This window comes from Cornus florida, unplaced genomic scaffold (assembly GCF_030987335.1).
Source record: "Cornus florida cultivar Cherokee Brave unplaced genomic scaffold, ASM3098733v1 CherokeeBrave_3.0.0_Hap2_Chr06, whole genome shotgun sequence".
In the NCBI taxonomy this organism is placed as follows: Eukaryota; Viridiplantae; Streptophyta; class Magnoliopsida; order Cornales; family Cornaceae; genus Cornus; species Cornus florida.
The window spans coordinates 49,685,016-49,757,104 of NW_026775576.1; the positions used below are offsets into that span (position 1 = coordinate 49,685,016).

The window sequence follows — 72,089 nt, forward strand, 5'->3', positions numbered from 1 at the left end:
GTTGGAAGAAAGAATATCGGCTTATATCAAGTTAACAATTCCAATGGCATAACCGCCGAGGTGAAATCCTTAACTCAAAGGGTTTGATCAATTTTTAGTCCACCATAATTCGGTGAACCAAGTGTCTTCCTCCCCTAATCATGTTCATCATCTATCTAATAAAACATGCATGACTTGTTCTAGTGTTTTACATTCTACTTCTAATTGTCCACACGGCCATGTGCAAAATGAGCATCATGAACAAGTTAATGCTGCATTTGTCAACTAAGGGAATAATCCCTATGGCACACATTACAATCCCGGATGGAGGAACCATCCAAACTTTTCTTGGAAAAGCCAAGGGGAAGGCTCAAACCCTCCCCCAAGGTGGTTTTCAAGGAAGGTATGTTCCACCTGCAATGCAAAGCCAAAGTTCCCAAGGTTATAGATCTTCATTTCAATCATCACATGGAAACCAATTTTCAAACTCTCATTTTCCTAATCAATCATCTTATTCCTAAGGAAATTCTAGGAGTCCCGCTTTTAAGGAGAAAGTGTTGATTGCTTTGGGTACTCTAGAGGCAAACACTCAATTGCTTCATTTCCATTCTCAATCCATTGCTAAGCTAGAAACCTAAGTCAGGCAAATAGCTAGTACTTTAAATGCTTGAGAGAATGGAAAGACGCCTCTAAATTCCCCACAAAAGCAACAATTTGTTGTAAAAACCAATGAAGGTCACACAATTGAACATGTTAATGCGGTGACAACCTTGAGAAGTGGGAAAATTGTTGACAATCGAATTGGTGTTTCCAATGAAGAGAGTGAACCGGTGTAACCAAAAGTTGACACCCGTCCCGTTTCACATTCTATTCCTCCTTCATTGCATGTGCATGATCATCTTGTTGAGAAAGTGGTGAAAAATGATTTGAAAAATGATTTGAACAATGATTTGAAAACTTCTTGTGTTGAAAGTGATTCAAAGAAAGATTTTGAAAAAACTTTTGAGCCAAAGGTTCCATTCCCGGATGCCTTGAAAGGATCCATTTCTATTGAAAAACAAAAGACCAAAGTGAATAAAATCATGGAAGTGTTTAGACAAGTTAAAATTAATCTTCCCCTTTTGGATGCAATCAAACAAATTCCGGCTTATGCCAAGTTCTTGAAAGATCTTTGCACCCAAAAGAGGAAGAATAATAGCTAAGCACCAAAGAAAGTGGTCTTGACCGAGCAAGTGAGCTCTATTTTGCAACACAACACTCTCCCAAAATTTAAGGACCCTGGTTCACCTACCACTTTTTGCATCATTGGTGACCATGTCATTAATCGGGCTCTTTTAGATTTAGGAGCAAGTGTTAACTTTCTTCCATACTCGGTATATGTTAAATTGGGCTTAGGAGACTTAAAACTAACGTTGATAGTTTTGCAACTTGCCGACCGATCCATCAAAAAGCCCCGGGGTATTATTAAGGATGTTTTGATCAATATTGATAAGTTCTTCTTCCCGGTTGATTTCGTTGTCATAGACACGGAACCAGTACCAAATCCCAAAAGCCAAATTCCCGTTATCCTTGGCCGTCCTTTCTTGGCAACCGCAAATGCCAACATAAATTGTAGGACGGGGATAATGAAAATCTCATTTAGCCACATGAAAGTGAAGTTGAACATCTTTAACCCAACCCCGAATTCAATAGACAAGCATGAAGAAGCATGTGTTGCGGAAAAGTGTATTGACAGTGAACTTGAAAAACCTTAGTCTTTGCTTAAAAATGGAATTCCCAAAGGTTTACCTTCTAATTTGATTTCCAAGAATGTTGTTTCAAAAACAAAGTTTGAAAGGGCATGAAAGCCCAAGAATTGCATAGACTAAGGACCGTCAATCTCTTTTAAGTCAAATCCAACAAGTTCGTTAGGGAACAATTTGTTGGGTGGGATTCAAAGTGCCTTTCACCCTGTCAAGGAGGGGATGCACAACAAGATTTTTGATTCAAACTAAAAGAGCCCAACGTCTTGCTAAAAACATTAAAGACTAATGCTTCGTAGGGTTTACAACCATATTCCTCCCTCATTTCTATTTTACCTTTCATTTCTTGCGTCGTCTAGATATGTTCTGAGTTCATACACATTGTTAAGGACTTTGATTGAGAATGCTTGCACTTTCAGTTTCAAATTTGACATTTAGTGTCTATTCCATCGATCTAAGAAGAAGTCAGATCGATTGAACAATCATCTCTACATCCAATCATCTCTCTGTCCCATCGAGCGTAAATTTCCTACATATTTCATCTCTCTGTGTATTGTGTGAACTTCATTCTCGATTGATCTGAAATTCCAAGATCAATCCAATTTTCCCTTGGATCGATCTTCATTCCATACTTAGAAAAAATTTTGAAGCCTTGAAAAAATCACCTCTCTGTGTATCGATTCAATCGATCTGAATGCTTCCTGTTGACTTTGACTTCTTTTTGAATTTTGTTTTTAATTTAATTTAATTATTTTTACAAAAGAACCAAAAAAAAAAAAATCAAAAATCCAAAAATATTTTATTTCTTCAAAAAAATTCAAAAATTTTCAAAAATACTTTGTCGTTTTGTGAGTCCGATTGATCTGAGTTCCTTTATGATTGATCTGAGTTCGATCAATCTGATTTCCTAGTGATCGATCGAACATGTCAGAGATCGTTTTTAAAAAATATGACCCAAGGGTCATATAGATCGATTTCAACATCGATCTTGACCCTCTTTCTCCTCCAGTGAGTTTCCATCTTCTTCCCCACCTCCGATGAGCCTCCGGTGACATCCCACAACCTCTCAAGCTTCCAAACTCGATCCCGATCTTCTTTCTCTCTCGGTTTCCACTTCTCTCCTCTAGATTTAGTAAGTTTTGGGTGTTGTTTTCAATTTTGAGCTTTAATTCACATGTTGCCATGTTTAATCTGAGCTTTCCATGTCACATTCTTGCCATTTTTGACTTTTGAAGTATGTGTATATATATATGTATATATTTTGCTCCGATTTCGATTTAGGGGGTCACGTGCCTAGTTAAGTGACTATTTGTGACTTGTTGAGGTGTAGAGGGGCTTGCGAGCTTGCTCAGGTGTCTCTTGTGTTGTCCACGTCACAGATCTGTGACTGTTCATATTTTTTACAGAGTTCGATCGATCTGAGTTGTGCTCAGATCGATCAAAGCAAGATCAATCTCACTATGTCTAGATCGATCCAACTTGGATCGATCTCATCTTTTTCTTGATTAATCGAATTTCAATGCTTTGCATATTCATACCCCTGTACCTTCCATAGTGTTCTTGCTAGTTTATTTATGCCCAATGCCTATGTTTTCCACATTGGATGCATTTCATACTTCTATTGTTTAGCATGCTTCATTTATCTGAACATTCAACGTCTATACCTGGCTGCATTATCACTTGTATAGATTCATGTCGATTATTCTGAGTTATCTATCTTACTTGACAAACATGTTTCTATTTGTGTGCTTTAAATTCTATATCTCCTATACTATTTTCTACACTAACTACTATTACAAGTGTTTCTTTCTTTTACAGGCCATAGCTCGAGTCAAGATTGTTGCCCGCTGGCAGTATGAGCATAGAGTGCAACAGCGTGTAGAGGAGCATGAGGAGCCAGCTCCAGCTTAGTCTAAGCGCTCTGTTTCTTCTATTTCTTCATCTTCATCTTCTTCATTGACCGATAAGGCTGAGCATGTACCACCTCCTTCACCACCACCAGCACAGCCCGACCAGGTCCGAGATAGACATATCTGGAGATATTCACACATTTTAGTGGCACATGAGTCTGTCTTTGACATTGCCTTCTTTTCTCAGTCGATTCTGACCAAGGCCGCCTTCGATGAGATTGACCGGCGTGGTATTTTAGCTATTTTGGCCCTGGTAGCCTACCCTGTTTACCCGCTGCTCGTCCAGTTGTTCTATCAGAGTTGCGGACTACTATTGATGGCCATCTCATCCGTATCACAGTCGAGACATTGGCCACATGTTCTAAGTGCCCACAAGTCTGCCCTCCCGGCCTTCACTATCCTATTCTGAGGAGGCCTTCTGACGCAGACATGGTCGTTGCACTGACTGGCCCTTATAGTGATGGCGAAACATTCGCCACCCAAACTTATTTGCCCGATGATTTATGGTTCTTCGACTCGGTCTTGTACCGAAATGTATTTATTGCAGGCCATAAGATCCAGCAGCATTTAGATTTTCTTGCTACCCTCTACGCCTTTTATACAGGCCATTGGTTTTCTATTCTTGCACTTTACTGGAGTGTTATGATGAGATTGTGTGCGAGCTTCATCAGCAAGACCAAGCCTGGGCGAGCCACTTTCCTTCCCTTCGGACATCTGATTACCCAGATCCTCTGAGACCAGCATTATCCTTTTTATGTAGTAGAGCATCCTGAGTCAAGGACTTACTGCTATGGCAAGAAGGATTACAAAAAGAGCTACAATGCTCTCATAAAGAGTCTTGAGGATGAGGCCATCTTGGCAGCAGGAGGAGGTAGAGTTAGCAGCGATGGATGAGCAGGCAGCAACAGTAACAAATGATCCAGCAGACCCATAGGTTGCTGCGGATGCGTATATGGATATAGACTTGGAATGGGAGCCTCCAATAGAGTCACCACATCACTCTCCGACAAGGTCGCCATTACATTCTCAGGAGCCGAGTCAGTATGTACCTCAGTTTCATAATCCAGTCATCCCTGGCGCTCTAGTTCAGACATTCAGCCTAGGAGAGCTGGAGACATTGGAGAATACAGTTGTCTCTCTCCGAGCAGATGTGACTACTCTCCGCTTAGACATACTGACTGCGCTGCAGGGCATTTCCAGAGATATTCGGGGATCACGCCTCGCCGGACCGACCTCATCTGCTTGATCTCCATATCTCTCTTTTATCATTTTATATATCTGTGTTCCTTGACTATTATTTTGATACTTTTATTTTTGTGGCCAGTCTGTTAGCCCAGATCCTATGTTATACCTTATACTGCTTTTATTTTCTTTATCTTATATATGATATTTTTGGATGTCAGGTTATTATATTGATCTATTTATCTGTAATTGACTCCATTATCAGGTGCATTCCAGTGACTTCAGTGAGAGAGTACTACCCAAAAATTTTCAGGACCATCCTTATTTGTTTCTCCTTAGTTTATTTATTATTCCATTGTGCACTGTTATTATCCCCTTTGTTATCTGATTAGCTTTTCTCCCAGTGCCATCTTTTCAAGACCACAGTCAATCCCAAGTTTGGGGGGGTTATATCACCCACTTTGGATACTTGTGTCACAGCCACCATTTGTCTTAGCTGCACTGGAATACTATTTCCTTTATTCTCTTTGCACATTTAGGACACTGTGCCATTTAAGTTTGGGGGTAATGGGTGTTATTTGTAGTATTTGTTTTCAATTCAAAATTTTGAGCATGACTTGTGCACTTGAGGGATTTTCTATGATTGGTTCATGACTAGCTATGATTATGATCTTTTGAGGACTTGTTAATCACTAATTGACTCTAGAGGGGAGGTGAATAAAGTCAATAGCCAATTTTTAAAATTTATTTCCAACCAATTAATATGCAATACTCAATTAAAATATTTAAGCAATATAAGCACAAATATAAAGAGATAGAGATAGAGATTTACAAATAATGACTCGGTGATTTAGCGAGGTTCGGAAGCTCCTACTCCTCAGCTCAAGATCCTCCCTTGAGACTTTCCAAAATCACTAGAGCTCCTCCTTAATGGTGGAGAGTAAACCTTCAATTGAAGCAAGACCTTACTTCTCTTCCTTGCTAGGAGAACACCCTTCTCCTAGGCTTTGCTTTTGGGTCACACCAACCCTTACAAGATTGTAGAGATATATAAATGAAGATTACAATATTGTTTCTCTCTCTCTCTCTAGAAGATATTACAAGAATCAATCTCACACTAAAGTAAGTGGATGAAATAAATGAAGCTCAAGTCTCTAAACAGATATGAGAAAAGGAATGAGAAGTATATGCTTAGATCAGAATATTGAACTCTTTGAATGCTCTTGAATACACTTAGATGATGTTCTTAAATGCTCTCTCAAAGAAGTACCTTTGTTTGTAGACCAACCTTCTGTATTTGTAGAGATTTTAAGTTCAATAGAGTTGTTGCAGGTGGTTGGGAGCATTGAATGAAATTTTAGCCGTTTGAAATTTGAATCTGTAGAGCTGCAACCAAACCAGTCGATATGTAGTATAAACCGGTTGATGTATGCTGTAAACTAGTTGATGTATGCTGCAAACCGGTCGACGTTTTCTTCATGAACCAGTTGATGTATGTTTTGAATCAATTGACGTAAATAAGCTTCATCTTGACAATTGCTACTGCCTAGATACCAGTCGACATATGCATCAAACCAGTCGACGTATATGAGTTCCTCCTTGAATTTTGCTACTGCCTAGATACTAGTCGATATTTACAATAAACCAGTTGACGTGAGTTGCTTGATCATGCTGTTTTGAACCCTTTTCTGTTGTACTTTGTCAATATCATACTTTGATATTTTGAATATTGTTGAGTACAACTTGTAGAACATTTGCAGCCTCTTGTTGCTTTAAGTGACCATATGATGACATGAGGATCTTTTCTTCCTTTCTATAAAGAGGCATTCATTTTCCTTGCATTCAAACTCAGTTGACATATTAGCATATAAACACTCTTTAACTGATTTGTTATCATCAAAACTAATGGATTAGGGTCATTTGATCAACAATCTCCCCCTTTTTGATGATGACAAATCACTCATGTGATCTTGAAATTATATAGGGTTGTATTTGAAAAAAAAAAATCCTCCCCCTGTCAATTTACACATAGTATTTATAATTATCATGCTTGAAAGAATAGAATTTAAGCATTCATGACTGAATTTCTTTTGCAAGTCAATATCTAATTTTTGGAAATGTTATCTCCCCCTGTTTACATGCTTCAAGTAAACATAGTCATTTTGTATCATAATTTTCATGAAATATATAAATGACTTTTTGTAATTAGCATAACATTTCAAGTGAACTGCAACATTTCAAGTGAACTGCAAAATGTCTAATGATCAATTAAGTTCAAGTGCATAGATCAGTTAAATCAAAAAATAGTAAAATATCCATGATTGAATTAAGCTACATAATAGTAAAAGATCAATGTACTGCCTCATGAACTGCCAAAAAATCCAAGGATAACTAAGGTCAAATGATAACTTAAAAAATCTAAGCTCGGCCTAGATCACATCTTCTCCCTCTTTGTCACATCAAAAAGAAGGGAAGGACAAAGGCTAGTGAGGTGGAAGATCGAAATTGGTGCACAACTCTTGGAGATTATCCTTTATGTTTCTCAGTTCTTCCCTCAGCATAATTACTTCCTCTTGAGTTTGATAAGAGACAGCCAGTTGCTGAAGAATGAGCTCATGAATAGATGATTCTGCAGATGAACCAGCCTGCAAAGTGTTAAGAGAAATCTCAGTTTCCATATTAGCTAGAGGGATTTCATTATCACTTTAGTTGCCCCCGGCTTCTTCCTTATCCAATTCTTCAGTTTCACTTTCATTTTGAGCATCACCTTCAATTTTGGGATCATACCAATTTCCGTTGTCATTTATTTTTAATCTCATATGAAGAAAAGCCAATTTGTTAAAGCGATGTTGAGATAGAAGCTTCATTTGAGGTTGTCTAGCAAGCATTACTCCTTTTGCCCGAAAGATTTTAGTTAGAGGCATTACGTAGTACAGATGGCATTTCTCATGGTTGACACAATCCATCATGTGATGGTATATTAAGTGAGCCACATCAATTTTGCGTCCCTTAAGCACGCACCAAGTCAAAAGAGCTTCCATGAAGGAAACTTCAGAATAGCTGCCGGACTTAGGAATGATGGAATGGACAATTACTCGATAGATTAATCGGGCTTCAACGGTGAGGTCACTAGATTTTATGATATCAATGTCCTCGGTAGTTTTGTCATGATTGATATCACGAACAGCTATGAGAAGATCAAAGTCGTCATCTTCATACCAAGAATGGGTTTCATAGTGCCGGAGACCACCCTCAGGAAGATTTAGTAATACTCTCAAATCACTTTTGTGAAAAGAAATTTCAACACCCAGGACATATGACTAAAGGCTGTTTGTTTCATTAATTCTCTTGAGATGAGTGTAGAATAGGCGAACTAATTTTGGATAAAATGGAACTTTTATTGAGACGAAATCAGCCAAGCCTACAGCTTCAAAAAGATCATAGGTATTAAGATTGTTGGCAATACAATCGATATTTTTGAGAGTTTTCCCATAGGCCACTTTCTTTTGAAGAAATATGGTTTCAAATGTCTCCTTATGTTCAGGAGATTGGAAGAGACTAAGGTTGTGAGGAGGAGGTGGAATTGAAGCACTGGCTTCATGATCATGAAGGGCCTTTGATCTTTTCTCTCGGGTTTGGGAAGAATGGGTGGGTTTTTCCTAGGACCCATGGAAGTTTTGGGTTTGGATATGGCAGATTCAAGAGAAGTTTAGAGAATATATGTATGAAACCAATATGGATTGAAAGAATTAATCAGATTGAATTAACTAAACCCTAATTTAACCCAGCAGAAATTGATGTAGAGAGAGTTAAAAGATTTCAATGTAACTATTTGACATGAATTAAGCATGAATTGAAGATGGATTTTTCGAAACATAAGGAAGAATTAATCATTGAATCCTAAATCCAATTTTACCAAGACGGATATGAGAGATTCAATGTATAGGATAAACATATAAACCATGATACAAATTGAATCATGAGGAGGATGACTTGGAAAATCTTACCTTGAATGATGCGGGAATGAAGGAGGCTTGAGAAACCCTAAATCGCCTTGAAGAGGGAAGAGAACGAGAGACAAAGAAAATGAGAAGTGAAAAATGAAAAGTAAAAAAAAAAATGATGTCACGGTTCAAGTAATATAACAGGTGAAAAATGAACCGTCACAGGAATCAGTCAATGTAAAAGTTGCAAACGTCGACCGGTTCTCTTAATTCGGTTGATGTAAGGTATGAAAACGTCAGCCGGTTGGAGCAAATATGTTGAACCATGTCTGTTATCAAGTTTGGACCACCTCATTTGCACAAGCCATTCCTAAGTTCCTTCTAAGTGAACAAAATTTATCTTCTTGAATAGGTTTAGTGAATATATCCCCTAATTGCTTCTCAGTGCTTATATATGTGAGCATGATATCGCCTTTTGACACATGATCCCTTAAAAAATGATATTTAATTTCAATATGCTTTGTTCTTGAATGTTGAATAGGATTTTTAGAAATGTATATTGCACTTGTGTTATCGCACATAATAGGCATATGATCAAGGAAAAGTCCAAAATCTTCAAGTTGTTACTTAATATAAAGAGTTTGAGCGTAATAATTTCCGACTGTAATATATTCGGCTTCTACCGTAGATAGAGCCACGGAATTCTGTTTCTTGCAAGCCCAAGACACTAGGGATTGTCCAAGGAAGTGACATATCCCACTAGTGCTTTTTCTATCAACTTTACACCCACCAAAATCCGCATCCGAGTATCCAACAAGTTCAAATGAGGTATGTCTAGGATACCAAAGACCTAAACTCATGGTTTTGCTTCAGTAGCAAAAAATTCGTTTAACAGCACATAAGTGAGATTCCTTAGGACAAGATTGGAAACGAGCACACAAACATACACTAAACATGATGTCCAGTCTACTTGCGGTTAGATATAAAAGACTACCAATCATACCTCTATACTTTTTAATATCTACATTAACCCCTTTTTCATCTTTATCAAGTTTCAAATATGAGCTCATAGGAGTATTGGCATGTTTGACTTCCTCCAAGCCAAATTTCTTTAGCAAATCTTTAACATATTTTGATTGACAAATGAAAATACCATCAAGTATTTGTTTAATTTGCAATTCTAAGAAGAAAGTGGGTTCACCCATCATGCTCATTTCAAAGTCATTTTACATGCAAGAAGCAAACTCTTCACAAAGCATTTTATTGGTTGATCCAAAGATAATATCATCAACGCAAATTTGAATAATCAATAAGTTGCTATCAATATATTTAGTAAATAGAGTATTGTCAATTTTTCCTCTAGAAAACCATTTTCAAGTAGAAATCCACTTAGTCTTTTGTACCAAGCTCTTGGAGCTTGTTTCAAACCGTACAATGCTTTTGACAATCTAAAAACATAATTTGGACAGTCATAACTATCAAAGCCCGGTGGTTGTTCTACAAACACTTCTTCATCAATGAAGCCATTCAAAAAGGCATTTTTTACATCCATTTGATATAATTTAAAGTTCTTATGGGATGCAAATACAAGGAACATTCTTATAGCATCAAGTCTAGCTACGGGAGCGAAGGTTTCTTCATAGTTAATTCCTTCTTCTTGGTTATAACCTTGAGCAATGAGCCTTGTCTTTTTTCTCACAATTGTTCCTAATTCATCCTTTTTGTTTCTAAATACCCACTTTGTGCTAATGATGGTCTTATTTTTAAATCTTGGAACCAATTGCCAAACTTTATTTCTTTCAAATTGGTTAAGTTCTTCTTGCATGGCCAAGAGCCAAGATTTATCATTTTCAGCTTCATGAATATTTTTTGGTTTAAGTTGGGAAACAAAAGCCACATAATTGCAAATATTACTCATTTGAGATCTACTGCTTACTCCTTTAGATGGATTGCCAATAATTTGATTTATTGGATGATTAGGCACTTGCTTCTAAGCCTTAGGAAGAGTGTCTTCATGAGAGTGATTTTCTTTTAGAACATCTTTGGAACGATCTTCAAGAGATAGACCATTTAAATTAAGATTTCCAATGTTCTTTTCAATCTCAATCACATCTTCATTATCATCCATTGAGCAACTAAGAGGGGGTAATAGTGATTCATCAAATACGACATGTAAAGATTCCACAACCACTAGTGTTCTTTTGTTAAACACTCTAAATGCTTTGCTACGAGAAGAATATCCTAGGAAAATACCTTTATCCGATTTAGGTTTAAATTTTCCTAGATTATCTTTGTCATTTAACACGAAGCATTTACACCCAAAAACTTCAAAGTATCCAATATATGGCTTCCTTTTGTTCCACAATTCATAAGGAGTCTTATTAAGGAGTTTTCTAATGATGACTCTATTTATGACATAGCATGAGATATTAACGGCTTTGGCCCATAGAGTTCTAGGAGATTTATATTCATTTAACATAGTCCTAGCCATTTTTGGAGAGACCTATTCTTCCTTTCAACAACTCCATTTTGTTGAGGAGTTCTAGGAGCCGAAAGATTATGATTGTATCCATTTTCATCACAAAATCTTTCTACATCTTGGTTATCGAACTCTCTTCCTCTTTCACTTCTAATGGTCTTAATCTTACACTCTTTTTTGTTCTCGACTCTCTTACAAAATTTAGTAAAGATTGTATGAGCCTCATTTTTGTGTGTGAGAAAAAATACCAAAGTGAATCTAGAGTAATCATCAATAATGACAAATGCATAGAGTTTTCCATCAAGACTAGCAATTCTCTCCGGACCGAATAAGTCCATATAAATTAATTCAAGTGGTCTTGTAGTTGTTATGTCCTTTTTTCCTTTTAAATGATGATTTGATTTGCTTGCATATTTGGCATGCGCTACAATTTTTATCTTTTGAAAAATTAGTCTTTGGGAGGCCTTTGACTAATTCATTTTTAGATAATCTTAAGATCAAATCTATGTTAGCATGACCTAACCTTCTATGCCAAAACCAACTATTTTCATTTGAAGATACAAAATACTTAACATCTTAATCATGTAATTCACACAAAAGCAAAGTATACACATTACCATTTCTAAGAGCATGAAAAACGTCGTTATTATCCTTTTTGACGATACATTTATCCGATTTAAACAACACATCATATCTTTTATCACATAGTTGACTAATACTAAACAAGTTATATTTTAAGCCTTTAACAAATAAAACATCGTCATTAGATAAGGAAGAGGAGATACCAATAATTCCGATGCCAATGACCTTGCCGTTTGAATTATCACCAAATGTAATGCTTCCTCCTTTGTGAGACTTGATAGAGAGAAATTTTGATCGATCTCCCGTCATATGTCTTGAGCATCCACTATCAAGGAACCATTTGACCTTGGATGAGTATAGAGACTTCAAGCAAACCTACAAAAGGAATTTAAGTAATCTTCTTTTGGTACCCACAATTTCTTGAGTCAATGAGAGTTAGGAAGAGGCATATATGTCCCTTTAATAACCCAAATTTCTTTTGTCATACATGGCCTAATAGGACAATGATTGATCGTATGTCCTAGCTTTTTATAATAATTGCATTTTGGACTAGAAGAGGAATTGTTAACAAAGTAATTGTTCAAAGGTTTTCTCTTTTTCAATAAACAAGAATCTTTGTTGTGAGGATCAAATCCAAGCCCATCATTAGCACAACCATTTCTTTGCTTTCCAAGTATGAGGCCCAAATTCTCTCTATCTTTTGTGAATTTCGCTAAAGTCTCAATTTGATCTTCAATAATAACTTTCAATGATTCATTTTCAGAAATTAAGTCAATTGAGGCCGATTATTTAGCTAATTCTTTTTCCTTTTTCAAGGCTTCATTTTCAAGTTGAGATTTTTCAAGGTTTTGAGAGATGATGTACTTTTCTCTTTTAAGACTAGCACATTTTTGAACCATTTTGCCTAATTTATCATGCAATTCTTTAAAAACATCTAGCAAGTAGTTTTGTGCATCAACCAATTCATCATAAGTAGTTTCCAAATCAAATGAGTCGTGATTAGAATTTACCTCATCTTCGTCGGCCATGAGACAAAGATTAACCAATTCATTGATGTGATGATCCGAATTTTTGAGCTTTTAATTTAATTATTTTATGATTTTTAGACTATCTAAATTATTTATTTATTTATTAAAAACTAGTGGGTTTTGAAATTTTATTTAATTTTGTTATATTATATATTTATGTAATGAAAGGTGAATAAGATAAGAGGGAGCTGTGGAAAGAGAGAAAGGTGATTTGATGGGTTCATTGATTTTGTTATTTATTTTATATATATATATTTAATGTGATGATGAAGATAGGTTTTGACAGACCACTTTTTGACTTGACTTTGCTTAGCCTTTATTCACGTGGCTTTGTTGCTTTTGGTGGCTGTTTGTTGGTACAGAAATGATGGAATAAGAGAAATGGTGATGATGTACTTGCGGGCCTCATTTGGTTTAGTTACTTTATTCATATATATATATATATATATATATATATGGTTGATAAATATGTATTTATGTTCTGTTTGCTGCAGAGTGAAGGAGTGGGCTGAAATTTAAAAAGAGAAGAAGAAAGGAAAAGTGTGGGTGGCGGGTCCCATAAAGATTTTTGTTTGGTAAAATTTCTATTGTTTTGATTTCTCACGTGGGCTGATTTGTTGATTGCTAAAGTGAATATAAAGAATGGGAAGGTGATGATGATTTTGTGGGCCCAATAAAAAGATATTCAATGGGATTATTTGATTTGATTATATATTATATATTGTATGAAGACTGAAGGAAGGGAGCAGTAGGTGGCAAAACTGTGAGAAAGAAAAAAAGGGATGGTGGTGGGACCGGGAGATTTTTTTTTTGCCATAAGTGTGGGCTTCACATGGGTGGTCTGTTTGGAGTGAAGCTTTGGTTTTGTCTGATGGAGGTGTGATGGGTGAGCAGTTGTTTTGAGTCGGTGGTTTTGCCTATAAATTAGGCTTGTGACTTTGGTGTAAAAGGCAAAACAAAAGAGAAAATTAGAGAGAAATAGAGTGAGTTGAGAGAGGGACAGAGGAGCTGAGAGTTGCAGAGGAGGACGGAGCTTGAGGATTGATGATCCAGTGGGGAATTAATATTTTTCAGTGTAGGGTTCTCTATACCTTGAATGGCATGGGGAGGTTTTGATTAAATGTTTTATGAAATGTTTTGACTAAATGTATATTTATTTTGTCTATATACTCACATGATTATGTATGTTTTGTGAAGCTATTTTATTAAACCTCCATGAGATTCTTGTTATGGTTTTTCCTACTAGGACTTTTGTCTCACCACCCTCCAGTTTCAGGTACTGAGGACGAACGGGGATTGCTAGATTCGAGCTTAGGGTGAAGAGTCGGCGTTGCAAGATTTTATTTGGAGAATTTTTTTATATATTTGAGGAACTTGACTTTGTATAAAAAGAGGCCATTTTTTAGAGATCCTAGGTGTATTTTGATGTATTTGTATTTGAATTAATTGAGGATTTTATTGGAATTGTCGGGTCGTGACAATTGAATTCATCGTCACTTTCGAATCCATTTGAATTATCATCCTCCCATGTAGCTCGCATGGCTTTGCCTTTCTTTTTCCTTTCCTTTTCATTTTTGTAATCATAGCAATCGGATTTGAAATGTCCCGGTTTTTCACAATGGAAACAAGTAGGTTCTTCTCTTTTTCCTTGCTCACTAGATGAATCACTTCTTTTGAAGCTGTTGCTCTTTTGGTACTTCTTCATTTGAAGGACTCTTCTCACGGTTTTGGTAATGAGAGCAATTTCTTCTTCTTTTTCTTCATCATTAGGGGCCTTATCAATTGCGACTTCTTTGGTAGTAGCTTGAAGAGCTATGTCCTTCTTTTGAGTTTCTTTTTCTTTATCTCTATCATTCATTTCAAGTTCATACGCCATCAATGAACCAATGCGTTCATCTATAGAAAGTGTGTTAAGATCTTTGGCCTCTTGGATGGCGGTCTTCTTGGCTTCCTAATTTTTAGACAAAGACCTAAGAATTTTCTCACATTCTCAGATGATGTATATGACTTTCCAAGAGTCTTCAAAGGATTCACAATGTTAGTAAAATGATAGTACATTTCACTAATAGTTTCTTTGTTGTTCATGGTAAAGATTTCATATTTATGGACGAGCATATTCATTTTGGATTCCTTAACATGACTAGTACCTACATAGGTAACTTCAAGTTTATCCCAAATTTCTTTGGCCGTTTCGCAATCCGAAATTCTATTGAATTCGTCTTTGCTTAAGGCACAATAGAGATTCGTGATAGCTTTGACATTGCATTGTACAAGCCTACGGTCATTGAGGGTCCATTCAATATTGGTTGTTGGAACATTTTCACCATTTACTATTTTGGTTGGAACATGGTCTCCTTGTTCGGTAGCTTTCCAAACATCTATATCTATGCCTCTTAGGAATACTCTCATTTTTTATTTTCCAATAGTTGTAGTCACTTCCGTCTAACCTAGGAGGTTTATTGTTAGATTGACCTTCTTGATGAAACATTGTATTGGCCATGATCGTTCTCTAAGATGATTAAATTTTTTTCAAGAGATTAGACTCTGAAACCAATTGTTAATTACTAATTGACTCTAGAGGGGGGTGAATAGAGTCAATAGCCAATTTTAAAAATTTATTTCCAACTAATTAATATGTAATACTCAATTGAAATTTAAGCAATATAAACACAAATATAAAGAGATAGAGATAGAGATTTGCAAATAATGACTCGACGATTTAGCGAGGTTCGGAAGCTCCTACTCTTTGGCTCAAGGTCCTCCTTTGAGACTTTCCAAAATCACTAGAGCTCCTCCTTGATGGTGGAGAGCAAACCTTCAATTGAAGCAAAACCTTGCTTCTCTTCCTTGCTAGGAGAACACCCTTCTCCTAGGCTTTGCTTTTGGGTTACACCAACCCTTACAAGATTGTAAAGATATATAAATGAAGATTACAATATTGTTTTTCTCTCTCTCTCTAAAAGATATTATAAGAATCAATCACACACTAGAGTAAATGGATGAAATAAATAAAGATCAAGTCTCTAAATTGATATGAGAGAAGGAATGAGAAGTAAATTCTCAGATCAGAATATTAAACTCTTTGAATGCTTTTGAATGCACTTGAATGATGTTCTTAAATGCTCTTTCAAATAAGTGTCTTTGTTTGTAGACCAACCTTCGGAATTTGTAGAGATTTCGAGTTCAATAGAGCTGTTGCAGGTGGTTGGGAGCATTAAATGAAATTTTAGCCGTTTGAAATTTGAATCTGCAAAGCTGCGACCAAACCGGTCGACATGTGGTATAAACCGGTTGATGTATGCTGTAAACCAGTTGATGTATGCTGCAAACCGGTTGATGTATGCTACAAACCGGTCGACGTTTTCTTCATGAACCAATTGATGTATTCTTTGAATCAGTCAACGTAAATGAGCTTCATCTTGACAATTGCTACTGCCTAGATACCAGTCGACATATGCATCAAACCAATCTACGTATATGAGTTCCTCCTTGAATTTTGCTACTGCCTAGATACCAGTCGACATTTACAATAAACCAGTTGACGTGAGTTACTTGATCATGCTGTTTTGAACCCTTTTCTGTTGTACTTTGTTAATATCATACTTTGATATTTTGAATATTGTTGAGTAAACCTTGTAGAACATTTGCAGCCTCTTGTTGCTTTAAGTGACCATATGATGACATGAGGATCCTTTCTTTCTTTCTATAAAGAGGCATTCATTTTCCTTGCATTCAAACTCAGTTGACATATTAGCATATAAACACTCTTTAACTGATTTGTTATCATCAAAACTAATGGATTAGGATCATTTGATCAACAGGACTATATTGCTTAAAATTTAAAAATTGCTTGACTTGAGAGTCCAATACTCCTTGTATGCCTTGTGGATGCCATTTAGGAGTAAATTTTTCGAAAGATTGATATTATGCTTGCATTTGTGGTCCACATCATCCTGATTTTGTGATTATTTTAAGATTCACTCTAGGATTCTACACTAGCACGGGCGCACACTAGTATTCATTTGTGGGGTACATGCTTTATTGATTATTGATTGATTATATCCCAATTGAGCTAATAGTGCATTGAAAGTTTTCATTCTTGATAAAGATGGATAATAAACCCTTTTCATTGAGTAGCCGGGATTTTAGCCTCATCAAGTATTGAATTTCTTACGCCGAAAGGTGGAGGGCCCAAACTCTAGGGTAATAATTGAAATTTCTATAAATAAAAAAAAAAAATTGAAGTTTCTAAGGTAATAATTGAGGTTAATAATTGAAGTTTCTATAAAATAATAATAATAATAATAATAATAATAATAATAATAAAAGAAGAAGAAGTTGCAAAAGCAAATAAAAAGTGAGGACTTCTCCCAAAAGGTGAAAAGTGGGAAATGATTGGATGGAGGTTGTTTTGATTTATAGGCCTAGTTGATTTGAGCTTGTAAGTCCTTAGGGGTATTTTAACACCTAATGCCCTAAAGCCGTCTGGTTTGGGAGTCATTGACCTAACGCTCGACCTCATGGATCGCTAGAAAGCTTAATAGATCAACACATTCCACTATACTTCCATCTTTGATCCTTAAGGATAAAAAAATAAAAAATAAAAAGATAAAAAAAAAAAATCAAGTGAAAAGAATAAGCGCACCTAGATCAATAAAGCTTTAATAAAAGGTCCACTCTTTGTTTTGATGATCGGTACTAGATTTGTGTGCTAGTTTGAGGGTAAGGATGTGATCATTTCTTTAGTTGGTTTAGATAGTAACATACTTGATGCCAGTCCACTCAAAAAGGATTCTAATGTTGTTTTGATTTGCATGATCATTTTCTTGATGTGTAGAGAACCATACTTGCTTGTTTGATGTTAAAATTTTGGGAGATTGCTTAGATATGATTGAAAAATTGCATACTTGAGGTAATTTTCTCCCAATGCTTGTTTGGAATATTGGTGCCTCTTTCGAGATAATAAGCTTAATGTTTGTGGGTATCATTTCTGGAAACCCTCACGAGACTTCACTCGTCCACTAGGGGTAAGCTAGGGGTTTAAAAGGCTTGTTGCATATGTTAAATGCAATCGTGTTCCCTACGAAAGTGGCGTTATCCATTTATTGTTTTCTAATTCATAGTTGTATAGTTGTTCATTTCATTCCTTTACTTCGTAGTACATTACTAGGGACTAGCAATATTTAAGTTTGGGGGTGTGATGAGAGCTAAAAAGTGCGCATTTAAACCCCTTACGCTCGAGTATTCTAGAACCATTATCTATCTTATTTTCCCGTTTTAGACTAATTTCATGTTATTGCCCTTTTCAGGCGCTTATCCCCAAAATAAGTCAATTCAGCTAAAATAGAGCATAAAAGAAACAATCTCAAGCTGAATGGAATGAAGGAGCAAAAATGAGCAAAGTGGTGAAAAACAGCAAGTTTCGATCGATCAGACATATCCCAGATCGATCTCACAATGATCGATCTAATCTCACCAAGATGGATCAAACCCCTTGTCCTTATCCTCAAGAATTTCCATCTTTGATCAATCCAACTTTCCTTCACATCGATCGAACTTCTTTGATCTTATCCCCATCTACCATTTTTGTTTTTTTTCCCAAAATATCCCAAAAATATCTCAGATTTGTCGTATTCCAAAAAAGCGCCGCCAAGGATTGATCGATCTGGTCAAACTTCGATTGATCTGGCTAAAGTTCAATCGATCTTATCAGAATTCGATCAATCAAACCTCCTCAAGTCCAAAATAAAACAAAGTCCAGCTCATTAAAAGATGGCTCGTGGTACAATCATTGAGAGGGCCCTAATGCACGAGACCTGACCATTGGGTGTGACACTTGAGCTACCTTTATAAATATTTTGAGCCATTTTACACAAAAAAGAGGATGAATAGATAGATTTTTTTACAATCTTGGAGAGGAGGCTAGAGATTAGAGAGATACACACCATTTAGGAGTTCTTCCATTCATCTAGGGTTTCCATCAAGAATAAGATCATTCCTACCGTGGAGATGGCCCTTGAGGGTTGGATGATTACATCAATGAGTGGCTAAACATCTTCTTAGGGCTAGAGTTAGCCTTAAGCATGCCTTCTAGATCTTGATGTTTTGTATTTTGAGGGGATTTGTATTGTAATCTTGTCTTGATATTTGATTTATATATAAATCTTGTTTCTACAATAATTTGTGTTATTTAATACTTTTAATTGATCATTTCATTCTATTCATATGTCTATGTATACTAGAATAGATGTTTATGTGTTTATCTCTTGGTTTTGTGATATTGATGCATGTCTATGTGTGTTGATGCTATGCATCTAGAGATTGTCAAGGTATAATGCTTAAATAGAATACTTTTGTGATTTGTTTGATGGTTCATACTCATTTCTTAATGGATTGTGCCTCTACCTTAGTTTAATTAGTTTATTTTTCATGTATTTAGCTTAGATGTAGTGTAATTGCTTTACTTTCTTAGATATGAGGATAATCCATGCTTGTTGTTTGATGTCTCATGCTTATGAATGCAAGTAGTATAATTCTCTAACTTGTTAGTGTGTTGATTGTGAGCTTAAAGGAAGGAATAATGACTTAGTTTGATATATTGTGCTATTCACTAGGTTGTCTAAACAATGTATACTTAATTAGTCATCCATACTTGTTGATTCAATCAATCACACATTTTTGTATTGTAACACATATTTTCCCTCATTCATTACACAGAGTATCTAGAATGGTGATGTTTAGTGGTGACCTCTAAATCCCAAAATCCCTCTCTCTTGTTCTCTACTCTTTATTTACTTAATTGCTTTGTATTGAATTTATTTACATTATAGTTTAACTAACCAATCAAATCATCTTTTGATCACTTGACCTACTAATCCAACTTTGTTTCCATTTCAAATATGCAACTAATCCCTTGGGACGATCCCTACTCACCCTAGCTATATTAGTTGTTGGAGGTAGTAGTGGCATTTTATAAATTCCAACTTGGCCACACTTCATTACAATTTGGTGCATTGGCACGACACATACACCAGCTGGCAGTTATCGTCATATGCTGGAAAAATAGAGCAACCAATCGGAGATATACTGTTGGTGTCTACCAGTGTCATAATAACATCTATGGCCCTGCGGGTGAACTCAGCAAAATACCACTAGGTCTGCTCTAACTGGACAAATAATTCTCTGTCAAATCTATGCTCCGGCTCTAATTTCTTGTCGGTGAAGTAGCGATCAGGCACTGCCCTGACAATGGGCCCTGTGCATCCATAAAAGATGGCCCTAAAGAAGATGCGGATGCAGATGCAGTAGCCTTAACGAAGATGATTCCTCCTCTTGAGATGAAGGAGGTTGTGTAGCATTGGTTACTCTCTTTCAGGCAAGAGTCTTTTGTCTACGCTGCATCTACATAAGCAACAAATATAAATCAGTGCACAAGTAAAGAATGAGGTAAACATCTGATAAGAAAACACAAAGCATGCATGAATCAAGTAGAAACAGAGAATAGACATATAAGAACATGCTTGTGCAAGAAGTGATCAAGAGAGCTTCAAGAATATCATTCAAACCATTTTTCAATATTTTGGAATTCCAACATGCTTCAACAATTACAAGAATAGATCATGGCACAATAAACAATCTCAGATATGCAAAACAATGCAATGGTAACATAGAGAGCAAAAAAGTCACTTTAATTTGGAAGCATTTAAGCAAAAACGAGATCAAAATGACAAGTATAGAATGTGGTGCATAAAGTATCCAACGTGCGTTCACAAACCTAAAGCTCAAAAAGATTCTGTAATTTTATGGTAAGTAGATCCTAGGATGATATTGTATCAATTCCTAAGCATTAATGTCTACAAATTTAACATTCAAGACCAATGGAGCAAGTAGGATGACATGGAGAAAATAATCATGGCAACTGTTTACCTAGAACTCAATGCATGCAAGGGTCCCAAGGTTATTTTAGGGTAAGGAGCCTCAAGAGTTAAATCTTTAAAGAGCTTTACAAGAATATCCTAACCCTTACAAATGATGCATAGATTCTTTAGCTTGAGAGTTTGCTTCTTGCTTTGAGTTCCAAATGTCTTCAAATGCTTCTGGTTCTTTCGATCCTTTGAGATTGTGAATTTGAATATGTTTCATACTTGATATAAATACATTAAAACAACATAATACAATTTTTTATCATCAAAATATTAGTAACAAGCTTGGATTGAAACCGTAGGGCTAACATAAGCGATTTGTTATTCGAATGATTTTGTGGGGCTTCATCCAATTGATTTTCAAACTATATTTTAGAGACTTGTGGGTTGTGTACTTGTATGTACCCTTGGGAATTTAGGTGATCTTTTGATTGAGATCTTGGGTAAGGATTAGCCTTCCTTTGGCATTCTTGGAGTTGATGCGTTTGAGAGACAGATCAATCTTGTTATTGATGATTGGTTGTGTAGTCATGTGATAGTATGACTTGGTTTTCACGGGAATTGCTTAGGATACTATGTCATTTCAGGATTAGTTGTGATAGGTGTCGGTTATGAGTTTTCCTTTAGTTGTGTGTGCCTATGGGTTGTATTCAGTGTTTGAGTTTTGACGTGTCACGTGGCCAGGTGGTCACCATTGTCATCAGGGGCGAAACTATGATTTTATTTCAGAGAGGGCACAATGCACTTGTTGATAAAAAAAAAAATCAATAAATATGACAAATATAATTTTTGTAAATCAAAAGGCAAATAAGAAAAAAAAAATATTTGTAAAATAATATACTAAATAAATACTATAAAAAAATATATAATTACAAATATAAGAATCAAAATATTGATTAATAATATTTTAATTAAATACAATCACAAATATCATCGATAAAAAGAAATAAGTGGAAAATATAGAAAAATACATAATTATACATAAGTGAAAAAATAAAATTTTTGAAAAGGGAAACAAAAATTAGAAAAGGAAAAATATATGGTGTACTTGAAGAAGGGGGATATATGTAACTCTTTTTTTTTTTTTTCAAAAGAAAATTAGAAAATTTTGAAAATTTTAGAAGGGGCACTATTTAAAATTACCATATAAGTATACGTATATAGCAAAAATATGTACCTATGGATAGTAGGTTGGAGCAAGGGTAAAGGGGGCACGTGCCCCCTCTGGGCCTTAATTGGCTCCGCCCCTGATTGTCATGAGAGTGTGTCATGTCATGAGCATTTGGGTGCAAATGACATAGGGGTGGGACCGTCCTTGTAATTTTTGGCAGGGGTTATTGTGTGTGTTGTGACATTGGGGATGTGAGATTTCTTCCAATTTTGGGGTTAATGTTGTAGCGTGTTGTATGGGATATTTGGAGATGTACTCCGTAAATATCCTGGGTTTGCCTTCGGTTTTGATGAGGTCAGATTTCAAGGATGAAATCCCTTTTAAGGTGGGCAGGTTGTAAGGACTTGTTCCTTTTTTGCATTTTTCTCAATTTTTGTTTTTTGACATTTTCGGTTCTTGGGTCAGGTGGGACCGGACCGGGTCTAGTGTTTGGAAATTTTTTCCCAACACTTTGTATTTATTATTTTTGGGATATATTGGACATATTTATTTCAGTTGGGACACATTGAAATATATATTTTATTTTAGGGCATTTGTGTTATTATTTCGAGGATATTTTCATTTTTTGGGCCTTTTTTGCGATTTTTTGAAAAAGGTGGGGCCACCCTTGACTTTTGTGTCACATGTTGTGTATATATACGTGTGTGTGGTGTGAGAGAGAGGGAGATATCAACCAGATCCCCCTCCTCCTTTTTCTTTCCTTTTTATTTTTTCTTTTTTCTTTTTATTTTATTTTTGTTCTTCGCTTCATAGCCCAGTTTCATCTCCTTCCGGTCAGATTTTGCCGAGAAATGGCAGGGACACTAAGGCCTTCAAAAAATTTCTCTCTGTTTTGAGTTTGGAGCATTTTCGGGATTTTGGGTTAAGCTCGAGTTTAGATTTTGAGGCGACCGTAGGAGATTTTATCGTTCCCCTCGCCATCCTTTTTGGCCCTCCGAAGTTGTAGCTCAAATAGAGCACTTTCGTTTTGGTGATTATTGGGTTATTTTAATCCAATTGATGTAGGGGGTGTGTTACGTATATAAGACTATATTTCTTTGACTTTTATAGGGTTGAATGAATTATACATGCATTTGTGTGTATATTTAGAATTTCATGTATGGATTAAAAATACATAAATAGGTTAATATAATGATTTGGGATATTGATTTCTTCGCCTAATGTATTTGATAGCATTGCTTATAATGGATAGTCAATGTATTAAATTGATTTATTGTGATTACATATGCATGCTTTTATGCGGATTTCTTACATTAAGTATAAATTCATAAGTGATGTTTGGTTGTGGCTAAGTAAATTGTATTGTTAGACTTGGTTTCCAAAACATGCCGTTATGATTACTTATATCACCTCATAAGTCTTGTATTTGACAAAATGCCTAAATGAAGAATTTGACACTATTATGATCGTATATTGCTTTGGATGTTTTCATTGCATTAATGAGCATGTCATGATAGTATTGGACTTTAGGGCATGATTCGTGTGGATAGCATGAGCTTATGTGTGCTTGTGAAGTGAAATTTGATTATATATTAGTATGTGCTTACCTTGTGGAATTGGATGATGATTTTGGGATATTCTCGAGGATTTTATTATATGGTTTGATCCGTGACAGTTAGGGCTTGGTGATAGTAGGTGAGCTTGGACTCTCCAACTTTATAGTGGCCATTTGGGTGGTTCCCCGCGGGTTAATAGCCTGAAAAGAACTACGGTTGGTTGCCAGCGGTTTTATTCTGGAAGAATCAGTTTAGCGGTTCATGCAATGTGTGTTACCTGGGGTGTGTGTAACGAGATATCCCTCTCCTTTGTTGATTTTAAATCTATTTTTAAGTTGGCATCCATGTGTAGTTGCAACATGGCTTATTGTTGTTAGTTCTAATTCTTATTTTCGTTTTAAGTTGACATCCATGTGTAGTTGTGACTTGAGTATTTGTTTTATTTCATTTGCCATGTATTTGCCTATTGAAAATGAAATGGACGTTGCATATGTATTGCGATTCATTTATGGATTATGATGATTCCTTTAGGATTTCCCACGGAATTAGACTTTAGGGAGCATATCCCTTTGCATTATTGACACGGGCTATTCTTGAGAGGCCAAAGGAATATAGTATGTGTATATACCTAGCATATTTCTTACTAAGCATTATAAGTCCACCTCTCATTGATTCTCTTTTCAGGTTGAAGCAAGGCTAATGACGAGGACGCATCTCATATTTGTTTTAGAAATGTAGCTTGATGTATATGTTTAATTATTGTCGTGTTGTATGATCATTATCTTGGATATTGTAAATTTAATTAATGGATATAATTAGTTGATGTAGTCACAATCACAACGCATATTTAAATTTGTTTAAATGATGTATTTAATGCCATAAAGCCATTTTAGTTTCAATGTACGGAATACGTTTATTGCACACTTTGTATGCATTCTTATACACATACTTGTACATAATGTTAAATGTCATGGTTTACAAGTGTTGGGGTGGACTTTCCACTTGGTTCATTGCATTTTTTGGTACCAAGTTGGCATTTATGTGCCTATGCATCATTTCCAGGTCTGTTTAGCATTTTCTAGGGTTTTTAGGTCTCTCCTTTTTCCGAGAATTTTATCACCATAACCTTCCTTATGCTCAAGCATTTTTCTTCAATACTCAAGCTTTGGTCCCAGTGCTCGAGTATTGACCACTACTTGTGCATTTGACCCATTTTCTTCAAATGGCCATATCTCTCGTTTTAAACCCGAATTGAGTCATTCTTGAGCCTATATTGTAGAATTTTGAACAAGTTATCCAATAGTACACATCCCTTCTTCTATATTTGTCATGAAATGACTATTTTACCCTTAATTTCTGCATTATGACTGTTTTGACCTTAACTTCCACATTTGTTGCCTGAGTTCTCGGATAGGGTTTGGATTTACTTGTTTAGTGCACCAGATCTTGGGATTTGGGGCGTTGGATCAAATTTTTTTTTTTTTTTTTAGTAGTTTTCTAATTTTTTGAAAATTGAAAATCAGAAACTTGTACAAAAATCTATTTAGCGACACTTTTTGAGAATTTTTTTTTTGAAAACTCAATTTAAAAAATATCTAATTTCAGATAATTGTCCTAATTTTATAGTTCGGAGTGACAAACAAAGCAAACTCGTGTAATCTTCATTGTTGGGTGTTGGTCTTTTTTTTTTTTTTTTTAATTTTTAATTTATTTTTATAAAGCACGTAAACAATGCGGCCAAACACTATTATTATTAGTTTGCTAATGCTTTGTAATTTTTTCTAATAAAAAATAAATGTAAAATTTCCACATAAAGTTATAATACAAGGAATGAGCTTTCAGGATATTGGCAACATTGAGTCCTGAGACAGCCTTTTTATCACATTAATGACTAAACTAAAAAAATAAAATAGGGTGAGATATTTCAATTATCCACACTATACTTTTCATAAGTGGATGAAGAAATTAGTATGATTTTTATTGGGTGATTTACCCTTACTGTCCTCAACAATGATTATATATTTTTTTAGTTCTAAACGTGATATCAAAGTGAAAAATAAGGACAATTCTAAAATCTAATTTTGTTAATGAAGTAGATTCCATGACTTTGTTGACTTTTAACGTAGAGGAGAAATATGCTACAAATACTAATAACAAGATAAGTAAGTGTAATTTTGAATCAAGGAAGTAGGATCGTATAAATTTGTTATGTCGAAGGGTAGGTTTGTAATTCACCCATTTTTATATTTTAAGCTTTTAATTTAAAATTGTATAAAACATGACTGGTTCTCATTTCTCAATCCACTACGATTAGTTATAAAAGCTACGTGGGAGCTTATTTGCCATAGAATGAGAGCCACTCTATCAATATTGTGGTTTAGACCACAAACAGGGGTTGGAATGGTGTGGCTCACAAAATCTACACTAAAAATTGATCACCGAAAGAAAAACTCAATTCCTTTCGCCAATGACCAAAATATCCGTGTAGGCAGTGTCACACACATTGAGAAGGGAAAAATACATTAATTCACTTGAATTACATCAACAAACAAATACGAGAGGATAATTCAGTGTACTATACTTTGTCATCTTTCATAACAGAAGGTGAACAGTATTTATTCTGGTTTTCATAACAGAAGGTGAAGAGTATTTATTCTAAACCAGAGTAAAAATATATCAAGTCCCAGGGATAAGGACCCCGGGAACGTGCCCCTCCTAGATTTTCTCCCTCTATTAAATTCTATATATATTTTATAAAAATAAATATATTTTTTAATTAAAATATAGAAAGTACCCTTCCTGAATTTTCTAATTCTTTATAAAATTCTATATATATTTCATATTATTTTCTCCTAAATTATTTCCTTAATACTTATATTTTATATCTGTAAATTAATTTAATTTAAAAAATATCACTTTCTCATTCTCTATATATATATATATACTTATATACAGATATATTATATTGTAAATATATATTATAGTATATAATACTTATAATGTGCGCCGAATAAAATTCTGACTCTTTCCCTATAAACAATTTTAACCTAGTAAAAAATGTTTGCAGTTAGTGAAATTTTCACTATAAACAATTTTAACCTAGTAAGAAATGTCTCTAGTTAGTGGAATTAGGGAAAAAGGATTTCAACCTATAATCATTTACCACTCGAACAACCACCACACCTTTACAAGTATTTGCTCAAATTCCTATTTTATTTAGAGTATTTATTTATTTTTTGAAATATTTGATTTTCGAGGGCATTGCAGTAATAATACATCTTCAAAGCTTAAACGAGTAAAAGAGCACCACATTTATTTGTTGCTCTATCGCTCGCTCATGGCTTCCAAACTCTCATTCACTCCCATTACTGAACTGCCAGTTTGCAGCGAAAAATTCCCAAAACCTCCTCAAAGAATCCCTCTTTCTCCTCTTCTGCAATCGAGTTCCTCTTCTGGGTATCGTTGCTTTACGATAATTTCAAGCTCTAGAGCGAGAGTATCATCATCATCACTCTGTCATGCTGTGAAAGAAGAATTGATTCAATCCCCAAATTCAGAGTCTACCAGGGATTCCCAAACCACATCTCCTGCTTCCACCAAACTTATTCTTGTTGTTGGCGGCTCTGGCGGCGTCGGTAAGCATTTCTGGACACCTACTGTTGGCAGTATGTGTATCAGTGTGTGTATTATATTGCAATCTGATATTGAAATTTTTTTTCATATTTTTTAATTTGTTTTGGTTTTGGGTGCTCTTGAGAGGTCTGTTGATTATATATATAGCACTCTAATCTGGATGTTTATTTCGATTTTGGATGTGATTTTGTTGATGTAATAATGCGATTATGCGGACTCTTTGATTGTGGAATTTTTGTGTCCTGTGCGCTGCACTTGTATTGTATGCATACTATAATTTTGGGTGTGCTTTTGTTGATTTTCATGATTGTGAAAATAGAGGTGACTGTCGATAAAACAAAAAATCTTTAATTATATAGTTTTTTTGTTTTTTGTTTAAATTTATTGTTTTAATTAATTTATTTATTTATTTATTTATGGATATGTCAAGTAACCAGTTTGATATATTTGAAAAAATTCTGTTGGTGAGAAACCCATTTTGAATTTGTTGAAAAAAATTATACCAGGAGATACGCTTATGCCTCTAATGGTAGAAATTGCCTGCAGTGAGGAAGGACACTGCAATGATAAAATAAACAAAAAGAAAATGAAAAAAAATTAATATCATAAAAATAAAGTGAAAAAGAATATGTGAAATGAGGCATGCACATGATAATATCCACATGTTAGGAATGTAATAGTGTGTTGGCAAACTTCAGTCCGAAACCACTATATTGAATTGCAATTTTATTTTTAAGTATGGAAGTTTTAAATGTCAAGTGTGGATTGATCTTCGAAGACATCATACCTAAAAATACGTTGATTCAACACACCCATTAGGTCAGGTAAGATGGGCGTGGTTAGGACACTTGATGTTTATGAATTTTGTTTCTAAAACATAGAAGATGGATGGAGTTCATTTAGAAGGTGCAAGATTGAACTGATTTATTTTTTAGTTACAACGGTTGAAATGGCTATTGGACTACTGTATTTGAATTCCAGTAGTAGGCAGTTCAACTGGTGGTGTTTCTCTTGCACATGTGGAACTAGTCTCTGTTGAAATTGTTTTTAATTCTAGTGAGCTGTTGCACTGATGGTGTTTTTATTTGCGTCAGTGGGATACTTCTCAATTTAAGGACTTAGAGATATGATCCTATTTTGAACCAACTTCTTCTTAACCTATTAGAGACTTCTTCCAATGATTTTAGAAGACTTTTTCAACTGAAAATCAAAGGCTTTATGCATATTAAAGCTCAGCTATGCCCTTTTTTAGTGGAGAATTATTACTGAAAATTTTAGAGCTTTTTGAGGAAAAAAATTAGCTGAGATTTTTCTGATATTTTTTTTCTTTTCTTTCAAATAAATCACAAACTTGTACACGAGGATTTTCAGTGTGACATTCATCCATGATCGTGTGAATTTGAGCTAAACTACCAATATTCAAAAACAATCAGTTCAACAGATTTTAGTTAATTTCATCTCATGCACTTGTCGAAGGAGAAAAGCGTCTTGATCACTCTAAAAAGTGGTTCATTGTGAGTTGTTTGCATCGACATGGATTAGTGTTGCTGGTGATTGCCAAGACACTGGAGTCGGAGGACTCTGCCATTGAAGGAAAATCAATGGTAGTTTATCTCAAAGACACTGGGATCGACGACTCGTGGAGAGCAATTCAGAAGGCATTAGAACTTGTTGTACTCTTTCTTGATATAGTAGATTAGTTTGCCTAAGATGACTAGTCTCTCTGGTTTTTCCTCGTTGAGGTTTCCCACATAAAAAACAATGTTGTTATCTCTCTCTCCTTGCTTTTTATTTTTCTTGCTATTGTGTGTTGGCTTATTATTTACATTATTTTTTCTTAGTTGGTATTCACACACACATATTTCTCCACTGATGCTTGAACTCCTAACCTCTCTTTGGGAAGTAAGGCCTGATACCGTTAGGCCAATGACCTGTTGGTTATTATTATTTACATTTTAATTCACTAAAAATTGGACTATGATTAAAAACAACAAAAAGAGAAAACTTGGCCTATTTATCCCCCTCTAAGTCTATTGATTGAGACATTTTTGCAACCACGTCCCCATTCTGCAGCTCTCATGTTGAATTAGAGCTTAGCATCTGGTATCATTGTCTCCTTTGCCATGATGTACCAACAAATGGGCTATGCTTAGAAATGGGAGACAGGATTTTGTAATTAACTGGAGATTGGAAGTCTTCCAGGATACAAAAACTCCAAAATGAGAACATTATCCTGTAACTTATTTTCCTTCTAATTTTATTGATTATATGTTCTGTAAAAGTTGTTGCTAATATGCCATAGAAATTCTCTACACAGGACAGTTGATTGTAGCATCATTGCTCAAGCGGAATATAAAAGTACGCCTACTACTTCGAGATCTTGAGAAAGCTACTGCTCTGTTTGGTAAACAAGACGAGGAAATGTTACAGGTATTTCAGCTTCTATCTGTCTAATGCATGACCGATTGTTGACAATTAAAAGTTTGTTTCTTTTTCCTCCTGTTATTTTTTAAAACAAAAATTCTTGCTTCAAAGTTGTTTTCTTTCCTCAGGATATAAAATTTTATAGTTATTGTAGTTTTTAAAACTTGATAGGTAAGGATAGGGGACACTCGAAACCCAGCAGATCTGGATCCATCTATATTTGAGGTTTGTGCTTTGATTTGGATTATTTAAAATGTTTCCTTCTGTATGAAATGTGTGCTTGTAGATGATACTTGAAAAGATATTTATTTTAGAAACCTTGTCTTATAGGGTGTCACACATGTTATTTGTTGCACGGGAACAACGGCATTTCCGTCGAGGCGATGGTATGGAGATAATACACCGGAACGAACAGGTAAGAATCATATTTTGTGGAATGAATCTTAAATTAGTAAGTAGAGGTCTATCATTTTCTATATTATTATTATTTTTTTTTGATAAGTTATCATTTTCTATATTATCAATACGAATAAACTTGTTTGGTATAAAATGGAGTGACTATGCGGTAGTAGAGCACTGTGGGAGAAGATGAAAAGGGTATAATTGTTGCAAATTGAAAACAGAGACATTTTCATTCATAACACATAGGGAACTCACAATTAACATTCTATGGACTATATACTTACATATCTGAACTGACTGCAACCACCACAGTAAATGCTGCAATTGTTTTGGAATGCAGTTATAATCCTGCAAATAGTTTTTATTTTATTTTTATTTTTATTCATATTAATTAAGACTTATTAAAATATGGATTTAACTGTCAATAATAACTCTATCGGATAACTGAGTTACCTGAAACTAACAGAACACTCATATAACCCATTGAAAGTCGAGAAAAATTCACTAAAATTTGGTGGTTCCCTTAAAATTATTTTGTAAAAATATACTTGGTTTGACTTCTCTTGGAAGCAATACTTTGACTTTGTTATAGCAATTTGAATATACAAAATCCTTGTATTATCCCTTGTCCATATACTTTCGTATGTGTATAACATAAATGCAAACAGCCTTGGATCCTGGATGGTCTAATGTTTTGTGCCTGGATCTGTCTATAAGCATGCATGCCTCTTTAATACCTTTGATGCTGTTGACTGTATATTTTGCGATTGAAGATTGGGAAGGCGTGAAAAATCTCGTCTCTGCGCTGCCTTCAACATTGAGAAGGATTGTTCTTGTTTCATCAATTGGAGTAACCAAGTTCAATGAACTACCCTGGAGGTACGGCCACTTCTAGGTTGTATGTTTTTTTTTGTAGTGTTGATTTTTATGCAATTTCAGTTTTGAAATATGCATAAGATCATATAGAAGTATTTTGGTCAGAACTAACTCATGTAATTTTTCTATTAAATCTTTGGCTCAAAACTGACAAATCCTTTGAGAACTTCTGAAAGAGCTCACATTTTCTGTTCGCCTTTTGCTTTTTACTCCTTCTTATGGAGGTTGATTTTACGAAATCTTCCTTGTTGAGACATCCTTTTAGTCATTTAAATCTTCCATAAGAACTGTTTCATTTCATGGTTAATCAAATGAGGAGGAGACAAAAGTGGATATGTTTTTACTTTATGACTACCGAGGATAATGTATTTCTATAGAAAAAGTAGGAGAAGAACCCATAGAACATACAAGAAAGGAGCAAGCTTTTTCTATGTGCTAATTTTTTTTTTAATGTTTTTTTATCTTGAGCATTTATCTTCCATCTTTCCAACAATTGTTAAATATGAATTTCCTATGATTTCTAAAGAGCAAGCTTTTTCTATGTGCTAATTTTTTCAAATTTTTTTTTATCTTGAGCATTTATCTTCTATCTTTCCAACAATGGTTAAATATGAATTTCCTATGATTTCTAAATTAATGAGAAAAAAATCAAATTATTTTTCCAGGTATAATGTGAATCCTCAAATAAATCCATATAACAATTTTAAGAAGTTTAAGGAGGTATACTGAATGATGAATATTATTTTCCATAGCTTTTTCTATGTTTGTGTGACTGTGCTAGTAGGTTTCGTTCCACCATTATCTAAACCAATATCAATTCTTAAATCAACATTGAATAACGAGTATGAAACCAGTGGAATTGAATTGTGCCTCCATCAGGGTGTTGGGTTTATGGTTATGAAGGAGGCTATAACCTATTGTGTTGTTAATTGTCACCTTTGGACCCCCAAAAAAAATATATATATATATTGAAAGCATTTAAAAATCACATATTAAAACTCAAACAAGAAAAAGAAAAAGAGAAAGAAAACACGAGACTTCTTTAAAATTTTAAAGTTACAAATTGAAGCCATAGCACAATAATTAAGCAAAAAAAATAATCATAGGAATTGACCCTCAAAACTAGTTTAGGTAAGATCTTATAAAATGCATTAAGCAAAGTTAGAGGTTGAGAATAGTCATCTAAGCCTTTAAGGCTTGAACTCATAAGTTCCAATATTTTTTGGTATTAAATCTCTCATTATTTACACAATTAGAACGCTTCTGGTTAACTGAACCTTGCCCAACTATTTAAGGCCAAATATGTAAATTTTGTATGCCATACTGTTTATTTGAGTTTGTATAACATGAGGTGGATGTTCCTTGGATGAGTAGCAGAAGTTCTTGATAGTTGGATGGGAGGTGGAGTGGTGGACTTAGGCGGGCGAAAAGGCACACATGTAAAGCCACCTTTTTGTACTTTATGTGGTGCATTTTGGGGGAGAAGAATGGGCAGTCTTTTGAAGGAATGGAGGAATTTATTTGTAGGTGAAAAATAATTCTTTGGGCATTCTGTTTAGTTGGAATAGGGAGGGTGAATCTGCCTATTGGGACCTTTTTGGATAGCAATTAATTATTCTTTAATTTCTAGGCTTGTATATTTTGTTTATTATACATTACATTTATAATTGTTACACTTGGGGTGGCAAATTTGTGAAATAATCCGTGAACCTGACTCGAAAATGAAGAATCTAGTGGTTAAGTTAGGTGTAATTGTGTTCGAGTTGTATATGGTTCGATATGATTAACACGTTTGTTAAATAGGTCGTTTTTATATACATGTTCATTAAATAGGTCTTTGGGCACCTTAGCTATTTGTAATCTGTATAACTCGAAAGTATTACAACCTGTTAAGTGTAAGGACCATGATCCCGAGGTTCTGATGTGAGAGTATTTGAAAGCCCCAGCTAGACATAGAGGGGGAAAATAGGTCTGTAAAATTTTTGAAACCCTAACTGTCTATAACTGATTTCTGAATTAAATTTTAATTATACCAATTATTAATTTGAATCCCTTTATATTTATGTATTGGTTTGTTGTGTCCAATTGATTATTCAAATATGAGAAGATAATCAAAGCAGTAAGAGCAAAATAAAACAATCACATGAACACACCAAATTTACGTGGAAAACCCCAACAGAGAAAAACCACAGAATTTAGTCCATGAAAACCAACTTCATTATGAGAAAAAAATTACAACTAGGGTAACAGCTCCCAAACCCAGAACACAAATTACCTCTTGGCACAGATTTTTTTTTGATAAGTACCTCTTGGCACAGATTGATCCACCAAACTCTTGACTTGAGTCTCTAGGCACACGGTCCACTCGTTAATAGATCTGATCCTCATTCAATCCTCTTCTCTAATCGGTGATTTGATCTCCAATGACTAGTCGTCTAAGCTTCTGATGTGTAGGTGTAGTGGTTGACCCATCTTCAAGTATGCAATGAAGCTCCTTGTTGTAGAACTCAATCATGCAATAATATAGGGTATTCTATGAAGAACCTCACTTGTGGTTGGAAAATAAAGCTGTAATCTCTCTTACAGTTCTGTAATTCTGTCTCTTGTACCATGCTTATGTTTATAGAACCCTAAGACAACATTTTCTAGTGTTGAAGTGATTATAAATTGATTATGAGCTGAGAGATGTGCTTTGTAATATCTTATAAGCCAAGAGATGTGCATATAAGCATATATTATTTATATCTTTACTTGCATATAGTCATAAGCCGATCCCATGTAGCCAAGAAGATGGGACAAAGGCTTTGTTGGGTTAAGTTGAGTGACTTGCCTATAATCATAAATGTAATTCACTCGGCCTCTAGGTTTTCAAGCATACAAGCATTTTCCGGCATAAACTGGTTTTCTGCTTATAAATGTCTAGTGATTTTAAAAAAAATCTAAATTACTGAATGCCTTTTTTTATAAGTAATTCAAACTATTGAATGTTGAAGTGGTATTTCTGGAACACGTGCATTTAGAGTCATTGGATAAAGAGGAAGAGTTGTTTGTTTAGAAGGTAAGCGACAAAGAGGCCGACCAAAGCTTACATGATGAAGTATTAAAAACATCTTCAAAAATTAAAATTTAAGCCTGGACCTGGTGTATAATAGGAAAGGATGGAAAAAGAAATTCATGTGACCGATCCCATCCATATGGGATAAGGGCAAGGTTGATGATGGTGCTGATGATGATGATGCATTTGGAGTCATAATAAAAAAGAAAACACATACGTACGCAGATAAGTCTCTTTGCATATTTTATCTCAAATTATTTAAGAAGTTAACTATAAAACATAGTGTACCCATCCAATTCAACATTTAGAGTATCTATAAAACATAGTGCGTCTACCCATCCAATTCAACATATAGAGTATCTTGTATACCCCAGGTCTAAATTATTCTCTCTTTGCTGCGAAGCTAAATTGGAGATGAACTCCACAACAGTGCTTTTTCATGAAATAAATCAAATTTGTCTGCCTGTTTTCTAATCCCTTCCGTTATCCTCATAGTATCATGAACCTTTTTGGCGTTCTCAAGTATAAGAAGATGGGGGAGGACTTTGTTCGTGATTCTGGTATTCCGTTCACCATAATCAGGTCTGTGACACCTAATTTCGTCTTTTAATTGATAGAAATAGACATCTATCGTATGGATTATGGAGACATTTCAATAAGCATGTGCATTTTTTTTTATCCTTTAGTCTTTACTTATGCTACACTCTTTTTTATACTAGACCTGGTAGATTGACAGATGGACCATACACATCATATGATTTGAACACACTAATCAAAGCTACCGCTGGGCAACGGCGTGCAGTCCTTATTGGTCGAGGTATACGATTCAGTTTTACTAGATAGAAGAATATAATTTTTTTTATTTTTTTGTTCTTTAGGATCTAAAGATGTTCCTCTATTACCACAAAGAATTATTTATCTGATGAGTCAATCATGGATCCTTTGCCCGCACCAAAACTTAGCATACAACAAAATTATGACTGAAGATGCTGGTAATACCAACTTAATTTTTAATATGGCGTTTGAACTTCAATTCAAAAATCATTGAAGTTTATTTAAAGATTTATTAGCTAAAGAAAACTTCTAAAAACTAATGTTATTTTGTATGAGCATGAAAACTTTGAATATTATGTGCTCAAACTACAGGGGTGAAATCCATAATATGCTTGTATAGTAAATTAAGGGGCAAGTGCGGCCATATTAAATGGATTGTGGTTTTGGTAGGAAAATTCGACTACATGCCGGCAATATGTGAAAGTGATGTAAAGATTCTCTTGGAGAACGAGGTGAATAAATATTTTGTTGAGGTCAATCAAAAAGTCCGCCTTGTGGAAGTTTAGGAAGGGAGACCTTTGTATTCCTCATCATCTCTTTCTTCTTAGGAAGTGTGGTCGTCATTATTATTATTTCGGCCTAAGCAGTCTCTTATTTATTTTTCTGTTTCTCTAGCTTTATGAAAATGAATATATGTCTCGGCCTCTGGGAACCTATGTTACCTAGACTCGGTAGTCTGTCGAGAACGGGTATGTATCCAAGCATCAGACATATCAAATTCCCAAATAGAAGGACATAGGGAGACTGCTAAATATTCATATTATCTAATATTGTCATTTTATTTTATAGATTAAAATAATTTGTGTATGTTACATAGTGTTTAATGTGGACATTTCACTCATTTTGAAGCAATTATATAATAAAATTGAATCATTGGACATGCACCCAGAAGTGTCGGATACCTATCCCATACCCATGTCCGAGAACAAGTACTTCAACTACTTTTGAAAAGTCCATGTAACATGGCTGGGAACGTTTATTCTATAACTTCCAACTTTTATTGAAGTGGAATTGTGGACAAAAGATAAGGTGTGCAGTACGTGAGAATCAGGTCGTTGGCTTGGGATTTTATCTACTGGCTTTGAAGTTTTTGTTGATGATGCAAATGATTAATGATGTCTTAGAAAGTGCCTTGAAGAACTCGAAGAGTCATTTCTGTTCTTAGTACGTTTTAGGAAAGTGAAAAGGATAAAAGGCTGTGTAGGGAAGATTAGATGTCACTTTTGGCTATATTATAAAAGGACAACCCCTTTTCTCTATGGTAACAACTCTTAGTCAATATAATTTTGAGATATTATCAATTTATACCTATTCTTTAGGTTTTCTCAGATTTTTCGTAATCTTGTTAAATGTGGGTGGTTGGGTTTTTAATATGATTGATGGGATGACAAAATGTGCACTCGAAGCCTTTGTTATGGTGTATGGTGACTTTTTCCCTCGAAATAAGTTTGAGCACTTGAATACTCAAACGAGCTATTATTCTCAACCTCGGCCCTGAGAAACCAACTAAGTATCCTGTATCCCATTTGGAGAAATATTGGAGTTACAAATGTTCCACTTTTGGAAGACCACCCTGCGTTATATCACCAGATTTGAATTTTTCATACATAAATGTAACTAATGTATCTCCTTCATAAAGGATTTCACCATAATGGCCACTAGGTATCCTTCATGATCATGCTTCCTACTATTCCAGTGTTCTTATCTATTTGAGGTTCATATGTGGGAAAGAGCTCCTTGAGATGCACTTCAAGGTTTATCTATGTGGAAGAATTCCTTAAGATGCACTTCGAGGTTTATCTATAGGGAATATCTCCATGAGTTGTGCTTTGATTTTTATTGGTGGGCAAGAATTTACCGAATTGTAATGTGTTTTGGTTTGCTTTCAGGCTATCTCTGGTTTGAAAGTCAACATGGGTAAGAGTGTGCTTGTCCCTGTGGAGGAGGTTCAGGAGGTGGACACTTTGGTTGTTGTTTTAGGGTGGGACGCAACGCTTCCCTATCTCGTACTTGGGTTTGCCACTGGGGGACTCGGCCAGGAGGGTGGGAAGTTCGGACCAGGTGATTGAGCGGGTTGAAAGAAGATTAACTGGTTGGAAAAAGCAATCTCTCTTCAAGGGTGGTAAAGTTACGTTAGTGAAAAGCATCTTGTCAAGCCTCCCAATGTATATTCTTTCTCTCTTTCGGATCCCAGCCTCTGTTGTTGGACGCCTTGAGATGCTTCGACGAAACTTCCTTTGGGGGGGTCGTGGAGAGGAGTTTAAGTAGCATCTTGTCAGATGGGAGTAGGTTTGCAAGCCTTTTCAGTTAGGCAGGCTTGGGATTAGGAGATTGGCCCCCTTCAATAGTGCTCTCCTTGGCAAGTGGCTTTGGTGATTCGGCAGTGAAAGGCATAGATTATGGAGAAGGGTTATTTCATGTCGCTTTGGGGAGGAGAGAGGGGGGTGGTCAGATAGGCCAGTCAGGTCTTGCTAGTGGAGTGGGGGTGTGGGGGCCATTGGAAAGGGATGGGACAAATTTTCCAAACATATTAGATTCAGAGTTCGGGATGGAAGGTATGTCCAGTATTGGGAGGACTCCTGGTGCGAGGATAGGCCTTTGGCTCTTTTATTCCCAAGGCTGTTCAGAATTGCTGTTAACAAACATGCTATGGTTGCTAACTGTTATTGCCTTGATAGCGGGAGGTTGTCTTGGGATGTGCGATTCCGGCAATCTTTTCAGGATTGGGAGTTGGATGATGTCATTGGCTTGTTGGCTCTCCTGTACAGACAGGAGGTGGAGGGCACTGGTGCAGATTCCCTGATTTGGGTGCCTTCATCTTAGGGGATGTTTCAGGTCCGGTCTTTTTTTGTGTGCCTCTCTAGTTTTCATGGCTCTACCTTCCCGTGGAAGACGGTGTGGTTGTCCAAGGCGCCTCTTAGGGTGGCCTTTTTTGTGTGGACTGCAGCTTGGAGTCAGTGGATCACACTTGCTGCTGCATTGTCCTGTGGCTCATGACTGTTGGAGTCTTATTTTTGGTCTGTTTGGTATTCATTAGGTCATGCCTCGGACTTCTCGGGAATTGCTGGATATTTGGAGGGGCCAATGGGTGGGAGCTCAGGCGAGAAACTTTTGGAGGGTGACCTCTTTTTGCGTTTGGTCGAGCCTTTGGAAAGAGCGGAATAGAAGATCCTTTGACGGGAAGGAGTCCTCCATTGGGGTGCTGAAATATTCTATTATTTGTACTCTCTTTTTTTGTTGGGGTTGGGGGAGAGATTATTCTTCTATTGAGGATATTGTGGACCTTTTGGGCTTTTTGAGATCATAGGTTCCGTTTTGTTTTTTGTATCGCTTGGGACGCGTTCTCCTTTTGAATGCCTTCTAATACATTTTACTTATAAAAAAAAAATAAAAAATAAAAAATTTACTGAATTATAATATGAGGTCTATATATGGGGAAGACCCCATGGAAGTGTACATGTTGGTTTATCTATGTGGAAGTGTACCCGTTGCCTGTTGGTCTCGAGGTTTATTTGTGGGGAAGATATCTTGAGACACACTATCGGCCTCAAGGTTTATCCTGGGGAACTTTACATTTTGATTTTGCCACCTTGTGTGGATTTGTCTGGTTATATTGACCACCACGTCTTTGTGTTTGGTATATACCCACAAATAGCTTTTAGACATTTGTCATCACAATCCTCATTACATGGCCATTATAATTTCTTAGAATGCCTTTTTTTGGTTCATTTACATTGGACTGTTGGAAACAAAACTTGAATGAGATAAAGAGAAATATGGTGCTATTTAGGGTTGTATCTATGAATAAGTCATATATCTACAAAGATGTCATAGGTTGACTTGTTATGCTTTGATGCAGCTATGTTGAAGCCATAGTTTGGCCCTGTTAACCTGTCTTTTGAATGAGGTTGAACCGAGCAGCACTTGTGCCGATAGATTTACCTTTTTTTCTCCATCTTGGTTGGACTGTGGTGCAAACCAGTTAAACAATATGTTAGAGTCTGCTTCCACATTCAAAAGACGGGTTAACAGAGCCAACGGGCATTGACATAGCTGCATATAAGTATAACTAGTCAAGCTACAACTTCTTGGTTGGAGTCTGGTACAGACCAGTGCAATGATATGTTAGAATTTGCTTCAACTTGTGGATGATCAATAATTATACTTTATAATTTGTTGCTGTAGTTCTGAAGAATACCAATTTTTCTTGCTTTGTAATACAATAGTGGAAGATGAGAATATTTTCATTTACTTCCTGTCCACTAATGTGTGTGCCATTAGTTTTTCTAAATTTGTGATAATGTTACATTTTGTGTTTATGCACGTGTTGGTTTTGCATATTATTTTCAGGAGATAAACTTGTTGGAGAGGCTAGCAGACTTGTAGTTGCTGAAGCTTGCATACAGGCATTGGACGTAGAATTTACTCAAGGCGAAATTTATGAAGTTAACTCTGTTCAGGTAATTAATTACCTTACGCTGATTGAAATATTGTTCTGGTGAGTGTTTTTGACACCCCAAGTATACCAGATTAATCCCACTTCAATAGTGTATGATTAATATATGCTAACACCATTGTTTCGGATGTTGCCATTTGAATCATCATAGAACATAATTGAAGGTACCTTGAGAAACTAGATTAATTATTAGAAAAATGATAGTTGACAATAAGTGGGGGTGAGCTGGGTAGCCCAATTGGTAGAGGCACTCCCCTGTGTGTGGGAGCCCAAGTTCGACTCACCCCATCCTCCCCTCCCTGGCAAAAACAGTAAGTGGCAGTGTGGCACTATATCTAGAAAACCCTAACATATCCTATAAATGCTTAAATAGTATGGAATAGACTTCGTTCACTTGCTTTGAAAAATTAAGCGGATTCACTTCAATGCTGTATGAGACACAAGGGGTCGTTCTCTTTCCATGAAATGCCGAACTGCTCGTCCTAGCACATTTCATGTTTCAGACATGAACATTACTGTTGATTGTTATTGCTTTTTCTTCCATCATGATAATGACTATTTGGCTTTGTGATGAATGGTTTTCAGATAGTTTCTAAGTAATCTCTTTTTTAATTACAAAGGTGGCCTTAACTTAAAATGTCTGTTAGTTCATTATCATCACATTCACATCTTTTTTCATGCTGTGTACATCATCTCTGCAGTAAATATTTGTTATTTGATTAAACTTTGATTTCTGAATGATTTCTAAAAGCTGCCATGTTAGGAAAGCTCTCTTCATCTTCATGGACTGAAATAGTATGAAATTGTGCAGGGGGAGGGACCTGGAAGTGATCTGCAGAAATGGCGGGAGTTATTTAAAGCTGCCACAGTTCAATGACTGCTCTCACAATGTTTAATCCGATCACTACATCCATGAAGATACTCCAAGTGGCCAGTAAGTGCTAAAACCCGGCGATGGTGAATTGTGAATAGTTGTAATTTTCTTCTTATTATTTACCAGCATAAAACATTGGAGTCCCTAGCAAGAATGCGCTAAGTGTGTGTAAATATACATTGTTGCTGAACTTGTAAGGAAATAAAGGTTGCTTAAATCAGTTCCTATCAATCTTTTCCCTTGAGCAGTTTGGCCAAGAAGGATGCCTATAGTTAACTTTAGATAGTTGGACACCATAGAGTTTGGAATATATGCTTAACCTGATGAAGCCTGCCTATTAATTTGGCATTAGGGATGGAAAATTGGAATTAAGGGAACATATGAGGGGTGGAAAATGTATTCCTTGGGAAGGAACAAGCCCTCCTCTTCTTTTGTATTGATTAAAGAAGAAAAGGAGGAAGGAAATGGTAGATTATCAAATGGGCACTGCCAAGATGGTATAATCTCTCCTCTTCAAATAGGTCTGAGTGTTCAAGCCTCGGTGGAGGCATAATATATACAGTGGGTGCGAGAAAAAAAAAAAAAAAAAAAAAACTTTATACGCTCAATCTGTGGTATTATTTGAAGGGTTCATTCCCTCATTTTCTTTAACGATTTGGGAGGAAATAATGTTGTGGGTGCAGAAGAGAAGTATACGACAGTTTAAATGGTCCAGTACAATTTCAAAATGAGCGACCAAGTTGAGCTTTAATATCTGGCTATTTGAGGGTGGCTAGGTCAAACTGTAATTTGTTCAAGTTTGGCCGCTCTCTGCCTTAAATTTTTTTATTAAAAAAAAAAAAAAAAAAAACCTTCTCAACAAATTGCATCATTAAATACATTGAGGATGTCATTAGATTAGTGTCTCCCGTGAGTTTTTGTTTTTTATTTTTTAGAAGACGCGTATCGGTTCTACAACACACATGCAATTCAAGTTAAGAGTGTGATTCGAAAGCGAGACTTCAAGGATTTATCTTTTGGATCCCTATTAACGTCGCTATTTCTTAGAAGCGTCTCCCGTGGACTTTGGATAGTCAGGTTTCGACCATATGCATGTATTAATCTAACATTTATTACCTTAGAATATATATATATATATAAGAATTAGGAATTATAATTATGACGATATTGCTCGAATTGGTTAATGATGAAACGAGGAAATTAATGGGTATTGAATTGAGCTCTGAGTTCATGTACAATTAGATTCATTTGTAGTTATCAATCCAAACTCAAGAAATGTATTATTTCAGTCATTTTTTGCATGCTTGATTTGTATTTGACCTTGAGTTGTGAGGTCAAACTATCGTGCATTTGTGCTTCCATGAATTGATAAAATTAGAGGAAAAATAGATGGAATGCCCTGAAAAAGATACAAAGAAATATTTAAACAAAATAAATGTTAACGACAAACGCAGCAAAATTACGAAACATTGACAGAAAAGTAAATACACTACATAAAAAATACAAATAATACAAAGATTTATATTTGATTTAGCAAAGTCTACGTCTACGAAGGAGATTCAACAAAAGCCTTTATTATGTGTAAAATTAGAAATTACAAGTTTCAGTCATACGGTCTATTCTATATGAATTTCAAAGTCTCTCATGTTGGTTATATATCGAGTTACAATAGAGTAATAATTAGGACTTACGACCTATGAGCAAAAAGGGGTTAAAAAATTTCTTTGGAACCAAGCTTCCAAACCCCTAGAACTTTGGTGGGCTTGGGCTCACGAGTCATGGGCTTGGGTTCATCCAAAGTTCGTCCAATGAGTTATCGGGTTGCAACGCGATCCGATATCATATTCAATCCGCAACATCACAATAAATATAAATTGCTTTTTGAGGCTAAAAACTCAAAGCATACTTTACACAAATCTGAACAAGATATGCCAACGCGTGGTATGAAAGAAAAACTATTTACACCGAGAGGGAGAGATTATCAACAGTGATATCAATGCATGGTAAGACTGACTATTTAAATGCTAACAAGTAATAATAGAATCACTTAAATGATATATTTTTACTTAATATTATAATATATAATTGATTAGTGATATTACGTGACATGGTATTACTGGAGACACTGGAGGCAATTGTTCCCTTGCCCAATGAAAACATGACTCCACCAATACCAACCATTTGTTATCTTTTCTTTAATGAAAACGTGATTCAACCAATACCAAATATTTGTTCTCCAAATGATCCTAATTTTTTCTTTTCTTTGTAAATTTGCGCAATGAAAATAAATGATTAACAGATGTAACAAAAGGGTAACGACAAGGAAGAAAAATAGGGTAAGGACAAGGAAGATTTGGGGAGGGAAAAAGGAGATATGAGATTTCTCTTAGTTGGGTAAATGTGGGATCATTATGTTATATGTTTCCATGTGTGTGGAAAAAAAGAGAAAAAAAAAATTACTTTTAAGAGACATTTTTTTTTGAAACAGGGAGTGTACATCTTTCGTAACAAATGGGTCATATATATAAGTCCGTGATGTAATGTACAATATAAGTTGGGTTCTCAAATCTAACTTTCGCCCTATCCAATCTATTCGAATATAGAAATTCTCGGTTAGAATTTTCGACTTGACTATTAGATCTGAAGAGGAACGGAGCAAGGATTTTAGTTTAGGGCGCACAATGTTAAGAAAAAAAAATTATTTAAAGGAGTGGAAGGGAAAAAAAATATATATTTAAAGGAGTAGAAGGGAAAACAATAAGAAAAATGACAACTTAAAAAGGAAATAATTAAAATTTAATTTTTTTAAAGGAGTTTGAAGAGTAAATTAGGAAAAAAAACTAGAAAAATAATAGATAATTTTAAAACTAATAATTTGAGGGGGCATTATATAAAAATTTCCATATACACACATATAAAATATAATTTTTTTTCTATATCTATAGTGGGCGGGGCAGGCCAGAGGAGGCAAGTGCCCGAGGCATATAATGGCTCCGCCCCTTTGTCTGAATAGCATTATCCATTCAATGTATTAGAGTGGAATAGTCCTGTTTTTGATGAAATTGGACACCCTACATTTCTTTGGAGAGAGAAAAAAATTTTTTGATATTCTTCAATCTGTGAATTCATTGGTGCTGCTCCTCCTCCCATATATAATCTACACAAGAATCAGTTAGAGGCCTAATTTGTATGGACCTTAATAAGTCTGATTGGTCCATATTAATCTATGAACATTTCACCATGTAGTTAGCGTTGTTGCAATGTAATTAATGGCTGTGCAATGTGATTTTCCCTAGGACTGGAATTCAAAGGGTTACAAACAAAATTCTCTTTCATCCAACTTAAAAGAAGTGATTCCCGTGCATTTTTATTGTACTTATTTTTAGTGATACACGAATATTACGTGGTTCAGTAACTAAGGTTTACGTTTAGGGTAGGAGAGGTTCAGTAACTAAGTAACTAGGGTTTACGTCCAAGGAGAAGAGATAAGGATTCTTCTTAGGGTAGGAGAGGTTCAGTAACTAAGTAACTAGGGTTTACGTCCAAGGAGAAGAGATAAGGATTCTTCTTATTTAGTATGTCTCAATGGAGATTACAGAAGCATGATAAATAGTTACAATGTCATCCTAATTAAAGAAAAAGTAGGGACCGCGATTTAAGGAAATTACCATCAACTGCTCACCATATCAATTAAGGAAATAGAATAAAACCCATAAATCTCTCTTCTCCACCAACAGGTTTTTAGGTCAAAACTGAACAACATCTGATGGTTAGGAAATAACTGAGTTCATGAAGGAGTGATATTAGAGAGGTTTGTGATATACATTCATGATCTACATTGTTTGGCTTTTAAAGCACATGTATAATAATTTTGCTAATCCCAATCCTATCCCCTTCTCTATGCTTCCATGCATCCTATAGATTTCAAAATCTTGTGTAAGTTTACCTCTCAGATCAAAACACACAGGCTATTAAAATTGAAGACAAAAAAACAGGCACAGAGGTTTGATCAAGGAAACAACATTTAATTGGTTCCAACATTTAAATACAACGTAATACATAAAAAAACAGTATCTTATAGATTCAGGAAGCCTCAAAAGAGTGCCAACAGAGATAGAAGAATATGCATTTTTACAAGTACCCTGAAGCAAGCGACGAAGGGAAAGTCGTTCCATGCATGGAAGAGTAATCAAATCCTGGAAGGAATCATGGGAATGGTGTTCTGTAGGTATGCACAAGCAGCTGCAACTCCGCTCCCAAGCTTGACCGGGTAACCCACGTCCTTGAGTACCATCTCCACACCAGCAAGACAGCCAAGCAATTGCAACTGCGAAACAAAAATTCACGAACAAGTACATAAATCAGCCGGAAAAGGGAATTTCTACTCGATCGATTGTGCTTTTTGTGAATATTTCCGACGTTATTGCAACAAGAAGTTTACTGGAGAGTAAATATTTGCTGTTGCTTTGATACTGAACATAGGGAAAGGTAAACAAAGGATATGATTAAGAAAACATACATCATTTAGGTTGCCAAGATGCCCTATCCTGAACACCTTTCCAGCGACTTTGTTCAGTCCGAGACCTAAGCTTAAATTGTATCTCCTCCATCCCCTTCTGACAATTTCCGAACTATCAATATATGGAGGAACAACCACAGCAGTAACCGTGTCGCTAAACCATTCCTCCTTTTGTGTGCAGTTCTTCAAACCCCATGCCTCCACAGCAAGCCTGCATTTTGAAATTGAAAATACTTCTCATTTTCTATCAAATACAATAGCAACGAAAAACAACGGAAATACCTTGACAAAGCATTAGAAGCACAATGATAGATATTGGGATATGGTAATGCTTTCACTTCAAATTCACTGACGACAAGGAATATATAGTTTATCAACATCCTTGCCTTGATCCCATTTTGAATTGTTCGGCCATGTTATTAAATTGAGTCTCTTCTTCCATTCTTTTCTACTATAGGCTTTGACTCCTAGTATATCTTAAACACAAATATATACACGAGCATTTTATAATTTACGTTGGGCAAGATTCGAGAATGAAATTGAGGTTGGGAAAAGCTGCCTCTGTTAGTAAAGAAATGCATAGACCAAGAATATTGTACTATAAAATGATTAAATATGTAATTAATCCTGGAATTAGTTGGGATGCTAATGATAATGCACAGTACCTTGCTTGATGAAATATAGGGGACATTTGAGACTTCTCGAAATATTCTATAGATTCGTCATCAATTATGAGGGAGAAACTGCCTTACCTTGTTGCTTTGCCAAGGCGGCCATGCCTTGCAATCACATTGTCCAGTCCTTCTTCAAAAATGAGATCCAAGGCTGTTCTCAGCCCATACAACAGTTGGATGGAAGGAGTATAAGGCCAAAATGTTCCCATCTTATAGAACTTCAAGTAGTCCTTCCAGTCGAAGAAAACTCTCACCGATTTTGCAGTTTGAGAGGCCTCAAGAGCTTTGGGGCTTGCACACACAATTCCCATTCCAGTGGGAAGAGAGAGAGCTTTTTGAGAGCCAGTTAAAGCCACGTCTATACCCCATTCATCCATGCGGAAATCAAGTGCGCATATGGAGGACACCCCATCAACAAGGAAGAGTGCTGGATGCCGGTAGTCATCTGCGATAAACGTAATAAATTTGAGACCGATTTATATATCCAGAAAGATAGAGGCAAGGAAAAGGAAAGCAAAGGAGCTGTCAACCGAAAGGAAAATGAAAAAATAATAAAACTGAAAAGCATCAAGTGAAATGAGATTGAAGTACAGCTTTGAGGCCAATGACGACACATGCATCAAGAAAGCAAACACAAACACATTAGCAACTACGCAAGCCATTTAACAGAATAAAATAAAATTGACATGAAGCAGTGAAAAATGTGAATTAGCATGGTATTGTGTATGAGGATTCCAGACAGTTATGGTTCACTTAAACTCCAGTTTATCAGCTTAGTGATGTTTTATTATCCGTGTTTAACAGAAGTTTACATTAATTATCAATAACTAAGAATAGAAGGTAGCAGACATAACATTCTGAGATTAAAGTATTGTAATCAGAAGCTGAAGTACAACAGCACACATTGCCAAGCCAGGTACATAATAACACTTCAACTAAAAACACAATGCTTAAACCTTTACTTCAAAAACAATTCATAGCCATTAGAAGTGCATACAAATGCAATTTATATATACATGAAAAACTTTAATTAAATGGCCTTTCCATAAGAATAAAGCACTCAAAAGAAATGCACTATAATCAGCTAAACTGTTGCAGCCTCGCAGGTACTAATTAATACTTGATATTTCCAGAATTTCAAATAGCAGGAACAAGGCAAATAAAGTAAATTGGAGTTTGAACAAAATCTTACTTCATAGCTTATATAACAAGGTGAAGCATTAATGCCAGGGAGCAAAAAACATCTCACTTCATCACTAATATGGATTGCGGTCCCACAAAAGCCTTGATGGAGAAAGAGTTTCACTCATTTCCCATAAAGTTTTTCACTCTTAATCCGTCTAACTTTTGATCTTGTAACCCTCTGGAGCTTCCGATATATTTTTTTCATTCAAAGCCAATGCATTGAGTACCAAGCTAATGTTGTTCATCTTTGCCAATTTAGTACCATTATAAGAGGATCGGGCCAAATTCCCTCCAATGAAGAGAAAACACAAACTAAGGCCGATCTAATTGGTTCTTATTAATCCTATCTTGATTAAGCATCATGTAGTAAGAGGACAGTAGTGACGAACCCTGTAGACCATCCCCGTGGGGGTGGTGAAGGGAGAGCCATAATTGGTAGAAGAAAACCACAACAATGCTGTCAATAGATCAAATTATTGAGTTATTGTGTCTACGGTGAAAAACAGAGACATCTTGTTAATTAAAATCTGTCATACACTGACAAATATGAATGTGTTCATTATGTGCGTATGCATTTTGTAATTGATGTAGCGTCAAGAACTGATTGTCTCCATCGAAAATAAACCGTGTATTTAATTATTTGGCTTTCTTGATGGCCTGAATATGAACAGTTTTCAAACATAGTACAGAAGAAAACTGGCTTTTAAGTAGGAATCTCCTTATACTCATTTGGGTTATGTAGATAAATTCACACATTTCACAATTTGAGTAATCCAGTTAAAAGGCATGTTATCAGTATAATTGAAAATGAATTCTGGAGATCATAAGATGAGATAAATTAAGCAATGAACTCTACACAATGTGGCCTAAAATAAATACTCACCGAGTATTTTTCTCACAGCAGACAAGTTGTTGGTTACTCCAGTAGCTGTCTCATTGTGCACAATGCAAATGGCCTTGATAGAATGGGCAGTATCTGCTGCTAGTTTTGATGCCAAAACTTCAAGATTGGCACCTTGGCCCCAGTCACTTTCGACCACATCAACATTGAAGTTCAGGCGTTGCTGCTGATCAATCCACAGCAAACTGAATTGGCCAATAAGGAACGAAATGATTCGATCGCCAGGAGACAGTGTGTTTGTAAGTGCACTTTCCCATGCACCAGTGCCTGTACCAAAACAGCAACATCATCTTGCAAATCAAGAGTAACCAACAATGCAAAGTCTAGTTGAAACATGAAGTCTTAATACATTACATTCCAAGAAAATGTTGCATTTGACAGCCTAAATTCATCATTTGAAACAGTTTCACAGAAAAGACCAATCTGCACTTGGTGAACAATTTTTTAGGCCAAAAACTGAAAAAGAAAAAGTCTTCCCAAATATGTAGATCCTTTTAGTACTGAATATAACAATGTGTAAAGCTAACTTAACCTGCTAAAATCACTTTACATGACTAGAATTATCCTGAATCACCTCAGGGAGACCATGAAACTTTTTATTAATAAATCGAAATGGTTCTTCTTATGCCCAATTTGTGCAATGTAGCAGTATGTAACAAAATTAGCTCACTAGAGAGTAACAACAAAGAATTGATAACATGTTTAGTAATTAAAAAGAAGTAATTTCTTGAATCCTAAAACTGACTTCTTTATGGTACCAAATATCATAATTTTGAATGAAAACAATAACTAATGGACTCATTTGAGGTAAATAAGCATCAAGTATAGCATGAACATCGAAATTCAAACATATCTATGTGCATCATATTAAAAGAATAATTGCTATATCCCATATCAAAAGATTCAAAACGGTACCTGTGGTTGGGATCAGAAATGGGGTTCCACTAGTAGTCTTGAAAATCTTCTTGACATCCTCAAGGAGGGTTCTGGTCATTGCTGGTATGGCTGGAGAGCGATAATCCTCATTGTTTCGGTTCATTGCACGAAGGACCTGTTCCGGGATGTTGACAGGCCCTGGAACAAAGAGATGGTTCCTTCCAGGTCCATTAACGTAGTCCATCTTTCCCTCCTGAAATTACAGGGTTGAAGTGAAATTTGAAGAACTGTGTGTCAAAAAACCTCAGCTAGAAATACCCATAAAAGATATCAATCGTAGTTTCAAATTGAACTGTGATTTCACTCTCTAGCCTCTCAACCCAATTAGATATACTTTATTATATCATTTTTCACTTTTTTGAAGTATTAAGGTTCTCAATTATGAAGCTGAGAAACTTAAAACCTTGTACTAGCCTAGTGGAAGTAGATTTTCAATTAAAAATTTGGATGGGCAAAAATTACTGTAAAATGCAATTTAGCAACTTTTAAGACATAGGGTTCACTACTAAAGATTTTAGTTATTGTTTGGTCAAATCCTATAACTTAATAAGCGTGAAAACATGGTTTTAGTTTTAAAAGCAATCAGTTTATGCAAAATTATACCAAAAGTTAGGTCAGTCTCTAGTCTTTTTCTCTCATAATCTTGCGCTGACCAGATATACAAATATACTACACTTATTTAATCAAAAAGAACAAATTATCGGTGGAAGAAGCAAAACAACAATTAAATAAATAAAAAAACATTAATTCATGGGAATTATGAGCAAAGTTTCTGCTAAATTTAGGAAGAATATGTCGTATACACATGCAAAAATGTGTGTATATAAATATATAATATATACACATATACATAAAATTAAATACCGATATATAAAATATATACAGAATTCAGGTGATTAAGAATAACAGATTACCTTCTGAAATGTCTCTCTTTCTCTCTCTAAATCTGGCGTAAACTTTGACGCCCCCTAACTTTGGCAGAGGGAAAGTGGAGGGTGATAAAAAGGGCCAAAGGAATCTGCGAGTTTATATGAGCGCGGGAGACCAATAGCATGTGGGTCCCACATATGTCCAACGTGGCAGATAAGGGTCTGCATATGTCAAATCTTGCGGCTAAGGACGAGCACAAGAAATTTAGTGGTAGTAGTATGATATTTGGTTTTGTGCAACCAAAACAGGAAAAATGACTACTATTTGCACCAACACCCTTAATATCTCTGCATATTTGGATATGATACCCATTTCTTTTGATATACACCCATCCCACTGTTTTTGTTATTTTTATTTTTTATTTTTTCTTAGTTGGAACTCACATACACTGTCTCCACTAAGGTTCGAACCCCTGACCTCCCTTTAGAAAGTAGGAGCCTTATACCGTCAGGCCACAGGCCTGTTGATACTGTTTTTGGTCTTTTAAAGCAATGAGGGACTTGGAATGCCTGACATTGATTAACGTGGGAAGGAAAAGGCATTGGGTAACGTGGGAGAATTGGGGTGGGGGAAGAAAAGAGATTTGGGGTGGCAATATTTAACACGACACGCTAACACGACACGAACACGATACGAAATAAGCGGGTTAGGGTTTGGGTTAATCGTGTTCGTGTCAACACGGATTGACCCGCTAACTAAACGTGTCGTGTTCGTATTTAACCCTTTAAACACGATTATGACACGATTAACCCGATTAACTAAACGTGTCAGATAAACGTGTCGTGTTCGTGTCAAAAATGACCCATTTAGCAAAATATGTTATATTCGTGTCGAAAATGACTTAAATATGTCTTTTCGTATTGTGTCAAATCTTAACCCATTTATTAAACAGGTTATGCGTGTCGTGTCGTGTCGTGTTCGTGTCAAGGGTCTTAGACACGATTAATAATCGTGTCGTGTTCGTGTCAACCTTAATCGTGTCCGTGTCGTAATCGTGTCGACACAAACACGACACGCCAACACGAATTGCTACCCCTAAAAGAGATCTACATCCTTTGATAGGAAAAATATATAAAAAATTTTAAAAAAATAAATGTCAAGCCTAACGATAATTTATTGATATTTCCTCTATCGCCAGAGTGAAATGTGAGAGTTTCGGTCTTAATAAAAAAAACAAAACGTACAAAGCCCAAATTTTTTTTCCCTAAAATTGGTTAGGGAGAAATGAAACTTTAATTATTCCCCCTCCTTTGACTCGGTTACCAAAAGTTTTCTTCAATTAGAATTATTTCTTAAAATCATAAGTGGATTTTTATATACTCGAGCCAACCCCTTAGGTTTAACAATCATTTGACTTTGTTAGAAGATTACCTAGAATCATTTAAAATATATTGAACCCATGTTTAAAATTCAATTGATTGAATTGCCTATCATACCCTTGGTGCACTGAGTGAAATTTCATTAATTTTCTAGTTAACCACGAGTATAACCAAAATAATTATTATAACAACAGAGAATAAAATGAGACAAACGCGAGACATTTGCAGTTGCATATCTAAGTCTTCAAATGAGCACAGTTTGTTGGCAAATTTGATCAATGTATACAATATATATAGAGAGAGAGAGAGAAAGAGAGAGAGAGAGAGAGAGAGAGAGAGTTGATCAGGGAGAGAATGTAGTAAGGCTGCTACAGCTCCCAGGTGGCTATACATGTAAAAAGGAGATAAATGAAGCAAATTTGATCAATGTGTAGCATAGTTAAAAATATTGAAAATGAAGGAAATACTATGAAATATGACAAAGTATACCAATTCAAAAGGAATATTAAAAAAGAAATGAAACTAAATTGACTAGCATGAGGTTGAGAAAGAATATGTGAAAGATAAAGTGATAATGGAGTATATCAGCCACACCATCTTCTGTGGAAGCCAAAGCCACACAACACAGCATTACTCATTTTTGTTCCCATTCTACTCCCTTTGGTTTCTTCTATTTTGTTTCTATTTTCTATTTGATGTATACCAACTTTTTAAGTATATATTGGTATATGAATTTCTATTCTGTCAATTTCTTTTATATTATAAGTATATTAATTTTTTCATTAAACTCTAATCATTGTCATGTCACCATAATTTAGTATTACTTTCCCTAAATTTTAAAGTGTGACGTTAGAGCTCAACTCTAATAAAGATAAATGTGTGTATAAATTGCAAAGGGAAATAAAAAAAAATAAAAAATAAAAAATAAAAAAAAAGCACATATGCTCATCTTATTTCAGATGTACGAGTGCAACAGTAAATGATTAATCTAAATGAAATATAGAAGCACCAAAGCAAATTAGCATGGAAAAATACTACTAATATGAAATAAGTTTCGAGATACTGCTATGACCTATATTAAATGTTTTTTTTGGGGAGTAAAAATTTTAAAGATTTTTGTATTTGAAATTACTAAGTTATTTTTTCAAATTTAGTACATATATATAATCAAGTTTTGTTTATTTATTTATTTGCATCAGGTTTCACACACATTACTTCAGGCTCGTTTTCTTTGAGAGTACCAAAATTATAACTTTGAGCTAATGGTCCATTGATAATTTTGAGATAGTTAAAAGTAGAGAAAATTACATAAAATAGAGCAGTATGTATTAAAATGGGCATCGTGAATATAAATTTACAGGTCATTTGCCTGCTGCAGTGTTTAGAAAACCTATAGGATCAAGTTTCAAATTTGCGGGTAAGAGCTACTTCGTACAAAAAATATCAATTGATAGGCATGTAGCTTTCTACCCTTATATCTCTTCCAACATAAGGAAGACAACCACCACCGCGTCCACCGGACTGAGTCTCTCACAATCCTCGGTCAACAGAGGGCTAGGTTTTCGTCACAGGAAATATGAACTAATACCCACCATTGACGGCTAATTAAGCCGATAATTGCAGTTATTACTTATTAGTTATGTTGTTTGGTCTAGGCTAGCCCCTTGGTCCTCCCTAAATTGGGCTTAAGTCTTTTTTGGGCTTGTTTTTTCCCACTCATATGGACTGTTTTGGCCTAAGGTCCTTCGTGTAATTATTACTTCTTATATATATATATATATATATATATATATATATATATATATATCAGTTGCTTAATATTTTGAAAAAAAAAAAAAAAAAGCCAAGGGAGAGAAAGGTTAGTGTTTGTTTGGCATGCGCTAAAACATGTTTTAGGTATTTTGTTTTTGGCTAAAACAGAAACAGTATTTTTGCTACAAGAGTGTTTTGGAAAAAAAATCGGAAGCACGTTTGAGAACGATATTTTGCTGTGGAATGTTTGGGCCCATGTTGCGCTACTGTTATGGTTTTGAGCTATAAACAGTTGTCAAAATAAGAAAAAATAATTTTTTAGGGTGTGTTTAGTAACTCAAAACATTCTTTGTTTTCTGTTATCAATTCTTAAAAAGGAGAAATAAACACAAAAATCATGTTTAGTAATTTGTTTTTATTTCTTCTTAATGAAAAACATTTCTCATTTTTATGAAAGAAAGAGAAAACATCAAAATGATGTTTCCTATGTTTTTTCACTATAGCAAAGGAAACGTTTTCACCACTGTTTCCTTCGTTTTTTATGTAACAACTGATATTACTCTTACATTAATACACAACCACTGACATTACTCCATTAGTACTTTCTTCTTCTCTTTACTCTTCCATTAATCACTTTACTCTTCTATTAGTACTTCTTTATTCTTCTCTCTTCATCACATGGCTCACGTCTCTCTTTCTCTCTTCTGAGAAAGGTACGTCCTCATATCTCATTCTCTCTCCTCTATTCAATAGATCTGAGACTTGAATGGTATCCTGCCCATAATTTTTTTTTTTTTTTTTTTTTTTTCCGTTTTTTGATTGTTGTACATGTATGGGTTGTGGATTTAATAATTTTTTGTTTCGGATTAGGAGGAGAATCAGTCTTGCTAGTATCTTGCCCTGTAATTTTTTTTTTTTTTTTTTTTTTTTTTGATTGTTATACATGTATGGGTTATTGTTTGTTTTCAGATTTTTTGTTAATATATAATGTATATATAAAATCTATTTTTATATTCTATATTTATATATTATACAACTGTACGCCCAGTATTTTATTTTATTATATTTTTTTCCTTTTTCTGATTGTTATACATGTATTGGTTGTGGTTTATTTTCAGATTTTTTTTGTTTATATATATATATAATACAATTATATGTTTATCTTGCCCTCTCTATATATATATTTTTTTCCTTTTTAGATTATATCTTTTATTGTGATTGAAAATTAGATTTTGATAGATTAATGAAAAAATAAATTAAAAAAAATTTCCAAAAAAAAAAAAAAAAATTGTAACAAATGTTTTACTAAACACTACTTTTTGCTTTTTGTTATTAAAATTGTGACAACAGCAAATGTTACGAAACGTTATTTTTGCTTTCTGTTTTTACTTTGAAAAACAAAATTATATTTCTGTTTCTTTGCGACTGCAAAAACAGAAAATGAAAACGTTTCTAAACGCACCCTTAGTGTTTTGTTTTGGACCGCTTTTTACGAAATGTTTTAGCACTGTGTAAAATAAAGCAAAGCCGCACCAAACATGCTTTTGTTGACAAAATTGACATTGTAGCAGCCCAAAAACAAAAACAGTATAAACAAAATGCATGTTAAACAAGGCCTAAAGCTATAAATAAAAATATTTTCAATTATAAACATAAATTACAGAAATAATACTTTGGAATTTTCAGTACTAGGCCATGATGGATCCCTAGCACCCCAATTTGAATCCCCGATTGATAGGTTTGTATCTTGTTAAATCGTTCCGACTTGCTCTCAAGCACAACATACAAGAAGATAAAAAGATTTTAACACTTTCAATTAAGGGTGGCAATTTATACCCAAATCCATTAAACTGTCCAAACTCGTCCACTAAAATTAAATCATTTGGGTAATCAATTTAAATGAATGGGTAAAAAATGGATACTTAGTATATTCATGGATTAAAAAATGAGTGAATTGTAGATACTATGTAAACTCTAATTAATTTGTGTTAGACATTAATCACAAATAATCATAAATCCCTAGATTTTAGAATTTCAATTAATTTCATATCCTTATAATGCATAAATATATATAGTTAGATATACATACATCGATTCATGATATTAAACCTTGTTCAGAATAAGTCTAACGTTCAGATCCTTTAACCACGAACTAAGCTGCAACTCTGATCAATAGGCAAAGTATGGAAATTGGTTTCTCTCTCTTCGCCTTTTGCACACATAAAACTTTATACGTGTTTTATCATTAATTGTGCATAATTGATGGAGTATATGCACTTTTATAAAGGCAGAGAGAGAACCAGTTTTCCTTATTAGTAACCTAATTCCATTTTCCATTAAAGTAAGGAACAAGAAAAGAAAACACTTCTCCAATAAGAAATTATCAAAAAGGTAATTATAAGTTGACCAAAAATAAATAATATTAATTGATATATATTTACTTAGCCACAAAGTAATATGTCGCATGTTCAAATCATGTGGGCCACAATTAAATAAATAATCTTATATTCTCCCAATTGGTACATATGATAACTTTTGTAGTGGTTTAGTAAAATAGTTATTAGTGTGCACCATAAATCATATTAAGGTATTAAGTTGGTCATCATAAATACCATGGTAAACAAATTACCAATGTGAGTTATGGCGGTTGTATATCACTAAATGACACAGTCCTTCCATGTACCACAACACTAGTAACCCATTTAACATAATCTATAAGTGAGAAACATCAATAAAGGTCTAACAATAATGTCTTTTTCAAGACTATTCCTGTTTTTATCTTTTAAAGTAATACATGTATGTACATACATAAATTAACTAGGAAATATCATAAACACATTTTAATGAGCTCAAAATGTCAAATATATATAAGCATTGTTAAGCAATTCACAACAAAAATTATAATTAACTTTGACTATATTCAAAACCCATTTTTTCAACATGCCCGATGAATGTCCTGGGTGGCAATCATTTTGTTAATGGATCTGCAACCATAAGTTGTATGCTTATATTTTCAAAAGACACTCGTTATTTCTGAACTTCTTCTTTAATGGTAAGATATTTCAGCTCCATATGCTTAACGCCATTGGAATACCTATCGTTTTTAGTAAAGAAGACAGTTGCGGTGTTATCACAATAAATTTTCAGTGATCTGGAAAATGAATCCATAACACTAAATCCTGAAATAAAGTTCTGCAACCACAAACCATGATTTGTAGCCTCAAAGTATGCTACAAACTCAACCTCCATAGTAGATGAAGTAATAACAGACTGTTTTGCGTTTTTCCATGATATTGCCCCTCCAACTAGAAGGAACAAATAACCAAAAATGGATCTTCTACTATCCACACATACAGCAAAATCTAAGTCTGAGTAACCAATAACCTCTAAATCACCAGTCCTTCTAAATGTGAGCATATAATTTTTTTTGTTCCTTGTAAGTATCTCATGACTTTCTTTGTAATTTTCTAGTAATACATTTCTGGATTGTTTTGATATCTGCCTAGCATTCCAACTGCAAAACTAATATCTAGACGAGTGCAAATCTGTGTATATATCAAACTTCCCATAATAAATACATAAGGAATATTTTGCATTTCTTTATGTTCTAATTCATTCTTTGGGCATTGCATCAAATTTAATTTATCCCCTTTCTGTATTGGAATAATACTAGATGAACAATGTTTCATACCAAATTTCTCTAGAATTCCCTCAATATATGTTTCTGAGATAATCCTAACAATCCACGTGATCTGTCACGAAATATTTCTATTCCTTTCACGTAGGATGCCTCACTTATATCTTCCATCTCAAAATTCTTAAAGAGAAAATTTTTAGTTTCATGTAATAAACCAAGATCACTACTAGCAAGCAAAATATCATCAACATATAGAATCAGATATATAAATTTACTCCCACTAAATTTGAGAGGTATGACACATTTGCTGTAGAACGACATAATAGAGATCAACCTTGAAAAATGGGAATCGGTGAGTTTGAGAAAGAGGGGGCTGAGGAGATACTGTGAGTGCATACGCAGTGCAGGTAGCGCAAGTTGGCACTAAAAATTTAACAAATAAAAAAGTTAAGAGTACTAAAACCAAATAATATATATATATATATATATATATGTTTATGTGGAGCGCAGGTTACACGTAACGAATTATTCGAGAAAGAGAGATGAATATATATATAATCCACTTTGAATATATATATACTATTATATAAATTGGTTCTATTTGTTTTTATGGTATATGATATGGTGATTTAATTAATTGGATAGATGAACTTTTTTTTCTTTTCTTTTCTGTTTCTTATATTTTTTTGTCATTGGTAAAAAAATTCAAACACACATTACTCACATACCCATTTTACTTTTAGTAAAGAAGACAACAGTGGTGTTATCATAATAAATTTTCAGCGGTCTGAAAATTGAATCCATAACCCCAAATCCCGAAATAAAGTTTCGCAACCACAAACCATGATTTGTAGCCTCAAAACATGCTACAAACTCAGCCTCCATAGTAAATGAAATAATAATAGATTGTTTTGCGTTTTTTCATGATATTGCCCCTCCAGCTAAAAGGAACAAATAACCAAAAGTGAATCTTCTACTATCTACACATCCAACAAAATCTGAGTCTGAGTACCCAATAACCTCTAAATCACCAGTCCTTCTAAATGTGAGCATATAATTTTTTTTGTTCCTTATAAGTATCTCATGACTTCCGTTGTAGCTTTCCAGTGATGCATTTATGGATTGTTTTAGTATCTGCCTAGCATTCCAACTGCAAAACTAATATCTAGACGAGTGCAAACCTGTGCATATATCAAACTTCCCACAATAAATGCATAAGAAATATTTTGTATTTCTTTATGTTCTAATTCATTCTTTGAGCATTGCATCAAATTAAATTTACTCCTTTTCTGTATTAGAACAATACTAGCTGAACAATGTTCCCTATTAAATCTTTCTAGAATTCTCTCAATATATGTTTCTGAGGTAATCCTAACAATCCACGTGACCAGTCACGGAATATTTCTATTCCTATTATGTAAGATGCCTCACCCATATCTTTCATCTCAAAATTCTTAGAGAAATAATTTTTAGTTTCATGCAATAAACCAAGATCAGTACTACCAAACAAAATATCATCACCATATAGAATCAGAAATATAAAACTTACTCCCACTAAATTTAAGAGGTGTGACACATTTGCTGTATAACGACATAATAGAGATCGATCTTGAAAAATGGGACTCGGTGAGTTTGAGAGAGGGGGGCTGAGGAGACACTGTGTGTGTATATGCAGCACAGGCAGTGCAAGTAAGCACTAAAAATTTAACAAATAAAAAAGTTAAGAGCACTAAAAACAAATTATATATATATATATATATATATATATATATATATATATATATATATATGTGGAGCGCAGGTTACATGTAATGAATTATTCAAGAAAGTGAGATGAGAGAGATGAATTTATATATATATAATCCACTTTGAATATATATACTACTATATAAATTTGTTTTATTTGTTTTTATGATATATAATATGGTGATTTAATTCATTGGAGAGATGAACTTTTTTTCTTTTCTTTTCTTTTTCTTTTGTTTTTTTTCTCATTGGTAAAAAATTCAAACACACATTACTCACACACCCATTTTAATTCTGGTAAAGAAGACAACAACAGTATTATCATAATAAATTTTTAACGGTCTGAAAATTGAATCCATAACACCAAATTACGAAATAATGTTTCGCAACCACAAACTATGATTTGTAACCTCAAAGCATGCTACAAACTCAGCCTCAATGGTAGATGAAGCGATAATAAACTGTTTTGCTTTTTTCTATGATATTGCCCTTCAGCTCTTATACTATCCACACATCCAGCAAAATCTGAGTCTGAGTAACTAATAACCTCTAAATCACCAGTCCTTCTAAATGTGAGCATATAATTTTTTTTGTTCCTTGTAAGTATCTCATGGCTTTCTTTGCAACTTTCCAGTGATGCATTTCTGGATTACTTTGGTATCTGCCTAGCATTCCAATTGCAAAACTAATATCTGGACGAGTGCAAACCTGTGCATATATCAAACTTTTCACAATAAATGCATAAGGAATATTTTGCATTTCTTTATGTTCTAATTCATTCTTTGGGCATTACATCAAGTTAAATTTATCCCCTTTCTGTATTAGAACAATGCTAGCTGAACAATGTTCCATATTAAATCTCTCTAGAATTCTCTCAATATATGTTTCTAAGACAATCCTAACAATTTATGTGACCTGTCACGGAATATTTCTATTCCTTTCACGTAGGATGCCTCACCCATATTTTTCATCTCAAAATTCTTAGAGAGATAATTTTTAGTTTCATACAATAAATCAAGATCATTACTAGCAAGCAAAATATCATAAACATATAGAATCAGAAATATAAACTTACTCCCACTAAATTTGAGAGGTGCGACACATTTGCTGTAGAACAACATAATAGAGATCGATCTTGAAAAATGGGAATCGGTGAGTTTGAGAGAGAGAGGGGCTGAGGAGACATTGTGTGTGTATATGCAGCGTAGGCAGCACAAGTTAGCACTAAAAAGTTAACAAATAAAAAAGTTAAGAGCACTAAAAACAAATTAAATGTATATATATATATATATAATCCACTTTGAATATATATTCTACTATATAAATTTATTCTATTTGTTTTTATAATATATGATATGGTGATTTAATTCATTAGAGGGATGAACATTTTTTCTTTTCTTTTCTTTTTTCTTTTGTTTTTTTGTCATTGGTAAAAAATTTACACACACATCACTCACACACCCATTTTACTTCTAATAAAGAAGACAGCTGCGGTGTTATCACAATAAATTTTTAATGGTCTGGAAATTGAATCTATAGCACCAAATTTTGAAATAAAGTTCCGCAACCACAAATCATGATTTGTAGCCTTAAAGCATGCTACAAATTCAGCCTCCAAAGTAGATAAAGCAATAATAAACTGTTTTGCGTTTTTCCATGATATTGCCCCTCCAGCTAAAAGGAACAAATAACTAAAAGTGGATCTTCTACTATTCATACATCCAGCAAAATCTGAGTCTAAGTAACCAATAACCTCTAAATCACCAGTCCTTCTAAATGTGAGCATATAATTTTTTTTATTCCTTGTAAGTATCTCATGACTTTCTTTGCAGCTTTCCAGTGATGCATTTCTGGATTGCTTTGGTATCTGCCTAGCATTCCAACTACAAAACTAATATCTAGACGAGTGCAAACCGGTGCATATATCAAACTTCCCACAATAAATGCATAAAGAATATTTTGCATTTCATTATGTTCTAATTCATTCTTTGGACATTGCATCAAATTAAATTTATCCCCTTTCTGTATTGGAACAATACTAGCTGAACAATGTTCCATACCAAATCTCTCTAGAATTCTCTCAATATATGTTTCTGAGACAATCCTAACAATTCACATCACCTGTTACGAAATATTTCTATTCCTATTACGTAGGATGCCCCACCCATATCTTTCATCTCAAAATTCTTAGAGAGATAATTTTTAGTTTCATTTAATAAACCAAGATCACTACTCGCAAGCAAATTATCATAAACATATAGAATTATAAATATAAATTTACTCCTATTAAATTTGAGAGGTGTGTCACATTTGCTGTAGAACGACATAATAGAGATCGATCTTGAAAAATGGGAACCGGTGAGTTTGAGAGAGAGGAGGGCTGAGGAGACACTATGTGTGTATATACAGCGTAGGCAGCGCAAGTCAGCACTAAAAATTTAACAAATAAAAAAGTTAAGAGCACTAAAAACAAATTATATATATATATATGTGTGTGTGTGTGTGTGTGTGTGTGTGTGTGTGTCAAGCGCAGGTTACATGTAATGAATTATTCGAGAGAGTGGGATGAGGGAGATAAATATATATATAATCCACTTTGAATATATATACTACTATATAAATTTGTTCTATTTGTTTTTATGATATATGATATGGTGATTTAATTCATTGGAGAGATGAACTTTTCTTTCTTTTTTTTTCTTTTTCTTTTGTTTTTTTGTCATTGGTAAAATATTCAAACATACATCACTCACACACCCATTTTAGTTTTAGTAGAGAAGACAGCAGTGGTGTTATCACAATAAATTTTCAGTCGTCTGGAAATTGAATCCATAACACCAAATCCCGAAATAAAGTTCTTCAATCACAAGCAATGGTTTGTAGCCTCAAAGCATGCTACAACTTAGCCTCCATAGTAGATGAAGTAATAATAGACTGTTTTATGTTTTTTTCATGATATTGCCCTTCCAGCTAAAACGAACAAATAACCAAAAATGGATCTTCTATTATCCACACATCCAGCAAAATCTGAGTGTGAGTAACCAATAACCTTTAAATCACCAGTCCTTCTGAATGTGAGCATATAATTTTTTTGTTCCTTGGAAGTATCTCATGACTTTCTTTACAGATTTCTAGTCATGCATTTCTGGATTACTTTAGTATATGTCTAACATTCCAACTACAAAACTAAAATCTGGACGAGTGTAAACCCGTGCATATATCAAACTTGCAACAATAAATGCATAAGGAATATTTTGCATTTCTTTATGTTCTAATTCATTCTTTGGGCATTGCATCAAATTAAATTTATCCCCTTTCTGTATTAGAATAATACTAGATGAACAATGTTCCATACCAAATCTCTCAGAATTCTTTCAATAGATGTTTTCTGAGACAATCCTAACAGTCCACGTGACTTGTCACAAAGTATATCTATTCCTATCACGCAGGATGCCTCACCCATATCTTTCATCTCAAAATTCTTAGGGAGATAATTTTTAGTTTCATGAAATAAACTAAGATCACTACTAGCAAACAAAATATCATCAACATATAGAATCAGAAATATAAACTTACTCCCACTAACCTTCTGGTATATACACTGATCAATAGTATTTTCATTAAAATCAAAAGAAGTAATAGTATCATTAAACTTAATATACCATTGTCGGGAAGCTTGTTTAAGTCCATATATTGACTTATTAAGTTTACAAACCATGTGTTCTTTACCCTCTAATGTGAAGCCTTTATGTTGATCCATATAGACTTCTTCTTCTAAACTCCCATTTAGGAAAGCTATTTTCATATCCATTTGATGTAACTCTAAATCATAATGAGCTACAAACGCCATGATAATTCTAAAAGAATGATTCTTAGATACAGGAGAAAAGGTTTTTTTATAATCAGTGCCTCCTATCTGAGTGAAGCCCTAGGCTACAAGTCTGGCTTTATATCGTTCAATATTGCCATTAGAGTCGCATTTGGTCTTAAAAACCATTTACACCCGACTTGTTTAAATCCTTTAGGTAATTCAACGAGTTCCCAAAATTTGTTTTGTTCTATTGACTTCAACTCTTCATTCGTGGCATTAATCCAATTAATAGAATTATTATTGTTAATGGCTTGTGAATATATAACCGGATCCTTACATATTCTTATATCAAAATCAGATTCATGTAGATATACTACATAATTATTTGGAATAGCAGGTCTCTTTTCTCTTTGAGACCGTCTTAATGTTATTCCTTGTGGTTCTTCTATAACGTCATTGGTGATAGTTTCATTATGGAGTTGTTGATCATTTAATTGTTCTTCATTGTTATGCAGTTCAACAACTGGAGAAACAATTATTTCTTTAGAAGTTATGGGTAAAAGGATTTGTACCCTAACTTTTTGAACGATCACATTCTCATTTTTATCACTCCCGCTGATTTCACCATTCTCAATGAATCTGGCATTACCGGTTTCAACAATTCTTATACTATGTGTAGGACAGTAAAACCTGTATCATTTGGATTTTTCTGGGTAACCAATAAAGTTCCTACTAAGTGTTCTAAAATCCAATTTCTTTTTATGTGGATTATAAATCCTAACTTCCGCTAGGCAACCCCAAACATGCAGGTGCCTTAAACTAGGTTTCCTTCCCGTCCACAGTTCAAATGGAGTTTTTGAGACTGCCTTACTGGAATCCTATTTAATACATACATAGTAGTTTTAAAAGCATACATCCACAATGATATAGGTAATAAGGAATTACTTAACATACTCCTAACCATTTCTATAAGAGTACGATTACGCCTTTCAGTTACACCATTCTGTTGTGGCGTGTCTGGCATTGTGTATTGAGTACAAATGTCATGTTTTGTAAGGAGTTTAGCAAACGGTCCAATGCATTGATCAATTTCATCATACTTTCCATAATATTCACCACCTCTATCTGGTCTTACTATTTTCACCTTTTTATCTAGTTGTCTTTCAACCTCATTTATGTATACTTCAAGAGTATTCACTGCTTGAAATTTTTCTTGCAACAAATAGATATATCCATAACGTGAAAAATCATCTATAAAGGTGATAAAATATTTTTCTACACCAAAAGATGGAACATCAAAAGGTCCACAAATGTCTGTATGAATAATTTCAAGAAGCTCTATACTTCTTGTGACTCATTTCTTTGTGTATTTGGTTTATTTATCTTTAATACAATCCACACACACAATAAAATCTAGATTCCAAAGAATTCCATCTTTTACTAATCTTTTTAACCTTTCACTGGATATATGACCCAATCTTTTATGACACAAGAAAGATGGATTTTTATTAATTGAGCTACGTTTGGTTCCAACATTATGATGCAATGTCAAAAGTGTTTCAGAAAATAAATCATCAATCTTTATCTTGTATAAACCATCAACAAGAATACCAGAACCAACAAATTAGGATTTTTTAAATAAACTGAAACATCCATTACCAAATTTAAATGAAAAACTATCAACATAAAGTTTGGACATAGAAATCAAATTATGGGAAATTGAAGGAACATAAAGAGTTTTAAACAAATCTAAATGAAATCCACTATCTAAAACTAAATAAAATGTCCCAATGGCTTTAACTGTAATTTTCTCCTTATTCTCTGTGAACAAGAAATCATCATTTGGATTTTTGGTTTAGGTTGAAAGGATTCCCTGCATCGTATTGGAAATATGAACATTAGAGCCTGAATCAACCCACCAAGTATTAGAAGGAACTTCAATTAAGTTTAATTCAAAACATACAAAAGCCAAAGGCTTACCATTCTTTTCGAACCATTCTTTACATTTCATGCTTGAACCATCCTTTACATTTCATGCTATCTTTTTGAAAGTGTCCAGATTTGTTATAAAAATGACACTTATCATTCTTCCGTTCCTTTTTTTGAGTAGCTTGATCAGAATCCTTTACTTGGGGTGTTGCTCGCTTAATGCCCTTTCCAGGTTTTTTTCCAAATTTCTTTCCAGCTTTTTGAGTCATGAGATGAACATTATGATTACCTTGTTGCTTAAGCCTTCCTTCTTCCTGAACTAACATACTGGCCAATTCATTCATATTCCACTTGTCCTTAATAGTGTTATAGTGAATTTGAAATGGCCCATACTGAGTAGGTAAGGAATTGAGAATAAATTAAACGAGGAAAGTCTCATCTACATTCATCCCTAAAGTTTTCAATTTCGCAACAAGATTAGTCATGTCAAGAACATGCTCATGCATGCTACGAGTACCATCAAAACGCATAGTAATGAGGTCAGCCATTAATTTCCCTGCAAAATACTTATCTGCAGTACGGAAACGTTCTTTAATATTTTTCTAATATTCCTTAGCACTATTAGTTTGGGGAAGAGTTGTTTTGATATTGTATGAAATAGTCATTCGCATAAACATAATACTCAATCTGTTCGATTTCTCTCAAGTTTTATAGAGAATCTTTTCTTCCTCACTGCTTTTATCAGTAATAGCAGCAGGTTTCTCAATTTGAAATGTTAAATCAAGATCTAGCACACCTAAGTTGAACTAAACTTGCTCATTCCATTATGTGAAGTTAGTCCCATTGAGAATTGGAACAGATAAAGAGATACTGCAATAAAATAATCATAATAAAGTAAATGCTCATAACATTAATACTTTGAGATAACAACACATATATATATATAAAAAAATGAAAATTACAAAAATTATAAACATCATTAGTCATGAAATATTACAATTATGTCTACCACTTAAATTAATATCCATTAATCATTATAGTTAGGCTACTTTGGTAGTTACCAACCTTTTTATAATATGAATATTAAATTACCTAGTGATAAATTTAACATTAAGTTACCCACCATATTATGCATACATAATTCACAAAGTCAATTAATTAAACTGCTAGTGGGTGTCCAAAAATATCATAGATATATATACTAAAGTGTATATTAATAAGCATACATTTAATCATGTACAAAATAAAAACATTATTACAATTTGACAACCTCGATTTGTGTAACAAAATTTCAATCACAATTTTTATTCTGCATACAGATTATGCACTAAATAGCAATCATCCTTAATTTGTCTTATCATATATATAAAAATATATATCTTTCAACTATTCTGTATACACTCATTATGCACGAAAATAACAACCATGATTTGTCTCATTATTTATATATATATATATATATAAAACTTTCAACTATTCAATAATTTCAAAAATCAAGGCACACTAATTGTTTGAATTCAACAAAACTAATCATAACATACCATATATAAACAGATTCTTGACACCAATTCAAAGAAAAAAAACTACAAGGAACACTAAAATTAAAAAATTTGATCATGGCAAGCGGGTCCGTTATATAGTTATTTAATTTTAATTTAAACTTCCACATATTATTTATACAAGGATAATGAAAAATAATGAGTTCCAAAACTATGGCTCTGATACTAAACACTAATTAATTTGTGTTAGACATTAATCACAAATAATCATAAATTCCTAGATTTTAGAATTTCAATTAATTTCACATCCTTATAACACATAAATATATATACACTTTTGCACACATAAAACTTTATACGTGTTGCATCATTAATTATACATAATTGATGGAGTATATGCACTTTTATAAAGGCAGAGAGATGATCAATTTTCCTTATTAATAACCTAATTCCACTTTCCATCAAAGTAAGGAACAAAAAAGAAAAACACTTTTCCAATAAGTAATTATCAAAAAGGTAATTATAAGTTGACCAAAAATAAATAATATTAATTAATATCTATTTATTTAGCCACCAAATAATATATCACATGTCCAAATCATGTGAGCCACAATTAAATTAATAATCTTACATACTCATCTCAACCTGCTCAAACAAAACTTTTTTTTTTTTCTCTTCATTTCTCTCTCTTTCTCCTTAATTTTTTTCCTTTGTTTTCTCTTCTCTGTTTCTCTCTCTGTCCTTTCTCTCTCCTTTGTTTTTTCTCTCTCTCTTCTCCTTTTTTTTTTTTTTTCCTCTCTTCTTTGTTTTTTAGAAAGTTTTTTTTTATCTCTTTTGTTTGCTCTCTCAAAAATTTTAGAGAGAGAAACTAATTTCATCTTTTTTTTTTTTTTTTTTTGGAATGTAATTTCATTGGCCGACGTAGTTAGATCTCTCTCTCACAAATTTGGCACTTCTTTAACTTTGGGGGAAAAAAAAAAAATTGGCACAGTTTTTTTTTATTATTATTATATTCTGTCCCTTCCTAAAATATAGAATTATTGTAAATATTGTTCACAGATCCTACCATTGCTCAAAGATACTATCATCATAATTGGGTTAGGAGTTAATTATATATGAAGATGGTGTGATACTTATTTATGGTTATTAATTATGATTCTATATAGAAAAATTAAAATTGACCTCTCTAAATTTTATTTTATTTTATTATTATTATTTTTTTCTGGGCTGTGGTACGCTCTCTATTGCAATGTTACTTCAACTTCTATATTTTTCTTTTTATCTCCACTACAAACCTCAATTTCTATTTTATTGGGTAACAAAAATTGAAATTTACCGGTTAAAATTCCTTTTTCTATATATTATATATTATTAATAATACTAGCATAGTAATAAGTTGTATGACTTTTTAAAAAAAATATTGTAACACTAGAGACCAGAAAATCAATATGAAACTATTACAAGAACATTTTTTTATGTTTTGGTATTTAAAAATTATAAATATTTGATAATTTATTTCTAAAAATATTTGGATAATTGGGTTGGGTGTGAGTTTGGCTCAACCCATTTAACACTCAACTCATTTTTAACCCACCGTAATAGTTAGTGACCCACTGCTGTCCCACACATTCATGACCAGTCCAACCAAGCATAAATAGGAAAACAATTTTAAAAATAAAGTATTGCTTTTCCTTGTCTTTTTCTTCTGTGAATTTCTCTTTGAGAGGGCCAAAAAATGGAATTCATAGAAGAAGGAAAAAAAAAAAAAAAATGTGCGTATGGTACTAATCTTTCTAATTGTTCTTTTTAGCCAAATGTTTGCTTTTCTTTTTTCTTCTTATGTAATGGATGCTTGATTGCTTGTTAGATCTAAATGCCCAAATCACTCTTGCTAGATTATTTACGCATCCAAATCACTGAATTTTCAGATACTTTCTTTGTAGATTTGCAAAATTGAAACTTAGGAAGAAATGGCTTTTTCTAATAACTCTTTGGACATAAATTTAATGAGACGGGAGGACTAATAGGTAACCAGGAGTGCGCTTATATTTGGGGATTTGGGACGAAGAACTGAAGATGGACATGGATTATTGGCAATATGTTGATGGTGTTAATTTAGATTGCTCTGTTTAGGTTTTATGTTTCATGAGACTTGTTTGGACTCTGTTTATGTTAGTCTTTAAGATGTTAAATCAATCATTGGACTTGTATTTGCTTTTTTTAGGTTTATGTAACTCTTTATAAATAAAGGCCTGTATAGTTTTGTTTGAATATTTGGTTATGTTAAATGTGAGACGCAGCTAGTGTTTGGTGAAGTTTAACAGTGTTTCTGATGTTATTTTCATGTTTAGTTACATGTTATTTAGAGTAAATTACATTTTATATGGTTCAGTAACATATGTTCATTCACATAATATCAAACTGAACACATGATCCTTTCTTTATTTTTATTATTTTAAAATAAATATATAAACAGATTGAATTTTTAATTTGTGAAAATGGCTGAAACCAACCATGTGAATTGCATGATGGCATGCCTTCGTTGCTTGTAAAGATCACATGACCTTAATGCACAAGTCTTGAAAACTTTCATGAATATTGAATATACATTTATTGCTTGCAACATTTCAAAGCCACATGCAGGAGTTGCTACGAGTTGATACAAGCATAAGTTGGTAATATAGTTTTTTTTTGGAAAGTAAAAGTAATATAGTTGCTACAACCATAAGTTGGTAAAGTAATATAGATTACGAAGTATATAGTAGTATTATATATTGTGATATTGGAGGGAATTAAAATTCATTAACTTCCGATTAGTATGCATTTTCAATTAGAGAAATTTTTATGATTTCTTTAATCGGAACCGAAAGAAAGTATCAGAGGCAAATTTGTTCATGAGACATCAACCACAAAGAAGTAGTTTTAATGGGATGGCTTCGTAGTCATGATAATAAAATTTAGATTAGTTTAATTTTTATCCAAACATTTCTCCCTCATTTACTCATACATTAATTTATTTGCTAATGCATTTTCATGCTACACCCTACCTCAAGTTTATTTGATGGGAAGCTTTTAGATCAGGATTCCAAAAAAATGTCAACATTGATAATGTAAAACACGGATAGAGTGAATTTCTAAGCAATTTCCCTGCAAGTTTACAAGTCAACGGAATGAAAATATATATGAAATGGTTAATCCGCGTATGGTACTCATCTTTTTAATTGTTCTTTTTAGCCAAATGTTTGCTTTTCTTTTTTCTTCTTATGTAATGTATGCTTGATTGCTTGTTAGATTTACACACCCAAATCACTCTTGCTAGATTATTTACGCATCCAAATCACTGAATTTTCAGATACTTTCTTTGTGGATTTGCAAAATTGAAACTTATGAAGAAATGACTTTTCTTAATAACTCTTTGGACATAAATTTCATGGGACGGGAGGACTAATAGGAAACCAGGAGTGCGCTTATATTTGGGGATTTGGGACGAAGAACTGAAGATGGACATGGATTATTGGCAATATGTTGATGGTGTTATTTTAGATTGCTCTGTTTAGGTTTTATGTTTCATGAGACTTGTTTGGACTCTGTTTATGTTAGTCTTTAAGATGTTAAATCAATCATTGGACTTGTATTTGCTTTTTTTAGGTTTATGTAACTCTTTATAAATAAAGGCCTGTATAGTTTTGTTTGAATATTTGGTTATGTTAAATGTGAGACGCAGCTAGTGTTTGGTGAAGTTTAACAGTGTTTCTGATGTTATTTTCATGTTTAGTTACATGTTATTTAGAGTAAATTGCATTTTATTTGGTTCAGTAACATATGTTCATTCACATAATATCTATCATGAATGAGGGGGGAAACTGAACACATGATCCTTTCTTTATTTTTATTATTTTAAAATAAATCACTCTTGCTAGATTATTTACGCATCCAAATCACTGAATTTTCAGATACTTTCTTTGTGGATTTGCAAAATTGAAACTTAGGAAGAAATGGCTTTTTCTAATAACTCTTTGGACATAAATTTAATGAGACGGGAGGACTAATAGGTAACCAGGAGTGCGCTTATATTTGGGGATTTGGGACGAAGAACTGAAGATGGACATGGATTATTGGCAATATGTTGATGGTGTTAATTTAGATTGCTCTGTTTAGGTTTTATGTTTCATGAGACTTGTTTGGACTCTGTTTATGTTAGTCTTTAAGATGTTAAATCAATCATTGGACTTGTATTTGCTTTTTTTAGGTTTATGTAACTCTTTATGAATAAAGGCCTGTATAGTTTTGTTTGAATATTTGGTTATGTTAAATGTGAGACGCAGCTAGTGTTTGGTGAAGTTTAACAGTGTTTCTGATGTTATTTTCATGTTTAGTTACATGTTATTTAGAGTAAATTGCATTTTATTTGGTTCAGTAACATATGTTCATTCACATATTATCTATCATGAATGAGGGGGGAAACTGAACACATGATCCTTTCTTTATTTTAAACCAACCATGTAAATTGCATGATGGCATGCCTTTGTTGCTTGTAGAGATCACATGACCTTAATGCACAAGCCTTGAAAACTTTCATGAATATTGAATATAAATTTATTGTTGTAACATTTCAAAGCTACATGCATGAGGGTTTTTTTTTGAATGGTAAGCAACATGCAGGAGTTGCCACAAGCCTAAGTTGGTAAAGTAATATAGATTACGAATTATATTAGTATTTCCTTTGGAATGTAAATATATTGTGATATTGGAGGGAATTAAATTAATTAACTTCCGACTAGTATGCATTTTCAATTAGAGAAATTTTTAGTAAAATTTTTATGGTTTGTCTAACCAGAAACGGCGGTAAAAAAGTAATCAATATAGAGAGGGAAATTTAATCATAACAAATCAACTATAAAGAACAGTAGAGAAAGCGGATGCAATAATAATTGTCGCGGGTATTGATTTGTCAATTGAGGCCGAGAGCTTGAACAGGACACATCTCCTCCTACCGGGTTATCAGAAACAAATGATCAACCAAGTTGCAAATGCGTCTAGAGTTCCAGTCATTCTCTGCGGGATGGGTTAACATTTCTTTTGCTAAAAATAATATTGATTCAATCCACTTGGCTGGGTACCTGGTGAGGAAGGTGTCCTTGTTATTGCAGATGTTGTTTTCGGAAAACACAATCCAGGAAATTAAATTGAAGATTAAAAGGTATATGAATCCGTTGTATAATTAACATAATCATCATTAAAAAATGGATCACATTTGCATGTTTCTTTAAGCAAAATCATCATTCGGGAATGAATCACAAATAAAAATATTTACTAATGCAGAGAAGCAATAATTGAGATTTGATTTATCTTCAAACACAGTTTTAATAACTCCATAATGAAAATTTCTTTCATTTACATAGATTAGTTTAGATGATTGTTAGCTTCTTTATGCTATTATAATAATTATTATTATTCTTTACCATCTAAACATTTGTAGTTTTTGTTCCAATGTCTGTGTCCGTTTTTTCTCTAGGTTATTTTCTTTTCAGCTCTTTCCAACATTCCTTCTCATTTACTCGTACATGAATTCTATACTTTTATGGTTAGTTAACTTATTTGCTAATGCATTTTTCATCCTACCTCAAGTTTCTTTGATGAGAAACTTTTATATCAGTATCCGGAAGAACAATGTCAATCAATTGATATAAAAAGTTATAATGTAGTAGGTGAATAGATTTTTGAATCTGACTTGTAGCTGCAAAAGAATTACTCCAACTAAATTTGACCTAAATTGTGAATTTATAAGATTATCTGAATTAGTTAGCTTATTGATTTTCCTAAAGTTACTTATTGATTTCCCTACAAGTTACAAGTCAAGGGAATGAAAATATACATGAAATGGTTAATAGCCCACGGATATCTACAAGTTATTCATTAGATTTTTTTATTCACATTTTGATAAAAGTTTTTTTTTTTCTTTTTTTTTTTCAAATATATAATATAACCAATCCAATAGATATATACACAATATTAATTAAAACAAAGTGAAATGCTGGGAAAGAGGAGATAAAAATCTTTGCTATTTGGTTGGGGGAGGGGGATCTCTTGCTCACTCCGGAGCGAATATAATCTACCGATGATATTACAAACCTACCTTTCTTCTTCTCTAATCCAACAAGAGTACCATTCTACCTATTTACAAATTGGGAGGAGATATTACACTAATATATCCTTTTAGATATGCTAAGTCCCTCCCTTTCTCTACAAATCTTTAATATTTTCTATCAATAAAGAAAGTCATTCACCCCTTAATAAACTACTATTCTACCCATTTTTGTTTTGCATTTACTCAATGCATCGTACACCCATTTTTGTTTTGCATTTACTCAATGCTATTTAGCGCAGAAAATTTGTACATTGGCATCAAAATAGATAATTTAAATTGGAGTTAATTACACTCACACCCCCTAAAGTTTGTCTTATTGACAATCAAATGAAAGTTGACCTATTTTTTTTAACAATGACCACCTCTCAAGTTTCATAAAGTTAACAAAGACACCCTATGATCTTCTGCATACGATGAATTGACATTATTGTCCTTTGGCTTGATAGTTGACCTATTTGGACTATGAAATTACCTTTTTAACCTTTACAACTCAATTTATTTAACTAAACTACCCTTTCATGCCAAAAAAAAAAAAAAGTATAATTAATTATATATAACTGTAATATATATATATAGACACACACACACACACACATACATGTATGGATGTGGTGGTTCATGTGGATAGAGGTTAGTACTAGTAATATTAAATTCAGTATAATATAATGTAATATGAAAATAGAAAAGTGGGACAATACCACTTGCAATGTGATATTTGATTTTTTTTTTTTTTTTCGTGTGATATTTGATTCACACAACACCAATCCAAATTTGTTATATTAAAAATATAATAATATATACATAAATTACATTGGAGGTGGGTATTTGATAAAACTATGGGTTATTGTCAAAACCAAAACAAAATTGGTACAAAACCATGTAGGGTCACCTCGTTTTCAATTCTTGTTCTCCAGCCAATGGTCTTGGTGCCAAGCCTCAATTTGTTGTTAGGAGACCTGTAGGTGAGAAAAGCTCAAAAAAAAAAAAAAAATTACAAGTCCAGCCGCAGTACGTTCCCGCCTGATTCCGATCGAGCTGGTCAGATTCCGATGACAAACACAGTATGCAAGACCAAAATGATACTTGCAGCTCTGATTTGCTTCTGATTTTCAAT

General features: G+C 33.9%; 2 protein-coding genes across 2 annotated transcripts; one reads left to right on the forward strand and one right to left on the reverse strand.

Annotated features, from left to right (window-relative positions):
• The first annotated feature begins 26,544 nt into the window (after window positions 1-26,544).
• Window positions 26,545-40,220, forward strand: LOC132314066 (sanguinarine reductase). The gene is made up of 10 exons (XM_059812981.1): window positions 26,545-26,553; window positions 26,656-27,070; window positions 29,386-29,498; window positions 29,664-29,717; window positions 29,823-29,907; window positions 30,668-30,773; window positions 34,321-34,407; window positions 34,545-34,642; window positions 39,010-39,119; window positions 39,927-40,220. Exons 1-10 carry the CDS (start codon window positions 26,545-26,547, stop codon window positions 39,990-39,992), a joined length of 1,143 nt encoding a protein of 380 aa, XP_059668964.1. The 3' UTR covers window positions 39,993-40,220.
• Window positions 40,221-43,993: 3,773 nt separating this feature from the next.
• LOC132311477 (serine--glyoxylate aminotransferase) lies at window positions 43,994-49,274 on the reverse strand. The gene is made up of 6 exons (XM_059809381.1): window positions 49,119-49,274; window positions 48,184-48,397; window positions 47,251-47,535; window positions 45,261-45,627; window positions 44,509-44,719; window positions 43,994-44,316 (listed from the first exon to the last, which is right to left on the reverse strand). The coding sequence occupies exons 2-6, from the start codon at window positions 48,386-48,388 to the stop codon at window positions 44,179-44,181; spliced, it is 1,206 nt and encodes a 401-aa protein (XP_059665364.1). The 5' UTR covers window positions 48,389-48,397; window positions 49,119-49,274; the 3' UTR covers window positions 43,994-44,178.
• Window positions 49,275-72,089: the final 22,815 nt, after the last annotated feature.

What these genes read in the sequence shown, in the direction of transcription:
- LOC132311477 (XM_059809381.1), bottom strand. Translation starts at nt 48,388, where the DNA reads ATGGACTACGTTAATGGACCTGGAAGGAACCATCTCTTTGTTCCAGGG. An exon ending in ATTTCTGATCCCAACCACAG is followed by an intron (nt 47,536 to 48,183) that starts GTACCGTTTTGA and finishes GTTTTGGTACAG; the next exon opens with GCACTGGTGCATGGGAAAGT. An exon ending in ATCTTGGCAACCTAAATGAT is followed by an intron (nt 44,317 to 44,508) that starts GTATGTTTTCTT and finishes TTTGTTTCGCAG; the next exon opens with TTGCAATTGCTTGGCTGTCT.
- LOC132314066 (XM_059812981.1), top strand. An exon ending in TGGCGGCTCTGGCGGCGTCG is followed by an intron (nt 27,071 to 29,385) that starts GTAAGCATTTCT and finishes TTCTCTACACAG; the next exon opens with GACAGTTGATTGTAGCATCA. An exon ending in AAGACGAGGAAATGTTACAG is followed by an intron (nt 29,499 to 29,663) that starts GTATTTCAGCTT and finishes AAAACTTGATAG; the next exon opens with GTAAGGATAGGGGACACTCG.